The sequence below is a fragment of the Hemiscyllium ocellatum genome (genome assembly GCF_020745735.1).
Source record: "Hemiscyllium ocellatum isolate sHemOce1 chromosome 27 unlocalized genomic scaffold, sHemOce1.pat.X.cur. SUPER_27_unloc_2, whole genome shotgun sequence".
Classification (NCBI taxonomy): domain Eukaryota; kingdom Metazoa; phylum Chordata; class Chondrichthyes; order Orectolobiformes; family Hemiscylliidae; genus Hemiscyllium; species Hemiscyllium ocellatum.
In genome coordinates this window covers 2,629,640-2,701,728 of record NW_026867487.1, presented here as the reverse complement: position 1 = coordinate 2,701,728, position 72,089 = coordinate 2,629,640, and the positions used below count along the sequence as shown (strand labels likewise).

The 72,089-nt window shown below is 44.2% G+C and overlaps 1 protein-coding gene across 1 annotated transcript; it reads right to left on the bottom strand.

The window, feature by feature from the left end:
- Positions 1-16,107: 16,107 nt before the first annotated feature.
- Positions 16,108-48,228, bottom strand: LOC132807711 (uncharacterized). Its single transcript, XM_060821744.1, has 15 exons — positions 48,146-48,228; positions 47,723-48,023; positions 46,447-46,505; positions 38,158-38,472; positions 36,621-36,926; positions 33,159-33,461; positions 32,751-33,068; positions 26,913-27,215; positions 26,504-26,821; positions 24,152-24,454; positions 23,743-24,060; positions 18,901-19,203; positions 18,494-18,811; positions 17,575-17,895; positions 16,108-16,786 (listed from the first exon to the last, which is right to left on the bottom strand). Exons 1-15 carry the CDS (start codon positions 48,189-48,191, stop codon positions 16,404-16,406), a joined length of 4,215 nt encoding a protein of 1,404 aa, XP_060677727.1. The 5' UTR covers positions 48,192-48,228; the 3' UTR covers positions 16,108-16,403.
- Positions 48,229-72,089: the final 23,861 nt, after the last annotated feature.

The following is a 72,089-nucleotide window of genomic DNA, read 5'->3' as shown; positions in this document are numbered from 1 at the left end:
TCTGTCCCTTCCTGGAAAAGCAAATTTATTCTGATACTCAGGGTGTAAAGGGATAGACTCGAATCCATTGACTATGTATAAAACAGTAAAAATCTTGTGTTTGGGGGGCAAGCTGTTTAAAATGGTGGAGGGGTCTTCCTCAATAGGGTGCAATTTGGGGGTGACCTTATGTAGTCCACACTGTAAGTAATCTAAAGTAATCTAGTCCTATCTAATCAATGATGAGCCTGTCAGGCTCCCATCAGGCTTTATTACTGGCCACGTCGGGGAATTAGTTGTACTCGTGGTTACTTTCAGGATGTTTCACTAGTTCTTTTACTATCTCCACAATTGCTTTTTCTGCTTCAGGCTTTATTGGGTATTGCTGGTCGGGCCTATGCTCTGCTCCGGGAACCCTTATCACCCTGTCCCCTGCTCCGGGGATAGAGGTGCAGGTCGCTCCAAATCTGCCCTTTTTGAGGTTTGAGTCCCTACCGATGGCTGTAGCTACTTCACTAGTTTCAAGGTGACTTGTAAGTTTCCCAATCTCAGGCTTTCAACGGTCCTGTCTGGGCTAAACCAATTTCTCTTTTGCATAATCGATTAGAACATTATATTCCCTCATGAGCTCATTGCCCATTATGGTACCTTCATTATTTTGGCACACATAGAATTTCATGGAGGTGTATCTATTGTTTATTTCTACGAGGGTAGTGTCACTTAGGAAAGCTGTGTTTTATCCCCTCCGACCCTATTTTATTTGTGTGGGGTAAGGGTAAGTTTGTGATGGATGCATCCGCTCCTGTGTCTACGAGCATTTCATATTTCCTCCCTTCTATTACTGCAGGCACGTAAATTCTCCCCTCTCCCTCCATCCTCACAAATAGGGGCAGCTGGTTGTCAGCTCTGCTGACCTCGGAATCCCCATGGTTTTGCAGTGTTTGGGATGGTGTTTGGGGGTGTCCCATGCTTTTCCTAGCACATTGCTGCTGTGTATCCTTTTCTGTTGCAATACCAGTATTTTACATTATTCCCTGCTCTATTCCCTACTCGTGCGACCCTACATTCTCGAGCAAAGTGACCCTGTGACCACAGTTGTGGCAGGATAGTTTTCTTCTGCTCTTGCCTCCATTCCGGTCGGCTGCTTTGTCAGGTCTTGCCTTTATCAAAAACTTCTGCCTCCTGGACCCTGCTCACCCACTCAACTAGATCATCATAATCCTAGGACCATCAGTACTCCCATTTTCAGGGAGTGGGGTGGACGTCGAGACCCTATCTCTAAGAGCTTCGATGAATACCTGGGCCCCTCGATCTGTGTTTGCTTGCCCTGGGCATTCCTGATAGACCCCAAATAATCATTCCTCATATTCAGAGACTCCTTCCTCTTTAAATTACTTAGTGGTCGTGATCTTGCTCCAGTTTGTGGGAGCATTTCCTAGCACCCTCTGGATTTCTTTATTAAAATTGGCAAAGGGGCCTGCTGGGCATCTATCTCAGCTGTAATGGAAATGGCATGTGCCCACCATCCTCCCCTAAAGTCTCAGGCTGCTGTGGCATCAGGTCCACCAGCTACCTGTCTCCACTTGTCTGCTGGGCAAATTGCCCAGATCTGCTGGTGTATTTCTCTCAGGTGTAATTGGTGCCCTACCCATACACTATCCAGCTCATCTCAGAACCTGGTGTTTGCACTCCGAGGTTGTAAGTTGCCTCGGGAGGCCATAATTTGCTGCCTCTCCCCTGGAGTGAAGGGTTTGTAATTCGCTTTGGGCTGTGAGTCTGTTCCTCCTCTGGTAACGGGCGCTAAGTTATACTCTTGCATGGTTCATCCAATAGAGGGAGCAGTTGGCCTTTTCTCCACCTGCGAGTGAAGGCACCTACTTGTTCAATTAGGCCTGTAATTGGTATACTAACATTACCCCTATCTTTTTAGTTTTATTTCATTTTTGTTTATCCACCCATTGTCTCTGTTATACTAATGTTTGGGATGGATCCCTGACCCTTTTCTTCATTTGCTCTGTTAAACCCTTGTCTGTCTGCCTTGTAGTTCTCAATAAGGGACCCCCTTAAAACTTTGATCTGCCATTTAGCAGATTGTGTAGCCCGGATAACACCAACAGTAAAGTGTTCCTAACCAATGGGGACTTCTCTACCCCTGGCCAATAATACTGTCCCAGTATCATCCGTACAGCCGTAACAGCCTCCTAGCAAGGTGTGCTCCCTATTAGTGGGACTCTTTATCCTCCCGGCCACAGCCACTATTCAAGCTCTGTTGTTCTACCATGGACTGACAGAGTATCATAGTTACTCACAGTGTCCACGCTCCCCACCTTGATAACATGGGCTCCACTGAGATTTGGCTTTTGGTCAGAGTGATCAGCTCCTCTTCCTCACCACATTGGAAATTGCAAATATAAACAGCACCCAACTTTTAACTTAAACTCTAACTGGACTCTGTGTTGCTCGCCCCTACAGAGTCCAATGTTACCTGGATTTGCCACTTGTGCTTCACAACTCTGAGTACCTTTGAAGCTGCAATTCCCACTTCAAATCCCAATCTTTGCGTGGGGGGTAGGGGGGGCTAGCCCTCTTAACAACTGGTTTGGGACAGGGTTTTTGAGACAGGCACTAGCTTGTCCTCTGGCTGTTTCAGCACAAGCAGCAGGTTCTTATAACAGTTAATACAATTACCACTTATTCCCCACAGACAGGCACTTAATTTTGTTTTAACTCAGTACTGTAGCAAGTTAGACATTGCAATTAGTTCAAGAATGTTCAAGAATTTCTCCCCAATTAACTTTAACAGACCTCTAATCTCATGACCAGAAACCAACTCAAACCAATTCAAAACCAGTGGATTGATCTGCTCCCTCTGTGAGCAAATAGCAAGAAAATAATTCTTTATCCTAATCCTGTGTGAATCCATGACATTATGCCTTGATAATTCTTTTGGGAGTCTGATGATCCCTCTCCAGAGCTCACTGTGTTTACAGATAATGCACAAATGACTTCAATCGTTTTATTTCCAAGCTGTTCATGATTTGCTGGAAAGGTTTAGATAGAGAATCATAGAGTCGTAGAGATGTACAGCATGGAAACAGACCCTTCGATCCAACTCGTCCTTGCCAACCAGTTATCCGAACCTAACTTTGTCCCATTTGCCAACACTTGGCCCATATCTATCCAAACCTTTCCTATTCATATGCCCGTCCAGATGCCTTTCAAATGTTGCATTTGTACCAGCCTCCACCACTTCCTTTGGCAGCTCATTCCATACACGCACATTTATCTGCATGAAAAAGTTGCCCCTCTAGGTCCTTTTTATATCTTTTCCCTGTCACCCTGAACCTCTGCCCTCTAGTTCTGGACTCCCCCACTCCAGGGAAAAGACTTTGTCTATTTACCCTATCCATACCCCTCATGAATTTATAAACCTCTATATAGTCACCCCTCAGCCTTCAGGGAAAACAGCCCCAGCCTATTCAGCCTCTCCCAATAGGTCAAATCTTCCAACCCTGGCAACATCCTTATAAATCTTTTCTGAACCCTTTCAAGTTTCACAACATCCTTCGCATAGGAAGGAGATGAGAATTAACTCAGAACCTTGACTGGACTATGATAATAATGATCCTACACAATCTATTGACACTTTATTGAAGTTCATCAAAATTGGTACAGGTATCAAAGGCACTGATTGAATGACATGCTGAGATTTTCCTATCATCTGACATATGAGACATGGCCATGTAAAATACCTGATTATTGATACCTGTGCTTTCCATATTCCTCTATGCCATGCCATAAGAACTCCATGTGCTATTCACAATATCTCCTCATGATACTTGGGCAGTGCCATTATTTGATGAACGACCATCAATTCTTCATCTGCAGGTCTGGTCATCAAGCCTCTACTTTGAATACAATAATTCTCTTGAACTTCTTCAGCCTCAGCTACAGCAACAGCAGTGGGAAATCTGTCTACATTTCCATAGGCATCTCAATTTTCTTATATTTCTCTTTCTTTGTCCTTTTCTGCCATCTCTCGTTTCTTCATTCTCTTCTGATGCTCCAGCCACTGTAACTGAATATGTCCTGATACCAGTGTTTGATTGTGCGAAATACCCCACCTCCTGTGTATTTCCTTTCAATCTAAGAGCTTTTTAAGTACCTGAATTATTCTGCCATCCTTGCCCTGTCAAGCATTGCGACCTCCAACGTATCCATCAGGTCAATCAACCTGGGTTTTGGAAGTCCCACAGACACTGCTGGGGCAGGTCTGCCACCTGCTGGACATTCTTTGCCATTTCCAGTGCCCTGTCTGAAACACAGGCACAGAAACTGCTGTCTTCCTTCACCTTTCTATTTACCAATATCACACTCAAATCCTCATTGCCCAGTTTTAATTCCAGTCATGGCCAAGAGCCCTCAAACTTTATCACAACTCACTGTAGTGATGTACTGGAAACCAACCCCCCACCATTTTCAGAAATCGCTGCTGCAACAGTTGTTAAAGAGAAGATAAAGTAGGTTTCTTGATGTTTCAAGTGGTTTACTGCACAGAAATGAGAGCAGGAACTCCTGATTGCTGCAGACCTGGTAGTTTGCCTCCTGACCTGAACCAACTTCTCTCTGTCTTTTTCATAGTCCCAATATGTTCAGCTAACGGACAACCAATCACATCGAGTCACAGTGAGTCATAGAGATGTACAGCATAGAAACAGATACTTTAGTCCAACGTGTCTGTGCTGACCAGATATGCTAAATTAATCTCGTCTCATTTGCCAACACTTGGCCCATACTTCTCTAAAACTTCATATTCATATATCCATTCAGATGCATTTTAAATGTCGTCTTTCTCATTTGATTCACTAACCATGTGGTTTCTGACTTTCCCTCTCTCTTCCTCCTTTTTAAAATGCCGTTGTTTGAGCTTTTTTGCCCCAAAGTTCCAAAGTAACACAACAGCTTATAGAACTGTAATTACTGCTCCTGGAATTTGAGGAAATCAGCTCCAACACAGAAAATACCTGAAAAAATGAACAGCTTCTGCAGCCACAATTTTTTTTCCCATCCTCCATCTTGGATTACCCAGAATCTAAAATTGGCTGGCAGAGCGCCTTTGTTCCTCATCCATAATCCAGTCAGCTTCACTTGGGAACAAGTCCCTGGCTCCAGTTCATCTACACATTGCTGTAACCCACAGCTGCACAAACATGGTTCACAACTGGTAGCAAATCACTTGCTTTCAAAACATGCAGCTTCCTCGCGGATGCCCTTATTAGATCTCAGCTGAAGTATTGTGTGCATTTTTGAGCACAATATTAGCATTTACCATATGTTTTACAATGGAAACTCATTTTATGAAATGGGGTTTCATTGTCTTCAGGGTTGAAACCTGGAAGCCTGTAAAGACCATGTATGTTTTAATTTATGTTTCTTTAATAACCATGGAGTGAAATGATGAAGAATTGTTCCAAAGACTAGGAATCACAGAATCAGAGATACTGTGCAGAACGAGGTCATTCAGTCCATCATGCCTACACCAGCTCACGAAATGATTATCGTGCTCAAGTACCAATCTCTTGCTATTTTTCCCATTTCCGTTCACATTATCTCTTTCCAATGTTACTCATTTCCCCCTTAAATGCCTCAATTTCCCACACTTGCAGCCAGTGCATTCTATTCCCCAACTACTTCCTGAGTGAAAGAAACCTCTCCTCACTTCACTTTTGCCTCTTTTGCAGATCTTTTTAATCTATGCCCTTTCCCTTTTCTGATCCCTTTTGCAAACTGGAACTTGTTCTCCCTATCTACTCTGTTAAGCTCATTCACGATTTTGAAATGCTCGACCTGATTTCGTCTGAACTTTCTTCTCTCGAAGGAGAACAGTCTCCTGAATCTATCCCCAGAACTGAAGTTCCTCATCCCTGGAACCATTCTTGCAAACCTGCATTCTCTCCACATCTGTCCACACATGTGGCACACAGATCTGTATGGAGATCTCCAGTTGAGGTTTAAGAAGTGTCTTAAAAACATTGAATATCACCTCCTTCATCATGTACACTATATCCCTATTAATAAAGCGAAGGATGATACCTGCTTTCCTTTCTACTCTCTCCACCTGTCCTGCACTTTCAGTCCTCAGTGCATATATATACGCTGAGGTTATCCTGCTTCTACACCCCCACAGAATTGTATCCCCGATTTTGTGTTGTCTTTTAATGTTCTTGCTTTACCTTACACTTCTCTGCATTGAAAGTCATCTGCCACCCATCTGCCCACTCCACTGACCTTTCCACGTCCTTTTCAAGTTCTACACTGTCCCATCACAGTTTACAATTCTTTCAGGTTTTGTGTTCTCTACAACCTTTGAAATTGCCCCCTGCACACCAAGATCTAGATCATTAATATATGTCAGGGAAAGCAAGTGTTCAAAATCAGACCCCTGGAAGATTCTATTACAAACATCCTCCAGCCTGAAACACATCTATTGACCATGACTCGCAGTTCCCTTCACTCAGGCAAACATTGTCTCCGTGTTGTTCCTGACAATTTTATTGCATGACCTATAACTTTTCTCGTCGATCTGTTGTGTGTCACTGTATGAACTATCTTCCGAAAGAAAAAAATAGAAATTGTTGGAAAAGCTCAGAAGGTCTGGCAGCATTTGTGGAGAGAAATCAGAACTAATGTTTCAGGTTGAGTGCCCCTTCCACAGAAGTGATAGTCGTGAGGAAAATGTTGGTTTATTTGGTAAGGATAGAGTGGAGGGAGGGGGGAAGGAGTAAGCAATAAGTGGGGAGAGTGCCCAAAGAGAGAGAAGAACTGTAAGCCAGACAAAGGAGTTGATAACGATCTGGCTTGGAGGGTTTGTTGGTGGTTAACAATGGGTGATGTGTAATAACAGGCTGTGTGATAAGGACATGGGAGAATTAAAGCTGTAAAATTATTGAACACGATATTGAGTCCAGAAGGCCGCTGGGTCCCCATGCTAAAATGAGATGCTGTTCTTCTAACTTGCTGGAGCACTGCAGCAAGCCTGAGACAGAAATGTTGGCAATGCTACAGGGTGGGATGTTGAAGTGATTGGGTCTTTTTTGCAAGCAAAACGCCAGTATTCTTCAAAGCAGTCAGCTAGTCTATGCTTCACTCCCCCAAGACAGAGGAGACCACATTGTGATCAGTGAATGCAGTAGACTAAATTGTGTGAACTGCTGGTAAAGTGCTGCTTCAGCTGGAAGATGTGTTTGAACCTTTGGATACTGAGGAGGGAGGAAGTAAACCGACCGATATTATGCATTCTGTGGATGCAGCGGAAAATGTCATGAGGCTGTGGAGGTGTGGTGGGAGTAAAAGAAGAGTAAACCAGAGTATCCCAGAGGGAACAGTCCCTTCGGAAAGCTGACAAGGGAGGGGAGGTGAGTATGTGTCTAAAACTCTCTTCTGAAAGTCTACATATGTCACATCAACAGCATTACCCTTATCAAATCTTTCTGTTCCCTTTCCAAAACCTTTCCCTTCAGCAAGATAGTTAAACATGATTTTCCCTATGGGAATCCATGTTGACTGTTCTGGTCAACCCATGTTTTTCCATGATTATTTCATTTTCCCAAATATCTCTATTTTGGGAAATTAGCTCTTTCATTTAACCAGCTTGTCCATGTTGCCTAGTTTTCACAAGTCCCAGGTAACATCTGTGTAAATCTTATCTGCATGCAGTACTCCAAATGTGGCCTCACCAATGTTTGTACAGCTGCAACAAGATGTCCCAACCCCTACACTCAGTGCTCTGACCAAGGTGCACACCATCCTGAAAGCAAGTATACTCAGAGACTTCTTCACCACCCTATCTGCTTGTGACTCCACCGTCAAGGGGTTTTGTACCTCGGATCTCTTTGTTCTATAATATGGCCCATGATATCTATTTCTTGTTTACATTCCTCCTGTCACACATAGATGAGATTTTCCCAGATTTTCTTCTGTTCCATAATGACTACCAATACTTGGCCTTGAAGTTAGTGCTGTTTTTTTGCGGAGTGTTGTCCTGTTCTGTCCTATAGTGATAGCATGTTCTAACAGCTGTCATAACAGCACACAAGCCAACATCCACGCTCAGACAACAACTCACTAGAACAAAGGACCCAATACCCAGCATGAGCCAAACTAACGTAGTTTACAAAATACCATGCAAGGACTGCACAAAACACTATATAGGACAAACAGGAAGACAGCTAACAATCCGCATCCATGAACATCAGCTAGCCACAAAACGACACGACCAGCTATCTCTAGTAGCCATACACTCAGACAACCAGCAACATGAATTTGACTGGGAAAACACCACTATCATAGGACAAGCCAGACAGAGAACAGCCAGAGAATTCATAGAAGCATGGCATTCATCCCCAAACTCCATCAACAGACACATTGACCTGGACACCATATACAAACCACTACAGCTGAAACTGACACCCGGAAACGGCAAGAACATCCATCAACAGACACATCGACCTGGACCCCACATACAAATCACTGCAGCTGAAACTGACACCCGGAAGCGACAAGAACAAACCAATACAAATACCGGAAGAAACATCAAAGCAGCGCTTCACACGAGGCTCCAACAGCACTGATGATGTTCCCTAGCCAGGGAACGAAATGTTTGCAGCAAAAACTTCCAGCTCGGCGAGCAGAACCACAACATCATATTCATATATCCATTCAGGTGCATTTTAAATGTCGTCTTTCTCATTTGATTCACTAACCATGTGATCCCTGCTCCAGGAATTTGAGGAAATCAGCTCCAACACTGAAAATACCTGAAAAAATGAACAGCTTCTGCAGCCACAATTTTTTTTCCCATCCTCCATCTTGGATTACCCAGAATCTGAAATTGGCTGGCAGAGCGCCTTTGTTACTCATCCATAATCCAGTCAGCTTCACTTGGGAACAAGTCCCTGGCTCCAGTTCATCTACACATTGCTGTAACCCACAGCTGCACAAACAAGGTTCACAACTGGTAGCAAATCACTTGCTTTCAAAACATGCAGCTTCCTCGCGGATGCCCTTATTAGATCTCAGCTGAAATATTGTGTGCATTTTTGAGCACAATATTAGCATTTACCATATGTTTTACAATGGAAACTCATTTTATGAAATGGCGTTTCATTGTCTTCAGGGTTGAAACCTGGAAGCCTGTAAAGACCATGTATGTTTTAATTTATGTTTCTTTAATAACCATGGAGGGAAATGATGAAGAATTGTTCCAAAGACTAGGAATCACAAAATCAGAGATACTGTGCAAAACGAGGTCATTCAGTCCATCATGCCTACACCAGCTCACAAAATGATTATCGTGCTCAAGTACCAATCTCTTGCTATTTTTCCCATTTCCGTTCACATTATGTCTTTCCAATAAGTTACTCATTTCCCCCTTAAATGCCTCAATTTTCCCACACTTGCAGCCAGTGCATTCTATTCCCCAACTACTTCCTGAGTGAAAGAAACCTCTCCTCACTTCACTTTTGCCTCTTTTGCAGATCTTTTTAATCTATGCCCTTTCCCTTTTCTTATCCCTTTTGCAAACTGGAACTTGTTCTCCCTATCTACTCTGTTAAGCTCATTCACGATTTTGAAATGCTCGACCTGATTTCGTCTGAACTTTCTTCTCTCGAAGGAGAACAGTCTCCTGAATCTATCCCCAGAACTGAAGTTCCTCATCCCTGGAACCATTCTTGTAAACCTGCATTCTCTCCACATCTGTCCACACATGTGGCACACAGATCTGTATGGAGATCTCCAGTTGAGGTTTAAGAAGTGTCTTAAAAACATTGAATATCACCTCCTTCATCATGTACACTATATCCCTATTAATAAAGCGAAGGATGATACCTGCTTTCCTTTCTACTCTCTCCACCTGTCCTGCACTTTCAGTCCTCAGTGCATATATATACGCTGAGGTTATCCTGCTTCTACACCCCCACAGAATTGTATCCCCGATTTTGTGTTGTCTTTTAATGTTCTTGCTTTACCTTACACTTCTCTGCATTGAAAGTCATCTGCCACCCATCTGCCCACTCCACTGACCTTTCCACGTCCTTTTCAAGTTCTACACTGTCCCATCACAGTTTACAATTCTTTCAGGTTTTGTGTTCTCTACAACCTTTGAAATTGCCCCCTGCACACCAAGATCTAGATCATTAATATATGTCAGGGAAAGCAAGTGTTCAAAATCAGACCCCTGGAAGATTCTATTACAAACATCCTCCAGCCTGAAACACATCTATTGACCATGACTCGCAGTTCCCTTCACTCAGGCAAACATTGTCTCCGTGTTGTTCCTGACAATTTTATTGCATGACCTATAACTTTTCTCGTCGATCTGTTGTGTGTCACTGTATGAACCATCTTCCGAAAGAAAAAAATAGAAATTGTTGGAAAAGCTCAGAAGGTCTGGCAGCATTTGTGGAGAGAAATCAGAACTAATGTTTCAGGTTGAGTGCCCCTTCCACAGAAGTGATAGTCGTGAGGAAAATGTTGGTTTATTTGGTAAGGATAGAGTGGAGGGAGGGGGGAAGGAGTAAGCAATAAGTGGGGAGAGTGCCCAAAGAGAGAGAAGAACTGTAAGCCAGACAAAGGAGTTGATAACGATCTGGCTGAGAGGGTTTGTTGGTGGTTAACAATGGGTGATGTGTAATAACAGGCTGTGTGATAAGGACATGGGAGAATTAAAGCTGTAAAATTATTGAACACGATATTGAGTCCAGAAGGCCGCTGGGTCCCCATGCTAAAATGAGATGCTGTTCTTCTAACTTGCTGGAGCACTGCAGCAAGCCTGAGACAGAAATGTTGGCAATGCTACAGGGTGGGATGTTGAAGTGATTGGGTCTTTTTTGCAAGCAAAACGCCAGTATTCTACAAAGCAGTCAGCTAGTCTATGCTTCACTCCCCCAAGACAGAGGAGACCACATTGTGATCAGTGAATGCAGTAGACTAAATTGTGTGAACTGCTGGTAAAGTGCTGCTTCAGCTGGAAGATGTGTTTGAACCTTTGGATACTGAGGAGGGAGGAAGTAAACCGACAGATATTATGCCTTCTGTGGATGTAGCGGAAAATGTCATGAGGCTGTGGAGGTATGGTGGGAGTAAAACAAGAGTAAACAAGAGTATCCCAGAGGGAACAGTCCCTTCGGAAAGCTGACAAGTGAGGGGAGGTGAGTATGTGTCTAAAACTCTCTTCTGAAAGTCTACATACGTCACATCAACAGCATTACCCTTATCAAATCTTTCTGTTCCCTTTCCAAAACCTTTCCCTTCAGCAAGATAGTTAAACATGATTTTCCCTATGGGAATCCATGTTGACTGTTCTGGTCAACCCATGTTTTTCCATGATTATTTCATTTTCCCAAATATCTCTATTTTGGGAAATTAGCTCTTTCATTTAACCAGCTTGTCCATGTTGCCCAGTTTTCACATTTCAACAAGTCCCAGGTAACATCTGTGTAAATCTTATCTGCATGCAGTACTCCAAATGTGGCCTCACCAATGTTTGTACAGCTGCAACAAGATGTCCCAACCCCTACACTCAGTGCTCTGACCAATGAAAGCAAGTATACTGAGAGACTTCTTCACCACCCTAGGTGCCACACCATCCTGATTTGGAGTCAAAGCACCTTTCCTTCACCGTCACTGTGTCCAAAACCTGGAACCGACTTACAAACAGCCCTGATACTCAAAGAATTGCAGTGATTCAAGACAATAATTCACCTGCACCTTCTCCAGAGCAATTAGTTAGGCAAAAAACCTAGTCAGCATCACCCATACCCCATTAACAAATAAATAAAGAATTCTCCAAATATCTATTTCTGGGATATAACACTCCTGTGGTTATAAAGCTGTGGTATTCCCATAGCTTTTCTTAACAGGGGCTTCCCACCAATATCTTGCCCTTGTTGTGTGACCTTGTTTACTGCATTAGACACAAACCTTCAGTCTGTCGCCTACACTGTAGAATATTCACTCCTTCATCAGTTTGTGGATCTTCAATATCTGGTTCTGGGAACTATGTCCCTCAATAACTGGGGTATTTGCTCATACACTGGGTTTCAGTTCTCCTCCAACATCAAGTCTTTGGGTATATTTGCCCAGTGACTGTAGTCATTCAGTCCAGTACTAATTTCATTTCACCTTTCATTTTTATTGATTTAATTTCACATCAAAACTTTTACATCAATGAAAAGACTTTTTAAAAAGCTGCAGGCCGTAATCTGAATAACATTTATTTCTACAATATTTTTCACAAGACCCAAGGGATCAGCCCTCCACCATCCATCCCATTCTTCCACTCCATCCTGGTTCACCTTCCACTCTCCCCCATTCCTCATTCCATGCTCCCAATCCCCATTCCCTTCTCCTCATTGTCAACTCTCCTGTTTGCCTCCCAATTCCCCTTTTCAATTCTCCTGAGTCCATTGAAGTTTTATCTCCCTGAATGAGCTGTTGCAGTGCAGTAGCTGAGTATTTTCCATTGAAAGTTGGAAAGCACCATTCTCAAACATGACAATGACATTTCTGGACAATTCACATCTTGAATGTGTCTGATTGTGAGTCTTATCCATCTGTTGGTCACTGCTGAACCTGTAATACAGACAGCAGAGTAAGGTACAATTCTGTGCCACAGGCAGTCTGAGTCAAAAATACAGATAGACACAAAACACAGGTGGATTTTCCTTACTGTGGGACACAGACCCCAAAGGTGAGATAGTCAGATTTGTCCAAAGAGAGAGAGTTGTCCAAAGGACAATAAATTGCAAGTGGGGATAAAGGTTTCTTTTTCAGGTTGACAACTTGTGACCAGTGGGGTTCTGCAGGGGTCAGTGCTGGGACCACAACCGTTTACAATATATATCCATGTCTTGGAGGGAGAAAGCAAATGTAATGTAGCAAAATTTGCAGGTGACACAAAAATGGGGAGAAAGGCAGGTTGCAAGGGGGTTACAAATAGTTTAAAGAAAAGTATTGATCGGTTAAGTAAATGGGCAAATAGAGTATGATCTGACATATTGTGAAGTTATTGTTTTGGAAGGGACAACGAAAGATCAAGCAAATGGAGAAAGACTGCAGAAAGCTGCAACACGGAGTGACTTGGGGATATTTATGCATGAAACACAGAAAGCTAACACAGTCACTCCTGATGAAACGTCCCAACCCAAAACATCATCTCCCTTGCTCCTCCAATGCTGCCTGACCTGCTGTGCCTTTCCATCTCCACATTTCATTGACTCTGACTTCCAGCATCTGCAGTCCTTACTATCTCCAAGCCACCACGCAGGGTTCAGCAGGTAATCAAGATGGCGAATAAAATATTGGCCCTTATTTCAGGAGGGGGGATTAAAGTGTAAGGGTAAGGGCATCTTACTGCAACTGTACATGGTGCTGCTGAGGTCACATCGGGAGTAGTTTGAATGGTTTTACTCTCCTTATTGAAGGAAAGAGATTATTTCATTGGAGGCCGTTCAGAGAAGGTTCACTTTGATGATTCTCTTCTGGGTAAAGTTTAAACAGTTGGGACTCTACTCGCAGGAGTTTAGAAGATTCAGAGGTGATCTCATTGAATCATGTAGCATTCCTCTGGTGCTTGACAGGGTAAATGCTAAGAAGATATTTCCCCTCATGGGACAGTCTAGGAGCAGTGGACACAGTATCAGATTAAAGTGATGCTAATTCAAGACTGAGATGAAGAGGAACTTCTGTCAGAGGGTTGTGTATCTTTGGAGCTCCTTACTGCAGACAGCTATGGGCCAGAGTCCTTGTATATACTTAGGGCTGAGATAGATAGATTCTTGATCAGCTGGGGAATTGAGGATTATGAGCAAAGGGCAGGAAAGTCAACGTGAGGGTTGTTGGATCAGCTATGATCCTGTTGAATGGCAGAGCAGGTTTGTGGGACCAAATCCCTCGAGTTCACTCATGCTCTTTAGGAAAAGAAACGAGTATCCTGACCTGGTCTGGTATAAAAGTGAGTCCAAGCCCACAGCATTGTGGTTGATATTTAAGTGCCCTCTGGGCATTTAGGAATAGTCTAGCCAGTGATGATCAGATCCATGAATTTTTTTAAAAGATATCTGTCAATTCAAGAATTTGATGGATAAATTTGAGACCATCTGCCCTTATCCAAAGAGATGATGGTTTCAGAATAAGTTCTTGGTTCTGATCAGGGCCGTAATTATGCAGGACTCTGTTGTTCAGGTACATTAACTGCTGACTTATCTTTCAGATGATGGAATATGCTGTGTAACCCAACAGAACAAGCTGTCCTTATTCTCAGAAATGGGCTCTTTAGGTCAGGTCATCTGACCTTATTGTGGGAGATAGACTTAAGTGCTGTGATGTCTGAGCTTATTCTGGAACACAAGGCCTATGGGCCTGACCCCCTTCAATGGGGGATGAAGAACCACAGACCCAGTGATCAGAAAAACTTCAAAGTACGAAAGGATCAGCATTCAACTCTTAGTTTGTTTCTAATGTGTTAGCTAGAATCTCAGAGTCAGGTCAGAAGTTATGGCGGTAAACTGAACATAAACCTTACACATATAGGCAGTATATGTTATTGTTCATTTAGGTAGTGAAAGTTCCAATTACCTTAACAACAGTAACAAAGGTGCTGTAGAGAAAACTGAGAATAAAGAGAATGGCAAAGGCAGCAACTGTTAGTGCGTTGTCATCTCCATCCATATCTTCCACTTCTTCCTTCCCTTCTTCTCCTTTCACATCGGGAGGGATTGCTAAAACAGAGAGATATTGTGGCTGTTAAGGTTGACTGTGAACATTTCATGAAGGTCACCAGCATCTCAATAATCTGAGGATAATACAATTAAGGAGGAAACCATGGTAGAGCTGCACTGGGAGCAGGAAACTTTTAGAAAATCTTTCTCTCATTCTCAATCTGTCTGATTTTGTCTCGGCCATTGGCTCTATCTTCATCCCTCTTTCACTGCCTTCCATCTGGCCTTTGCTGATTCTCTCCCTTCTTTGTTTCATTGTCACTCTCATTGTTTCTCTCTCTCTCTCTTCATCACATTCATTGTTTCTCTCAAAGGAATGCAGAAACAAACAACATGAACATTAATTTGTTTCCAAAATGTTCATCTTTCCAACTCTGTCAGTTCTCGGTTGCTCTGGTGCATTATCTAACCTACAGGCTGGAACACTCAAGTTTCTGCCTCCTTGGCACTAGTAACACTCAATGAGCAGCAAACAAACCAGTCTCTTGTACAGCACTCTGAGATTATCCCCACAGTCAGGATGATATCCTTTATAACTTCAAATACGTCTTTCTTTTTGATTCTATATCATATTTTATTTGACCTAATATTATACGAGACACAAAACTACCTTGCAATATCAGTTGTAGAATAGAACATCTGCTCAATGACACAAAGACTTGTGGGTGGTGATGTGAGGGATGAAATGAGTCTGAAAGCCTACAATTCATGGATCACCATGATGTGGTTTAGTAGCAAGCACTTTTGTTTCTGGGTCACAGGATTGAGGGTTCAAGTTTCATCACTGATCCTTGTGGTCCCCAGCTAAGTTGACACTCCAATGTAAGATTGAGTAAGTGTTGCGAGTGTTGAAGAAGGTATCTCTTATGAGATGATAAACAATGGCCCTCAGGTTGACGTATATGATCTCATGGCTATTTCAAAAGAGCTGGGTGATTTTTTTCAGTGTCTCAGCCAGTCACCATTTATCTCTCAACCAACAGCAAAAAGCAGATGACCTGGTTATTATCAAGTTTTTATTGTAAAAACTTACTGTGTGCAATTTGAAATGGAGAAATCAAGAGACCAAAGGTAAGTACTGCTTATGGCGTGATGACAATCAAAATGTGGACTAATCACAGCAATTGATCACATCAATTCATCTAAAATAAACTAAGATGTAAGTCAAAGAAATCACAATGGGGTGGGAGAGCTTTGTCAAGTTAAGATTCAAAAATGTCTTTCACTCTGAACATGCTGCATGCACCACAGTTCATGTCCCAAGTTATTGATTTATTTTCTCCCAAACCCAGAAACAATGATCACTCTGAACTAACACTGAAACTTTTCATGTCAGGTTTATTGAAATTTGATCAGTACATTGGTATACAATTAACATTCTGCGGAGTTTCACACATATTTCATACATATTCAGGAGCAGCACACAAAAAACCTGAGGATCTCAGGTATTTGGAGAAAACAATGTTGGCTGATTTGAAGATTTATTTTTACTCTCAAGTTCTGAGCAATGTTGGAATTCGTTCATGTTTGAAGCACATTGCTACCAGAAGAGAGGTTTCAATGTGCTCACAACGGTTTTCTGGTTGTGTTAACCATCCATTTACAGGGATTATATAAATGGATGATTGTATAAATCAGCAGATGTTATGAACAGGAGTTATAGCTATCAGTTAGAACAAGTGAGACATTAACCAGGTTGGCTTTACTGTGAGATTTATTAATGCTTCTGAACACATTTGTTGTAACTGACTCGTGTCCCACCACACAGGAGTACGTGGTGCCGCTGTTCCACTCCTCTGCAGAGACCGTCAAGTGACTGCCTGAATTCCAGCCACCTCTGCCGTCCTCAGTCACTGGCTGGTGCATGAACCCTGTCTTCAGAAGGGTATCATTGGCCATCCAAACCAGGTCGATCTCTGCGGGAGAGAATCCAGTGACCAGGCAAACCAGGGTCGCAGTGTGAGCAGTCTCCATCTCATCCGGTGAAGGGAGCAGGAGAAAGACTTGAGGGTGAGTCTTAACATCAACTGTAAACAGAGAAAATGGAGGTAAGACTTCATATTACACATGGATTAAACATGGAGAAACTGTTTCCAGTGACAAGCGAGTCAGAACAGACTTTTCAGAGGAATGGCAAATGAACTGGTGGGTTATTAACTGAATTTGATTTGTTCTGTTCTTTATGCTAACTTGGAATGCACAGTGTGAAAGTGGGTGGAAGCAAATTAAAGAGGAACATTCAGCAGGGAATTGGACATAAAATTGAAAAGTAGACAATGGTAAGGTTGCTGAGATGGAGCTGATGATTCATGGGATCATTTGAAGAGTTATTTCAAAGAGCTGGCAGTGACAAGATAGACCAAATGGCATCTTTTCAAAGTGTACTGTTTCTGAGATAAACCATGGAGGACCACTTCCTGAGGTCAACAGGGAGGTTTCAGGAATTATTCTCATGTGGTGCTCTCTGCTCTTTCTCCTTTTCCTCAAGGTGGATTTGCTCAGATCCAGCCTCCACCTCAGGCTGACCAATCTCCCTTACACTCTAGTATTGGATTGATGGGATGGTAATGTTGAAAATCCTGCTAATCCCTCTCTGTCTCTCCTATTGCCATCAATCCATTCCCTAGGAGCTAGTGTGATTCACACCAAGGCTGCTGTGGTGATTTCAGGTTTCATCTGTTCAGTTTCTTGATGGGGCTTGCACATATCGCTGGGCTTGTAACATAGTCTGACAACCTGTGTTAGGCTGCTCAGCATTCTGGAATTAAATCACTTCATTTGCTAAGATTAGCTGCATAGTTCCATGCACACGTACCTTGGGCTTTCCTGATTGACCTCTTCTCTGGCGTTGGTAAACTTCTGTCCTCCACCAAACACATACACTCTACCCCACTCTCCCACTCTGTAGCAGGGACTGTAAGTCTACTGAAGATGATCTCTTTATGTCCATCCTTCTTGGGACCCTGGGTCTTCACTCCATCTTGTCTCATGATTCCATCAACTTTCCAGGTTACCCTGACTCCCTCTAAATCAGTGTGTAGTACTTCACAAAGAATGGTTGCTGTTCTGTTCCTCCAGATCTCTTCAAATGGAGGCTTGCTTATGGTGACCAAGATTCTGGAATCCAAACATTCATCTGGGAGGAGAATGACAATTATTAATTCCTAACTCCCCAGTGGGATGTGCGTGCCACTTGCAAAGATGCTCACCACTAGACATACAACTAATACCTTCCACAGCTCTTTCAGAGGGCAGTTATGACTCAGCGACATTGTTGTGTGAATGGAAACACCAGTCAGAGGGTCAAAGAGCCGTACAGCACCGAAATAGACCCGACGGAATGTTGCACTGCCAGACATGCCGTCTTTTACACAAAACATTAAACGTAAGGCCCCTCAACACACATACCAAAGAGATCTCCTGGCTGCAAGTTCAGACAAGAGAAAGGGAGGTCTCCTCTGTGGCCACTCTCCCTCCTCTCTGGTTATTATTATATTGCTGTCTGTGGGCCCTTATTGTGCAGAAATCAGTTCATATATTTCTTACATTGGCACTGCTAAAAACACATTTGATCAACAGTGAAGTATTTTGGAACATATTAACTTTGTGAAAGGCACGACAAACCCACTATGGCTATGACATGTACGTTGTTCATGTTGAACTTGAGTGGTCCTAATAGAGTTTAGCAGTGAGGATAAGTGGTTTCTATGTTGGATTTACGCCCAACATCCTACCTTCGATGTTCTTCAGTCTGGCACTGATGGTGGAATTGGAGGAGGGATGAAACACTGTACAGACAACAACTGAGCCTTTCCTCCACTCCTCTGCACTCACAGTCAGGTAATGCCTGACACGAAATGTCAGTGCCTGTTCTAGAGCAGTCAGTCCAGCGCTGGTGTTGGAGGAGATCAGAGTGCCGTCTTTCTCCCAGGAGACGTTTACGAGGTCCGGGTAGAACTCGGTGATCACACACACAAATGTGATTGTGTTTTTATCCTTGCTGTCTTGCGGTGGTACAAGCAGCAGTCTGACCTTGGGACTTTTTGGCTCAACTGGAACAGATGGGCAAATAAAAAAGCTATTTCATCATTTCTCACCAGATTACAAGTTCAGTCATTTAAGTTCTGATCTGATTGCCTACCTTTTACTCCACGTATTTTCTTTGACATCAGTGAGGATGAGGAAGCACTTTGGGCAGAGCACACAAAATCGACCCCACTCTCCCACTCCTCAACACTGGTTTGGAGTTGACTGATGACCGTGGGTAAGCTTCCTTCTTGTATTAGCCGCTGAGTCTTAATCACTTCATGTCTCTTCTTACCGCTCACTTCCCAGGAGATCTGAACCTGGCTTGGATCAGAACAGACCACTGTGCACTCCACAGTAGCAGTCTTATTGATCCAAATCTCCACAATAGAAGGATTTCGGATAAATATAGACATTTCTGCGAATAAGAAAGGAAAAACCTCAGAAGAACGGCTCTTGTTTGTTGTCAGTAACCCTCACAATTTTACTTAAGATAGTTTTGCATTGACTATGATCAATATGGAGGAAGGACAAGATGGAATTTAACTTTGAATCCTCTTTAACCTGTAAAATCTCCAGCTGATATTGAATGAATCTGTACAGAAGCTGAAATATAAGAAATAGAAACTTTGAGCAGAATCAGGCCATTTTGTTCATTCAGTCTGATCATGCTGATCCTCTATCTCCATGTCATTCCCCTTCTCTTCTCATACCCATTTACACCTTTAGCCCCCAGAAATGTATCTATTTCCTTGTTAACCATATTCAGTGACAATGACCTCTCTGATCTTTGGGGCAGAGAATTCCACCTGTCTACCTCCCTCTGAAGAAAGTTCTTCTGATCTCAGTCCAAAATGGCCTACCCTGTATCCTGAGACCATGGCCCTTTGGTCTCCTTCAGAACAGTTCATCCCACACTGGAAACATTAATTCTGTTTCTCTCTCTGCGGTTGCTGCCTGAACTACAGAGTTGCTCCAGAATTCTCTGTGTTAATTCCTCCAATCTGTCCAGCTTGTCTGAATTGTACATGTTGCAATGAGATCATTCTTAGTGGGAGTAAATCAACATTAAAAGTTCCCAGGACAGTTGAAACATTATCTTGTATTTCTTTGATTTTACATCTTGATCAAGAAAATATTGTGCAGGCAAAAAGAACATGGCAGAAATCATTGTAATCTGTTCCCTGTAAGTATGGTCAGTGTATTCACAGTGGGGACTACAACTGAGCTGTGTGTATGAGTGACTGTTTGATGTGACAATGTTAATAAAAGGCATCTGTGATTTATGAAGTGCAGTAAGAGAGACAGATATAAACTCATTAGGTAAAGGAACAATTGTATCAAGACTTGTTTGAAGAGCTTGTGCCCAAAACGTCGATGCTCCTCAGATGGTGCCTGACCTGCTGTGCTTTTCTAGCAGCACACTCTTGACTCTGATCTCCAGCATCTACAGTCCTCACTTTCTCCTTGTTTACTCACAGGTTTCTTGTGATTCTGTGCATCATGTTGTGACGTAGAACATACTGAATCAATGTCTCTTTTCCAGTGTATCTTTGTTCAAATGTTTCTGTTGTCTCACATCCTCCTACCTCGATAATCTTTAGCAGGCCTACAACTCTCTCTCCATCTATGTCAGTGATACAGATCGTGAATAGCTGCAGCCGCCTGGTTTTTCTCTTATCCCTGCTCTTTGCTTTCTGTCCATTAACCACACCTCCATCCGTGCTGGTATAGGAGAGTGCTTTTTCATCGTTTCATGGGATTGGAACATCATTTGCAACGTTTGCTTCCCATCCTTAACTGTCCTGGAAGAAGTGGTGGTAAGCCATGTTCATCAGAAGCTGCAGTACATCTGGGGTAGGTCGAGCTCCAGTCTAGCTGTTATGAAATGAGTTCCTGAATTGTGACTGTGCAACATTTATGAAGTTTCAATGTAGTTGCAGGTCAGATGGTGTGTGGCTGGGAGGGGAATTGACGGGGCACTGTTCTATCGCTCTGCTTTCTTTGGCCTTCCAGCTGGGAGACATTTCTGGGATGGAGGCTTGTTGAGATGTTGCAGTGTACTTTGGACACAGAACACATTGCTGTCACTGCATGGTGACCTAACATTTTTCTTCTGTATGTTTGAAGTGAAGCAGATTGATATACTTCACTTTATTCAAGGCACTATTTAAATAGTAACTCCTGCTGATTTTGGACACAGAAATCAATCATCTTGGCATTTTCAGTCCTGACAAACTGTGAAACAGAGGAAGCAAGAGAAGCTCATGCCTTGCTATGGTTGGGAAACATTTCTCCACAACACATACATCCCCCTCTGCTTCACACCAAACACTGGTAAAAGAGTGACTTTATTCAATTCTTCCAAAGTTTTATCCTTTACATTCGTTTCCCAAAGGATCATCATCAGATATCACAAAACTCACTGGATGTTCTGTGCCTGTTTCATGCACACATTCACGGTACAGGTCATAAATGTGCTGTCTGCTTTGTTCCACAATCCTGGTTTTCCCCTTGTCATGTCCGATTAATACTTGGGTCTGGGCCAAAACCATCAGTGAACACTGCAATCCACTGGATTTCTTCAGTTGATGTTCAGCACAGTGTCAGCCTGACAGGAATAAGTACTTTTTGAATTGACAAGGTTCTTGCTTCTCCCCCTGGCCTTTTATTAAAACAAATGGTGAACACTTATTGGTTCAGAAGATATTTACAAGAATGTTGCCAGGGTTGGAGGGTTTGAGCTACAGGGAGCAGCTGAATGGGCTGGGGCTGTTTTCTGTGGAGCATCAGAGGCTTATGGAGGTTGATAAAATCATGAGGGGCATGGATAGAGTCAATAGTCCAGTCTTTTCCCTGGGGTGGGGAGTACAGAACTGGAGGGAAAATATTCAAAAGGGATTGGAGTGGTAACTTTTTCACGGAGAGGGTGGTGTCTGTATGGAATGAGCTTCCAGAGGAAGTGGTGGAGACTGGTACAATTACAACATTTAAAAAGTAACTGGATGGTCATATGTACAAGAAGGCTGCTCACAATTCCCAAGGACAATGAGGGTTAAGCTACAAAGGCTGGCTTTGACAAGGAATGGTCACATCCTGTCATAGAATAAAAACTAATTTCCTTTCAACTTATTGATGGATTGAGATTGATTGTGTTGAGGCCTGTCATAGGATATCGTTGAAAGTTTTTAAAACATATTTTGATGTGCAGTCAATGATTTTAGACTGAGTTTTGTTTTGCACTGTGTTGAATTCAAACATTTGAATGTTTATGAGTTGCTCATCCCTGCCTTCCACTATGGCCATGTCTGAACATTTGACAGCCCCCCATTACAGGCTGCCTCCAATGATAAAGCCTCAATGAGTGAAATTGAGAAATGCTGATATTATTAGGTGATTGTAACTAATTAAATATATCATTCCTAAAAATTATTTAAAAAAAGGATTCCACCAGCATCTTTATTGTGGACACGGAGTGCCCTGGTCAAGTTTACAAAACAAAATGACTGTATAGGTAAGGATTGGATTGGTTGGGAGAATTTCAGATAGGTCTGTATCTCTTCCGTGTTTGCATACTTTAATTAAGACAGTCACCACAGACTGATTTGCAACCCAAACAATTGGCAATAAAATTCAACAGACCATTTGATTTTTGATCAATCACTTTATTTCACAGATTTGTTGGTGGCATTTATATTGGTGTTGTGCACCATCAGGGAGTGTCAGGTTTAAATTAGTCTGAAACAGGAACCTTGGCATACACCCAGAACAAGAGCAAGGAGGGCAAGAGCAAGCAGCATTTCCACCTGGAACAGGAAGAGTTGCAGATTTACGATTTGTACATTTTCACCTCCCAATCCCTGTGCTGGGAATGTGGGAGCTCCACCCAGCCCCTGAATTCTGCCACACCCTGTTTATTTAGGAAATTCAAGGCACACCACCATGTAAACCATGACAAGCTTTTGCACCTTGACCAGAATAGTCAGATTAGAGGAGATGCCCTGCACTTGATGTGGGTCAGGGGTCAATTCAGAACTAAAATGGGGAACGGATATTTCACTGAGAAATCAACCTGTGGAGCTGGTTCTCTCGGGAGGCTGTGAAAGCAGATCAGGGCCATTCAATGAAATGCAATATTCACAAATCAATATTTGGAAGGCATGAGAAAAGGAACAAGTAGGAGCTGAGTTGAACTTTAGACACTCCCCATATGACACTACAGATTTAGGCCATGCCCCATTTCCTTTCCTGCAGTCACAAAGGGTCTTGGTAGGCAAGAGTTCAAGTAAACTTCCCAGTCCCTTTCACTGACGTTAACTTTTTATTTCCAGATTATCAAAGTACTTTGGAGGGAGTTGCTCTCAGTTCTGTGGCTAATTAGCTCACATTTCAGCTTTACCTTCTTGGTGGGACTCTCTCATCTAGATCAGAAAGTTGTGTATGTCCAAAGCCCACTCTCTGTCATCGAGTGTATAATCAATGCAACACATCAGTGTCAACACTGAGGCTGTGCTGTTGGATGTGGCAATGCCCTGTCTGTCCTGTCAAGTGAAACAAGAAGATCCCACAGCCACTAACTTGAAGATGACAACTGGGAAATCCCATTCATGCCCTGGATAATACTACAGCAGTAAAACTCCCTTTTCTGTTCACCTGAACATTGTGTGTGCAATTAATTGGCAGTTGTATCATGCACCACAATCGTCATTAAACTTCAAAAAATTCCTTGTTGGCTGCATTGTAAAGTGCTTTGGAATCGGAAATTGTGAAAGGAGTTACACAAAGAGCAATTGTGTTTCTCTTTCTTCAGTTGTCCTGATCTTAAGATTAGTTTCCCATTCACATAACTACAATAATGTACATCATTACTGTTAGCATGAAACATGACTGGCCCAACTACAGGTTATAGTAATGAAGAGAAAAGTGTGCCAATGTTGGAGTCAGGTCCAGCACCTACCTTGGATATTCTTCACCTCCTTGCTGCTGTTAAAGTTGGAGGGTGGATGATTCACTGCACAGATGAAGACTGAGCCTTTCCTCCACTCCTCTGTGCTCACACTCAGGTAGTGCCTGGCAATGAATGTCCCTGTCTGCTCTAGAGCAGTGGGGCCAGCACGGGTGTTGGAGGAGATCAGGCTGCCATCCTTCTTCCAGGAGACCTGTATGCTGTCCGGGTAAAATCCAGTGATCACACACTCGAGTGTAACTCTGCTCTGATTCTTGATCTCTTGGGCTGAAGGAGGCAGCAGTCTGACTTTGGGAGTTTTTGGCTGAACTGGAACCAATGAACAAAACAAAGATGGTGTTAAACCTTTTCCTTTGAGATTGACAATGTCAGTGATATAATTTTTCGACCTCTTGCCTACCTTTTATGCTCCTTGTTCGTTTTGACACGGGAGAAGAGGAGGAACCACTCTCAGCAGAGCACACGACCTCCATCCCGTTCTCCCACTCCTCTGCTGTGGTTCGGAGATGGCTGATGACCATGTATTGGGCGCCTTCCTCTTTCTGTTGCTGCGTTGTAACCCCTTCACTTCTCTGCTTCCCATTCACATTCCAGGTGATCTGGACCTGGCCGGGATCAGAACAGACTGCCGTACACAACACGGTAGCAGTCCGGTTGATCCAAACCTCTTCCTTAGAAGGATTGCGAATAAAAACTGATATTTCTGGGAATGGGAAAGTAAAAGTTCAGAAGAATTGAAATTGTTTTGTGTTGGGAGTGACATGCCAGGACAGCAAATGTGGTAGGAGACGGACAGGACAGGAGGTGTCAGGAGGATTCAGAATGTTAATAGAGATTTTGCTGTTGGTGAGAAATGCTGATATTATTGGGTGATTGTAACTAATTAAATATATCATTCCTAAAAATTATTTAAAAAAAGGATTCCACCAGCATCTTTATTGTGGACATGGAGTGCCCTGTCATTGACTAATATTGTCCCAGGAGACGGAAAACGATATTATTTTCATTTCTACTAGACAGGAATCTCACCCGACACTTGCTGAATTTGAATTTCTGTGTTCTGCTTCTTTAACCTTTCTCAGCACCACATCACTGAAAGGGTTGAACCTATTGGTTCGATTGAAGATATCTGGCTGCTGTATCCCTGTCCATCCCTTTCACCCATTTCCAATTCTGGAGTCTTTCTGAGTCAGATGATGCATTGTAAGTCTTGGCTACTAGAATCAGACCAGAGAGGTAATGGTCAAGCTGTGAGGCTGAATCCAATCCAAACTGGCCTGGTCAAGTTTACAAAACAAAATGACTATATAGATAAGGATTGGATTGGTTGGGAGAATTTCAGATAGGTCTGTATCTCTTCCGTGTTTGCATACTTTAATTAAGACAGTCACCACAGACTGATTTGCAACCCAAACAATTTGCAATAAAATTCAACAGACCATTTGATTTTTGATCAATCACTTTATTTCACAGATTTGTTGGTGGCATTTATATTGGTGTTGTGCACCATCAGGGAGTGTCAGGTTTAAATTAGTCTGAAACAGGAACCTTGGCATACACCCAGAACAAGAGCAAGGAGGGCAAGAGCAAGCAGCATTTCCACCTGGAACAGGAAGAGTTGCAGATTTAAGATTTGTACATTTTCACCTCCCAATCCCTGTGCTGGGAATGTGGGAGCTCCACCCAGCCCCTGAATTCTGCCACACCCTGTTTATTTAGGAAATTCAAGGCACACCACCATGTAAACCATGACAAGCTTTTGCACCTTGACCAGAATAGTCAGATTAGAGGAGATGCCCTGCACTTGATGTGGGTCAGGGGTCAATTCAGAACTAAAATGGGGAACGGATATTTCACTGAGAAATCAACCTGTGGAGCTGGTTCTCTCGGGAGGCTGTGAAAGCAGATCAGGGCCATTCAATGAAATGCAATATTCACAAATCAATATTTGGAAGGCATGAGAAAAGGAACAAGTAGGAGCTGAGTTGAACTTTAGACACTCCCCATATGACACTACAGTTTTAGGCCATGCCCCATTTCCTTTCCTGCAGTCACAAAGGGTCTTGGTAGGCAAGAGTTCAAGTAAACTTCCCAGTCCCTTTCACTGATGTTAACTTCTTATGTCCAGATTATCAAAGTACTTTGGAGGGAGTTGATCTCAGTTCTGTGGCTAATTAGCTAACATTTCAGCTTTACCTTCTTGGTGGGACTCTCTCATCTAGATCAGAAAGTTGTGTGTGTCCAAAGCCCACTCTCTGTCATCGAGTGTATAATCAATGCAACACATCAGTGTCAACACTGAGGCAGTGCTGTTGGATGTGGCAATGCCCTGTCTGTCCTGTCAAGTGAAACAAGAAGATCCCACAGCCACTAACTTGAAGATGACAACTGGGAAATCCCATTCATGCCCTGGATAATACTACAGCAGTAAAACTCCCTTTCCTGTTCACCTGAACATTGTGTGTGCAATTAATTGGCAGGTATCATGCACCACAATAGTCATTAAATTTCAAAAAATTCCTTGTTGGCTGCATTGTAAAGTGCTTTGGAATCGGAAATTGTGAAAGGAGTTACACAAAGAGCAATTGTGTTTCTCTTTCTTCAGTTGTCCTGATCTTAAGATTAGTTTCCCATTCACATAACTACAATAATGTACATCATTACTGTTAGCATGAAACATGACTGGCCCAACTACAGGTTATAGTAATGAAGAGAAACGTGTGCCAATGTTGGAGTCAGGTCCAGCACCTACCTTGGATATTCTTCACCTCCTTGCTACTTTTAAAGTTGGAGGGTGGATGATTCACTGCACAGATGAAGACTGAGCCTTTCCTCCACTCCTCTGTGCTCACACTCAGGTAGTGCCTGGCAATGAATGTCCTTGTCTGCTCCAGAGCAGTGGGGCCAGCACGGGTGTTGGAGGAGATCAGGCTGCCATCCTTCTTCCAGGAGACCTGTATGCTGTCCGGGTAAAATCCAGTGATCACACACTCGAGTGTAACTCTGCTCTGATTCTTGATCTCTTGGGCTGAAGGAGGCAGCAGTCTGATCTCTGGCTGTTTTGGCAGAACTGGAACAGACAGATAAAACAACGGAAGTGTTAAACTCTTTCCTTCGAGCTCGGCAAAGTCAGATATATAATTTTTCGACCTCTTGCCTACCTTTTATGCTCCTTGTTCGTTTTGACACGGGAGAAGAGGAGGAACCACTCTGAGCAGAGCACACAACCTCCATCCCGTTCTCCCACTCCTCTGCTGTGGTTCGGAGATGGCTGATGACCATGTATTGGGCGCCTTCCTCTTTCTGTTGCTGCGTTGTAACCCCTTCACTTCTCTGCTTCCCATTCACATTCCAGGTGACCTGGACCTGGCCGGGATCAGAACAGACTGCCGTACACAACACGGTAGCAGTCCGGTTGATCCAAACCTCTTCCTTGGAAGGATTGCGAATAAAAACTGATATTTCTGGGAATGGGAAAGTAAAAGTTCAGAAGAATTGAAATTGTTTTGTGTTGGGAGTGACATGCCAGGACAGCAAATGTGGTAGGAGACGGACAGGACAGGAGGTGTCAGGAGGATTCAGAACGTTAATAGAGATTTTGCTGTTGATGAGAAATGATGATACATCAGCACAGAGGGGAATTCTGTCTTCAGTACTTTATAATGTGCAAACTCATCAGCTGATACTGGATGAAATCACACACCAGTTAGTCTCACATTGAATTGAACATTAGATAATCTTAAGATTGTTTAAATGTTGTCACATAGTCCTTGTCTTGCACTCCGACTGCGAAAACATAATCAGAGCATCAAGATCCTCTTTGAATGCATTTGCTATGACTATGACCAATAGATTCACAATGAGGACTGCGATGGAGTTGTGGGTTTGGACAACATGTAAATATCACACTGTTAATAAAATGGAAACTCTGTGAAATGCAGTGAGACAAATGCAGATACTTCGCAAAAATGGCTTATTCACTGAAAGCACCTCCAGCCCAGTCCCTGATTTGTGACATTGAGCAGATTGAAGCAATGAGGACCTCTCACCTCTTTTAAAAACAACCATGGAATGTCTCAATTTTAAAATACTTATCCTTGTGTTTATGCCTTTCCTTAGTCTCCCACCTCCTTATCTCTGTCACACTTATCAGCTGCACATGTGTCAGTGAACTCTACATTCCTGCAAATCGGACCCTTTCTACGTCTCCCATGCCTTTCACTCCAGCACTGGCAATTGTTCCTTCAGGCACCGAGGCCCTGACTTCTAGAAATCCATCCCTGAATCATGATTACGTGTCCAACTCTCAGTCCTGTAAGGTGCTCCTTAAAAACTATTCCTTCTCCCTGATATCTGCTCCATTGGCTGAGTGTCAGTTTCTGATTGATAACTCTCCAGTGCAACACCTTAGGACCTTTCCCTGAATGGCAGCTTATTGTAGGTAACACTCTGTGAAGGAAGATGATTAGTTTGCAACAAACAGAACAGCCCACAAACTCAGAGGGAGTGTCAAAAATCCCTCTTGTGCTACTGTTTGGGGGTCATTTAGGCAAAGTATGTACATCCTGCCCCACACTGGCATGTCTGAGTTGTGGGAGTAGGAAGTGGATGGTTTACCAAACACTTCACACATTTTCCCCATTGCTACTAAATTTCCAAATGCTCATTGTCACTTCAGATATCCCACACTCAGCACGTGTTCTGAACACGTTTTAGGCACATTGCACCCAGAAATCACACCTCCCTACATATATATTATGATGTTAACTGTTGAATGCAATATAAAACATAACATCAAGATGAAGTCTTCAATGAGCTTTGAGAATCAACTTCCCGGCTGCATTTTCGAATGACATTCAACACACGGTGTCCAACAAGAACATGATTTTTATTCCCTTGAGATAGCTTTGGTTTCTCTCCCCTCCTCAATTTTTATATATGAAAATGAACAGTTCCATGACAAAAATATTGACAGATTTGAGAGATTGATTACATTGAAGTTAATCACATTCTGTTGTCAGTGATTTGTAATCATTGGTTTAATATACACAATCCATAGGCAGTGATGTATAAACCTAACTTTAATAAAAACTGGATGTGGTCAGCAATTTGACAGCTTGGATTTAATATTCACATTGGAAATGAGAAATATTCTGATATTTATAAACTACTCAACCCTACCGTCATAAATGACCAAATGTCACCATCTAACCATCCCTAATGGTCAGTGGTCTCTCAGCATATAAGCTCTCTGAGTGGTGGAGAACACACCTGATTGTTTGTAAAATCCTGACACTGTTCAGCAAACATGTTCAATTTCATTTGCTCCTCAAAACCCAAAAACTCTCTGAGCAAGCTATTTTGTGAGGATTGAAGTGTAATGGACTGCGGTCAATATCTGGGTGATGGGTCCATCAGCAAAATGGCAGCAGAGTGGACAGGCCCGCACAGGGAGACCTGTATGAGACCAGGCCAGGATGGGAGGCGAGTCCGAGACCAGGCCTGCACAGGGGGGTGAGTCCGAGACCAGGCTAGCACAGGGAGGCGAGTCCGGGACCAGGCCCGCACAGGGAGGTGAGTCCGGGACCAGGCCTGCACAGGGAGGCGAGTCCGAGTCCGAGACCAGGCCAGCACAGGGAGGTGAGTCCGAGACCAGGCCAGCACAGGGAGGTGAGTCCGAGTCCGAGACCAGGCCCGCACAGGGAGGTGAGTCCGAGTCCGAGACCAGGCCCGCACAGGGAGGCGAGTCCGAGACCAGGCCCGCACAGGGAGGCGAGTCCGAGACCAGGCTGGCACGGGAGGCGAGTCCGATACCAGGCTGGCACGGGAGGCGAGTCCGAGTCCGAGACCAGGCCCGCACAGGGAGGCGAGTCCGAGTCCGAGACCAGGCCTGCACTGGGAGGCGAGTCCGTGTCCGAGACCAGGCCCGCACAGGGGGGCGAGTCCGAGACCAGGCCTGCACTGGGAGGCGAGTCCGAGACCAGGCTGGCACGGGAGGTGAGTCCAAGACCAGGCCAGCACAGGGGGGCGAGTCCGAGTCCGAGACCAGGCCTGCACAGGGGGGCGAGTCCGAGTCCGAGACCAGGCCTGCACCGGGAGGTGAGTCCGTGTCCGATACCAGGCTGGCACGGGAGGCGAGTCCGAGTCTGAGACCAGGCTGCACTGGGAGGCGAGTCCGTGTCCGAGACCAGGCCCGCACAGGGGGGCGAGTCCGAGACCAGGCTGGCACGGGAGGCGAGTCCGAGACCAGGCTGGCACGGGAGGTGAGTCCGAGACCAGGCTGCACAGGGAGGTGAGTCCGAGACCAGGCTGGCACAGGGGGGCGAGTCCGAGACCAGGCCCGCACAGGGAGGCGAGTCCAAGACCAGGCTGGCACAGGGAGGCGAGTCCAAGACCAGGCTGGCACAGGGGGGCGGGTCCGAGTCCGAGACCAGGCCTGCACAGGGGGACGAGTCCGAGTCCGAGACCAGGCCAGCACAGGGAGGCGAGTCCGAGTCCGAGACCAGGCCCGCACAGGGGGTCGAGTCCGAGACCAGGCTGGCACGGGAGGCGAGTCCGAGACCAGGCTGGCACGGGAGGCGAGTCTGAGACCAGGCTGCACAGGGAGGCGAGTCTGAGACCAGGCTGCACAGGGAGGCGAGTCCAAGACCAGGTCGGCATGGGAGGTGTGTCCGAGATTAGGCCAGCACAGGGAGGTGTGTCCGAGACCAGGTCCGCACAGGGAGGCGAGTCCGAGTCCGAGACCAGGCCTGCACAGGGAGGCGAGTCCGAGACCAGGCTGGCACGGGAGGCGAGTCCGAGACCAGGCTGGCACGGGGGGCGAGTCCGAGTCCGAGACCAGGCCGGAACGGGAGGCGAGTCCGATACCAGGCTGGCACAGGAGGCGAGTCCGAGTCCGAGACCAGGCCCGCACAGGGAGGTGAGTCCGAGTCCGAGTCCAGGCCTGCACTGGGAGGCGAGTCCGAGTCTGAGACCAGGCCCGCACAGGGGGTCGAGTCTGAGACCAGGCCTGCACTGGGAGGCGAGTCCGAGTCTGAGACCAGGCTGCACAGGGAGGCGAGTCCGTGTCCGAGACCAGGCCCGCACAGGGGGTCGAGTTCGAGACCAGGCTGGCACGGGAGGCGAGTCCGAGACCAGGCTGGCACGGGAGGCGAGTCCGAGACCAGGCTGCACAGGGAGGCGAGTCCAAGACCAGGCCAGCACAGGGAGGCGAGTCCAAGACCAGGCTGGCACAGTGGGGCGAGTCCGAGTCCGAGACCAGGCCTGCACAGGGGGGCGAGTCCGAGTCCAAGACCAGGCCAGCACAGGGGGGCGAGTCCAAGACCAGGCTGGCACAGAGGGGTGAGTCCGAGTCCGAGACCAGGCCTGCACAGGGGGGCGAGTCCGAGTCCGAGACCAGGCCCGCACAGGGGGTCGAGTCCGAGACCAGGCTGGCACGGGAGGCGAGTCCGATACCAGGCTGGCACGGGCGGCGAGTCTGAGACCAGGCTGCACAGGGAGGCGAGTCCAAGACCAGGTCGGCATGGGAGGTGTGTCCGAGATTAGGCCAGCACAGGGAGGTGTGTCCGAGACCAGGTCCACACAGGGAGGTGAGTCCGAGACCAGGCTGGAACTGGAGGTGAGTTTGAGACCAGGCCGGAACAGGAGACGATGCCGAGACCAGGCTGGAACGGGAGGTGAGTCTGAGACCAGGCCGGAACGGGAGGTGAGTTCGAGAACAAGCCGGAATGGGAGGTGAGTCCGAGACCAGGCTGGCATGGGAGGTGAGTCCGAGACCAGGCCGGAACGGGAGGTGAGTCCGAGACCAGGCCGGAACGGGAGGTGAGTCCGGGACCAGGCTAGAACAGGAGACGAGGCAGAGACCAGGCTGGAACAGGAGACGAGGCCGAGACCAGGCTTGCACAGGAGGTGACACCGAGACCAGGCGGGAACGGGCGGTGAGTCCGGGACCAGGCTAGAACAGGAGACGAGGCGGAGACCAGGCCAGAACAGGAGACGAGGCCGAGACCAGGCCGGAATGGGAGGCGACTCCGAGACCAGGCCTGCACGGGAGGTGAGTCCTTGTGGTGAGTCCTGGACTGAAGGCCGTCTTGGGGTGGTGAGTCCTGGAAGCAGGTCCCCGACCGGATGCCAGAGGGAGGAGGCAAGTCCCACGAGAAAGCCATGGACTGGAGGTTGTCACCGGGGAGGAGAGGCCCTTGCAGACTGGAAGTGAAGCCTCAAATTCTGAAGCCTGATCTGGTCTGGAGGCTCGATACTGGCAGTGACTTGGTGAAAAGGATTGGAATTTGATTACGTTTTAAAACCTTCTTATTCTTATGCTGGACATTGAGTAATTGGAGTACTTTTTTGAAACCTTTGTCTTCCTATGGTAGACTTTATTTATTATTCTTTCAATTCCGTGACAAAGTCTTAAGTATCTGTACCTTGGTATCCTGCATCTAAGATGGCAGCATAAGCAGCTACATCACACATTTTTCACTGAACTCATTTGAGTGCACATGGCAATAAAATCAACTCTAATTCTAATTTGAATAGAATAGTTTGCATTTCAACAGTCAAAGGTTCTCAAAGTTTACTGGGCCGTATGGGGCCCAGTAGGTTTCTCGTGTTCTCTCTCAGCAACTCCACTGACAACCAACATCTTTATAACAGAACAACCTTCTTTTACCAGATCAATGTGATTCATTCACAACCAACCCATCAATGGATTCCAGACATTTGTTGGTCACATTTATATTGCCTTCAGAGAGAATGATGTCAAAGTTCTCCACACACAGGAACCTCGCCATGCAGTGAGAACAAGAGCAACCACCACTCCCACCTGGAACAGGATCTGCTCCTGTCTCAAACTGGAAGAGTAATTCCACCTTCATTGCCCTGCAGTAGAGAATACGGAACTACATCCAGATGCAAAATTTTGTCTTTTTTGAACTGGCAGGAGGAGAGTTTCTATCAGGATGAATTATGTCAATCTTGGCATCAGGCTGAGAACTTACCTTGGACATTCTTCACCTCCTTGCTGCTGTTAAAGTTAGAGGGTGGATGATTCACTGCACAGATGAAGACTGAGCCTTTCCCCCACTCCTCTGTGCTCACACTCAGGTAGTGCCTGACACTGAATGTCCCTGTCTGCTCCAGAGCAGTGGGACCAGCACGGGTGTTGGAGGAGATCAGGCTGCCATCCTTCTTCCAGGAGACCTGTATGCTGTCTGGGTAAAATCCAGTGATCACACACTCGAGTGTAACTCTGCTCTGATTCTTGATCTCTTGGGCTGAAGGAGGCAGCAGTCTGATCTCTGGCTGTTTTGGCGGAACTGGAACAGACAGGTAAAACAAAGGAAGTGTTAAACTCTTTCCTTCGAGCTCGGCAAAGTCAGATATATAATTTTTGATCTCTTGCCCACCTCTTACACTCTGCGACCGTTTTGTAACTGGTGAGGATGAGGGACCATTTTGAGCAGAACACATAATCTCCATCCCGTTCTCCCACTCTTCTGCTGTGGTACGGAATTGGCTGATGACGATGTATTGGGTGCCTTCCTCTCTCTGTGACTGAGCTATAACCCCTTCACTTCTCTGCTTCCCATTTACATTCCAGGTGATCCGGACCTGGCTGGGATCAGAACAGACTACTGTACACACCAGGGTAGCAGTCTTGTTGATCCAAAGCTCTTCTTTGGAAGGATTTTGGAGAAAGACAGACATTTCTGGAAAGGGAAAGGAAAAATTTCAGAAGAATTAGCACTTTCTGGTATCAGCAGGTGTCAAATGTTTAGGGAAGCCTTTGTTATCATTAGAATCAATGAAACATGGGGACAGAAGTGGCCTGGAACTGGAATTGTTTTTAATCCAGAACTTCTACAGCAAATACCTGACCATTAGAAAATCGAAGGGCTATTTAAAGCATGTTTTACAAGTTTTCACCAAGAATGTACTATCAGTGCATTAAGAAAGAGTCAGATCCATTTTGAATCTGTTTACCATGTCTGTGATCAAAAATCCACTGCGAGGACTGTAATTGAGTTATGGGCTGAGCAGTTTTCAGAAACAACAGGATTAAGAAATGTAATCTCTGATTTGTGAAATGCAGTGAGACAGAGATACAAACTGCTCAGCAAAATGAACAACTGAACAAGTTCTTTATCAATTTTCTGTGACAGTGGATTGATTCCTGACGTTGAGTACACCAAATCAAAAAGAAGCCCATTTCTTTCAACCAAACACTGTTGCTGGCACCTCTGTGTTGGCATTGTTGGCTCATATCCCACTTGGGTACAAATCTCAAAGCTGGCAATTCAGGGCAGACCAAAGGGAGTGCTGCACTGTCAGAGGTGTTGTCTTTGGATGAGAAATGAAAATGAGGTCCCACCTGCTGTGTCAAGTGGAAGGTACAGATGGCAGAGCACTATTCTGCAGAAAAGCAGGAAGGTTGTTGCTGATGTTCTGGCCAATTTTATCATTCACTCACTGGGTCATTCTGTACAGGTTGGCTGTCATGTTTTCTTTCCACATTATAAGAGTGACTTCACATTAAAATACTTAACTGGCTATGAAGCACTTAATGATGTCATGTGGTTGTGAAAACGATATATTAATGCAAATCGTTCTTTACTTTTCCTCTCATTCAGGTCAACACTGGAAGTTTCTGTTTTATGATTCTCATCCTAATGTCCATTGCCTTGGCCTTTCCTCTATCTGTAATCTTCTTCAGCTCTATAACAATCTGGAAACTCTGTACAACTCAGGGTGTGAATCCTCTGTTCCCTTTGTCCAAACATTGGTGGCCAGATCCGAATCTGTGGAACTTACTGCCTAACCCTCAGTGACCTGTTCTCTCTCTATCTCTCTTCCACTTCAAGACACTGTTAAAAATCACCTCACTTTTAGTCATATCCTAATTCCACCATTTTTTGGCTCAGTACCAATTCCTCTCTGGCTTTTTACCAGCTTGGAATGTTTTATCACATTTGAGGAAATGTAAATGCAACATATCACTGATGATCATGCCTGAAGGAAGTTGGTTCATTTTTGTATTGGGGCAGTAAACCCGGTGTGTCATAGGAATTAATAAAAGTCCTCTCTTGTTGGAGGTTGGTATCATTTGTACATAATATGTTCCTCTTCTTCTCTAATTTCATTCAAGAGCTATTAGACTGGGAGGATAATGATTCGCTGAATTCGTCATATGTCCTTCTTCTTAGTTGCCTGTCATAGGATCACCGTCACTTCAGATATCCTGCAGAACCCTGTGTGTTCTGTACCCAATCAGTGTACAAACACATTCACTGTGCAAACCACAACTGGGGGATCTGCTTTGATCCACACTGATTGTTCTCTGTTGATATCATATTGAGTTAATACTTGCAGAGAGAATGATGACTCTGTCTGTGTCCTGGTCAAAACCATTCATGAACATTGTGTACCAACTCCTTTCACTGCAGTTTGAGATGATTTTCAGGACAGTGTCTGACAGGGTGACGCCTGTTATTAGCTTCAGATGTTCTGTCTCCCTCACTTGCCTTTCAGGCAAGATGTTGAGCAATTTCCTTCCAGATTAGCATTGATCATTCTATTAATGACCAAGTCTTAATGTTTGCTCTCCCACAATCAATCCTCACAGGGTCAGAAGCACTCCCCATGTCATTGTAAAATGGTGAAATCACAGGGTGATGGGCAGTTCACTCCATATACCCTCATAGAGACATTAAAAAGAACTTTGTCAATTTGAATTCCTTGTGAACATCATGTACCTTTCATTGACCATTGTCAGTATCCAGGATTGAAGGGAACTTCTCCAATTTTACTGTCCTGTGTTTCTACCCAAAACCTACCGGATTGTACAGGGCACCAGATAAGTCCTTATGGCCTGAATTACCAACTTGCCTCAGGACCAATATCATTGAAGAAAGAGACCAAATCCTACTGTATTAGATCAAGGTGGTGGCCCCCATGGGTGACAAATAATCGTCACATTCTTGTCAACTTGAGTCAAAGCCAAGTGGTGAGGGTCAAACTGTGAGATCAGGGCATTTCAACCTAAACCAGTACAGGTCACCAAACAGTGACCATTTCAATAAGGAGTGGGAAACATTAACCAGGGCTGTCACTTCTCAAAGTCTTCACACTATCATTCTGACAGACTCCATGGGCTGGGGATTTGAACCTGCCAGATAACTTGTAATAAAGTTCAACAGCCAATTCCATTCACAATGAGCTCACAACTTTATTTGACACTTTTGTTGGGCACAGTTATATTGGTGCTTGTCACCGTTTCTGAGTGTCACATTAAGGTTAGTGTGGTAGAGCAGCACTGGCACAAACTCAGAACAAGAGCAAGGAGGACAACTGTGACGTGGAGGCTTTTCACCTGGAATTGGAAGAAATACAAATTTAAATGTTATACATGTTTACCTCTCCTCCCCTGTGTCATGGACAAGCTCCCTCAGGAGATCACTGACACAAATCATGGTAATTCATTCAAATTCAGCATTGGAAAGATTTCGGTGATGAAACAGCACTTGGGTAGCAGTGGGAGGAAACAGAAGGTGGTTTGGACTGTGGATGGTTTCAGAGACCAGTTGATATCTCGTCTGATTTTCTTTCTACTGCAGTCACGTTGAGTACATGGAATGAGGGTTTTAATAGGCAGGCAACCCCACCCAGGTGGTCTTCCTGTTTCATACATTACATTACAATACTCCACTCAGATGTGACTTTAATATCAAAACAGAAAATACTAAACATCTCACCTCTCCCTGCAATGAAGGACAGTAATTCAAAAATTGCGAATAAGTGTTCAGGCATTCCGACAATAGGAGATTGAGTTTCTAACAGGGTATTCTTTCTCCCCGTCAGACTCTACTTACCCTCTTGGTACGACATTTTGATCCTGATATTGAAGTTTGTAGCCTCATGGGTCACTTCACAAATGTAGTTATCCCCTTTCTTCCAATCTGCCACCTGGACAGTCAGATAAGAGACTGTTTCAAACATATTGCCTTTTCCCTTTTTGGAAGGGAGTTTGGTACCTGACTGGGGCACTCCAGCTTTAAACCAGGAAACCTGTACACTGTCAGGATAGAATCCAGATAGCATGCACCCCAGGGCAGCAGTAGTTTGATTGTAGACAACCTCCGGAGATGGAACAACAGAGAAGACGTGGGGAGCTTGAGCTGTGGAAAGATACAATATTTCAGACGATGTGATTGTTTTGGAAATAGACATCCCCCAACATCAAAAGAAATCATCACAATGCCAGTGCCTTCAATATTGATTTTGATTCACTTGGGAATAAACAGCCTGATGAGAATGACCATGAATGTGAAGTGAGCTGGGTTAGAGAGTGCTAGCAGCATACCTACGGTCTCCCAAGTGGAGCATCACATTTTACTGGGATCTGGAGCAAAGGCAGGTAACTGGAAGTTGAGGTGGAGGTCACCCATGATCTAATGAAATGGTGGAGCAGTCTCCAGGAGCTGACTGGCCTCCCCCTGTTCATGTGCCATGCCTCGGCAGCTCCTTCAATGCCATACTCATATTATCTAGGTATCCCTTGATATCAAAAGTATCTCAAAATCTATGAATCTCTGTTTTGATCTGAATGACTGAGCTTCCACACTGCAAGATTTTGGGAGTGTGTGTGAAATCAGGTAAACAACCAATAAAGGATGGAGAGGAATTGTTTCCATTCCCAGGGAGATCACTCATAATAAGTGATACAATAAACCCAGGTTGGCATGAGGATGTTTTCCTTTGGAAACGTAACAATTTGTTTGAATTTTCCCTGAAAGGGGCTGGTGAAGCAGATTCAACTGTATTTTCCGAAAGAGAAATGGATTATTATTGAGAATACAAAACATTGGGAGGCCTGTGGATAAAGAGCAGAGCAGGGAAACAATTTTGCATCTTTGATAATGCAGGCACAGATTTATTGGGCTAAATGACCTCCTTTCCTGTCGGATTTTCTAAATCAGGATCTTGTTGGTGATATGTTAAAGGGTGGGTGTGAGGCTCTAATGTTGGAGCTGGATCAGAAAGTGGACAAAGTTATGGGATTTGTTTCCTGTGTGGTACAACCCCACCACTCCACCCCTCCCCCCCTTGCCCCAGTCCCGATATTCAGTTTCACTGACTTGAGCCGGACTAAATGTTGGGATTGTGGCATCACAGGCAATGACATTGTTGCCCTGCCTTGGGCAGTTTGGGTGATTTCTCATGGGTCTTTATTTAGCTGCCAGCAGCACTGCTGTTAAGCCAGGAAGCCAGGATAGAGTATGTGGCTACAAGAATTCATTTGTGGGCTTTAGGGCAGAAACCTCCTTCACTGGTTGCTGAAGGTTCCTTTCCAACTTCATCCCCTGATCCTAGTACAGTTTAGAATGGTACGTAAGCTCTTGTACTAACGTGTAGGCTTTTTGAACTCGGCTGTCACCATTTCATTTGACTTGTAACCCGCTTTGCAATGGTAGACCTTGTTGGCATTCCAATCTCTTGCAGAGACTTTGATCACACTGCTCATTGTGTACGTCATATTTTGCCCCAAGACTGCTGGATAGTTCATGACTCCAGTTGTGATCACTCCATTGTCACTGGACCATGTCTGATCGATGCTCTTGGGCTGAAAATCCTTGACTAGACAGAGGAGGCTGATCTCATCTTGGTTGGAGCTTGTCTCACAGTAAGTACTGGAAGTATAAACTGAAGGTTTGACCTGGACATCTGAAACAGAAATAGATAGACCCAGTAAATAAATTCATGGCAATTAAATGAAACTGGAGAGATTGTGTTAAAGCTACAACCGGCTATTTCTGAAAACAATTACGCTGTTACACAGAGAGTTTACACATTTATAGATCAGCTGCGGCTCAGTTGGTCTCATGGTCACATCAAAACCAGAAGGTCATGCGTTCAAGCTCATTTCAGAGTTGAGTTGATACTGTTGGAGTGTTCCACTGTTTGAACCACCATCCTCTAGATGAGAAATTGAACTGGAAACACAGTTGATTGAGAGATTAGAATACCATAGATTCTAAACAAGTGATACTTCTAACCTGAAGGCAATAGCAATATGGGCAAGAAAGGATTCAGGACTCAAAGAAATATATTGTCTAACAGGCCATGAGTTCAAAACCTGCCCTGGTAAATGGAGATGGTTAAAGCTGTTGATTTGTATGGACTGGCACCAGATCACACAATCTGGAGAAGCTGACAGATTGTGATACAAACCCTTAAGGTTCTTCATGGAACAGAATCTGTCACACTAGGACAGGCCAAGGATAAGAAGGGCAATATTTCAACTGTCCAGAGAAATATGGACAACCACAGACTGTTAATCTTGTGATTCAGTCTTTCAGATTTTCCATCTCCTTCCATGCCATATTGATATTATCCCCATATCCCTCGATGTCAAGAGTAACTAGCTATCTGTGAATCGCTGTCTTGAGCTAATGACTGAGCTTGCATGCTGCAAGATTTTGGGATGTGCACGAAACAAGATAAACAACCAGTAAAAGCCAATGTGTAGTTGGTGATTGTCAGTGAAAGGGGGAGCTGGTGCTGGGTAAGAGATTACATTATTGTTGAGGTTACCTTGGGAAAACATTGGACAATTGGGAATTGGAGGACAAAGCAGAGACGGTCCACATTATCAGGCAGGAATCTTGCATTATTCAGGGGAACAGCAGATTGACATCAACCCCACAGGCTTGAATAGGTTGGAATATTGTTTGGGTGTAAAGTCAATGTTGTATCTGATTCACTCAGTTTGAAAATGGTTAATTATCTTGTGACCTTATTGCTGTTTTTCTAAATATTGGCTGCTGTCTTCCCTACATTCCACTGATCACTGCACTTCAAATGTTGTTCATTGGCTGTGAAAGTTTTACCAAAGACACAACATAAAGCACTTTGTGAAAACGATGAAATTAAATCGATCGGCTGCGGGTCTCAGAAATCTGAGTATTAATTCTATTTCTGTCTCCACAGATGCTGAGGGAGCTGCTGAGCTTTTCCAGTATGGGTGACAGGATCATTTCCAGGTGACAGTGTTTCACATCCCGCAACCAGTGGGCAGTAAGTGGAGTTCATGATGGATCAGTGGGTCAAACAATGTTGGGAAGTGGTGGTCAGGAGATGGATCTGGGGATAACTTTGATAAATTCCTGAGACTGTCAGCATTGTGCTGAAGTACAGCAGTAATGAGGAGAATGATGAGCGTAACTGTTTCGGCTGCAGACAGCTGGAATTTATCAAATGGTATTTGGGGTGAACCTGGCCTTGAGTGATTCTGGTGAGCGTGAATCTCACCCCAGGTTACAATCTGCCCTGGTCTCTATCTGACTGTTCTCAATGGGATTGAAAATCTGAGCAGCTGTAAAACACACAGATGATTCACTGTAACCTGATGTGTTCTACAGCCAAGACCAAATTCACCCTCAATGTATCCTCAGTGATACCTCATGTCAGGCCTGTGTGGAATTCTGACTCAGCCAGAGGCAAAGGACTCTCTGGTCCATGAGAGCTCAAGATGCAACAGATCCAGGACGGTTCAGAGTTTTAGGAAATGAAATGGGGGGGCGGGGGTGTGTGTGGGGAGATGAAGCAGCCTGGTGTTATTTTCTTTGGAAGAGTTGAGTTGGTTAATGTTCCCTTTTGGCATTCAGCAGTGGCTCAGTGGTTGCAGTCTCACTTTAAACCTGAAGGTTGAGGGTTTAAGCGGATTCTTGGAACATAAAATCGAGGTCGATATTACTGAGGGAGTGCTACACTGTTGGAGGGGCTGGTCTTTTAGTTCAGACACTAAACTGACTTCTCAAAGTGCCGTCCAGTATTTATCCCCCCTCCAATATCATTAAAAACTGGTCAGTATCTGATTGGTCTTGGGGTCCTGGTTTAATGACGTATTCACTGCTGCCCAAAACTGACAGCACTTCAAATCTACTTAAAAGCTCTGCACTGCTCAGGTACGTCCTGAACTCATGGAATGTGCAATATAAATACAAGTTATTTCCTTCACAACTACTTCGAGCACATGACAACGAGTATTGGCTAATATAATAAAGGAGCTTTGATAGCTAGACAGAATATGCAGCTCAGAATGTGTCCATTCAGCCCAACCGGTCCATGCTGGTATTTCTGGTCCATTCAAACCTCCTTTTATTGTATTCATTCCTAGAGTGAGGGTCACTGTCTGAGGCAGCATTAATTACCTATCCCTGATTGCCCCAGAAAACATGATGGTGAGATGTTTCTTGAACCCCTGCTGACCATTTAAGCATGGACACCCACGCATGTTTGAAAAGGTGTTGCAGCATTTGAGGCCAGTGACAGTAAAGATCCAATAATATAGCTCCAGGTTGAGATGCTGTGTGAATTGGAAGGGAATATGTAGGTGGAGATGCTCCTAAGTATTTGCTGCGGTTGCCCTTCTGGATGGTGGTGGTTGTGGGTTTCGAAGGTGCTTTTGAAGGAACCTTAGTGAGTTGTTGCAGTAGATAATACACACTGCTGTCACTAAGCATTGAGGGTGGAGGGAGCAGATGGTGAGTGGGTTGGATGGGATTCTAATCAGTTCTGTCATATTTCCTCATCTAAGCCATCATAACCATCCATTCCCTTTCTCCTCACAGCCTTGTCTAGCTTCTCTTTAAATCCATCTCCACTCTTCACTTCAACCACTCCATCCTTTTAACAATTTTACATTCTCACCACTCTTCGGCTAAAGAGGTTCCAATTGGATTCCTTGGGAACAGTCTTATACTGATGGCCTCTAGTGATGTTGTTTAAGACAGAGTTGAGGAGAAATTTCATCTCATAGATTAGATTCCCTACAGTGTAGAAACAGGCCATTTGACCCAACAAGTGCACACCGTCCGTCCGAAGAGTAACCCACCCAGACTCATTTCCCTCTGACTATGCACCTAGCACTCTGGGCAATTGGCCAATCCACCTGACCTGCACATCTTTGGATTGTGGAAGGAAACCGGAGCACCCGGAGGAAACCCAAGCAGACATGGGGAGAATGTGCAAACTCCACACAGACAGTTGCCAAAGAATGAAATCGAACCCGGGTCTCTGGCGCTGTGAGACTGCAGTGCTAACCACTGAGCCACAATGCTGCCAAGAAGGTAGTGAATCTGTGAAATGTTTTCCTGCAAAGGACTGTCAAGGCTCTGTCATTAAGTACAGTCAATATTGGCATCGACAGATTTTTAGTCAGGAGGACGATCAAGGATTATGGGAAATGGCAGGAAAATGGAGTGGAGGATGATTAGATCAGTCATGATCTCATTGAATAGTGGAGCAGGATCAATGGGCTGAATGGTCTACTCTGTCTTAGATCGTCCCCACAAGGTGAAACATTCTCCTTCTACTCCATTTAATCAAAACCTTTCAGAACATTAACAATCTTGATTTCGTCACCCCTCAGCCTTCTCCATCCAAGAGAGAAGACACCCGGTGGCCTGTCAATCCTTTCATTGTGTGTCAGTCACACCCAGGAACTTAGGAACAGGAGTGGGCCACTCAGCCTCTCAAGCCTGACCTGCCATTCTAGATCATGGCTGACCATCCCCTCAATTCCATTCTCCTGCTTTATCTCCATCTCCCGTAATGTCATCAGTCTCCAGATCCATACTGGTTTCTGTCTTGAACCGGATCAATGATTGTACTTCCACAGCCCTCTGGGAAGAGAATTCCAGAAGATTCACCATCCTCTGAAAGAGCTAGTTCCTCCTCATCTCAATTGGAAATGGCCTGCCTCTCATCCTAAGATGTTTGGTTCCCCCAGCTCTAATCGCCAGCCAAGGGAAACATCCTGTTCACATCAGCTCCTGTAAGAATTTTGTATATTCAGTCAGATCACCTCTCATTCTTCAAAACTCCAAAGAATACAGACACGGTTTACAGTTTCCTCAATCCCTCTTCAGTAAACAACCCTGCCAGGGGTTAGTCTGGGAAACAACCATTGCACTGCCTGTACAGCAAGTATATCTGTTCTTGGATAAGGAGACCAAAACTGTACACAATGTTCTGGGTGTGGTCTCACCAAGACCCTATACAACTGCAGTAAGGCACCTTTCCTTGTGTACTCATATCCCCATGTAATTAATGCCAACGTCCTGTTTGTTTTCTTCAGTAATTGTGGCACCCACCTGCAAGGTTTTAGTGACTCATGAAGAAGGACCCAGATCCCTTTGGACACTTGCACTTCCAAATCAGACTTTCTGTTTTTTCCTGTCAAAGTGAATAACTTCAGACTTCTGTATAATATATTCGATAAGCCCAATTCTAGCCCATTCACAGAGCCAGTCCAAATCTTCCTGAAACCTGTTTGCATCCTCCTCACAAATAATGTTCCCAGCCAGTGTGATGTTATCAGCAAATTTATAAACATCCCCATTGGTCCCCACATCCATGTCATTTATACGGATTGTGAGCATTTGTGGAGCGAGCATTGACCCTTGTACTATCCCACCAGTTACAGCCTGCTGTCCTGAGAATGATCCATTCATTCCAACTCCCTGTTTCTGTCTAGTCACTGATTCTCCATCCAGACTTATATATTCCCCCAACTCTAATTTATTATCCCCAGTGTGGGAATTTAAAGGCATAGAGTCACAGAGATGTACCGCACAGAAACAGACCAACTCGTTCATGCTGACCAGATATCCTAAACTAATCTGGTCTCTGACACTCCGGGGAAACCAGCCCCAGCCTATTCAGCCTCTCCCTATAGATCAAATCCTTCAACCTTGGCAATATCCTTGTAAATTCTTTCTGAACTTTATTAAATTTCACAACATTCTTCTGATAGGAGAGAGACCAGAATTGCACACAGTATTCCACAACTGGCCTAACCAATGTCCTGTACAGCCGCAACATGACCTCTCAACTCCAAAACTGGATGCTTTCGCCAATTGCCTTCTTCACTATCTTACCTACTTTCAACTCCACTTTAAAGGAGCTCTTAACCTGCACCCCAAAGTCTCTTTGTTCAGCAACTCTCCCCAGGGCCTTACCATTAAGTGGATAAGTCCTGCCCTGATTGGCCTTTCCAAAATGCTCTCAAATGTTTTCTGAAAATCCAGATGCCACATCCACTGGTACCCCTCTGTCTATGCTGCGTGTATCAGTGTATGGTGGCTCCACTCCATCCCACCCCCTTGTTACTGTCCCAGAGGGCTGTCAAATGTTTTCCTTTCAATATTAATCTGAGGTTGATCTTTACAATAGAATCTGATTCTTCTGTCCTTTCAGCCAGAACATAACAGATCACAGGAATGCCTGAGTAAATGAGGTTGCCTTAAATTTTATCCTGAATTACTAACTCTAAACATTTCCTCAGCTCCACCATCAGACTGACTGGACTGTGTCAGTGAGAGGTTTGCTTTTAATTTATTCCCTTTTACCTTTATATCCTCCATCCACTTTCTCACTGTCATTGAGAATTTTAAACACCTTTTCCCACCACTGAGCCAATCAGATTAAAAGCTCCAAGATCCTCAATAATGAATGCTGAGAGATTTGAAATGTCTGTTCAATGCTGACGGGATCTCACACCATACAGTGTACTGGGCCTCATCCAGTATATTACAGTCCAGCATCAACATCCTACTGCAGACCTCACCCCCCTCACACTGAACTGATCCTTTCAACACCTTTCCAGAATGTTCCAGCTTTAACCCCATTGATGGGGCGGGGCACTGTTCTATTGGCATTGTAGGTCACAGAGGGGGAGAGAGAGAGAGAGAGAGAGAGAGAGGTAAAGGTCACGGGGTGAAAGCGAGAGAAGAAGAGAAATAGAGACCAAAGAAAAGGGAAGGAACTGACAACAAAGGAAGAAAGGGTAGTGGAATACAAAAAGAAAGATGAGAAAGGAGGTAGAGTGCACCCAGTGAGTAAATTCAGACAAGAGGTTGAACAACGACAACTGCAGAAACATGCCTAAAATTACCCAAGTACAAGAAATATTTTTGCTGCGTTTTGTATTTTCCTGGGGAGGAAGAATGGGAATTACACAGACCACAGTGTTTCACTCCAGTTAAACTGACCCCTAACTCAGTGTTTGTGATCAGGGATGTTCCCACATACAATCTACACTGCAGCCAAGAAATTCCTTCTGGGAAGGTGAGGGAAAACTGGGGTATTCAGATCGCCTGCCTGTTTCACACAGTGCCTGGCATTCAATTCCAGGTCAGTCCCTGAAATTCAGGATCAGGCACTGGGCAGGAGGAATGGCAAGTCGGAAACTGCCTGTTTTGTCTCACTCCCCGGGAGGAATTTCTCTCCCAGTGAATCCAGAGAGATAGAGGAGGTGAAATGAAACTTTACTGTGTGCTTTTTGTAAAATTCAACTTTCTAGTTAAATGTTCTCAGGGGGACATGTTGAAATCATCATTGTCCTTCCTGTTACTTTAGTTAAGGATGTTATTAAAATAAATTCATTTTAAAAGAATGAAGAAAACTCATCATAAAAAGCACACAGGAGAATATCATAGTGCTCAGGAATAATGATCGAATCAGTTTCCTTCACAAAAATCTCATTCCCACCCAGGAAAGTTGTGAAATATCAATTCAAGCTCCTTGAGCTCGAGTGGATATAAACCTGTTCCTGAAAAAGGATCATCCCCTTTCTTTCCCATAAGCCTGACTTCCATTTGAGGGACCGTCTCCACTAAAAGGAGCAGTGGTCAGAACTGGCTGAATATCAATAACCTTGTTCCAGTGACACTGTAATAAGAAATCATATTCCTGCCCTTTGGACTTAGACTCACGGTGAGATTTAATCACTGTCCAGTTCATATATTAGGGTGAAATTTCCTTGTCAAAAGTTTTAATCCAATGATTGTAAACTTTGAAACAGTGAAGAGAAAAATATGATATCCATGAATTTAAAAATAATCAATTCCATGCTCTTATTGTCCAAGAACGATTTCAACCAGAAACTCTTCTGTTCTCAACCTTTCAGCATGGGTCCAGTTAGAGATTTAAAATCTCACAGATAATTAAACCATTCATGTCAAAGCACACCCTAAATCCTGTCTCAATCAGACACAACTTCATTCCACACCCACAGCCTGTTTGCTGTCTGTCTGGACAGCTCATTGGAATATGCTGCAAATTTGTTGGGATGAGGTATTTTTAATAAACCCTCATCCCTGTATCTCACTCTGTCCAAATTATTTCTCTCTGTTCGCAAAATTATCAAGTGAAATCTGGAACTTACTTTTAAAACTGTTCAACAAGGTATGAACTATAAAAAAAACAAAAATGTAAAAGACTGTAACACCAATTTTACATCACAACAGAATTGGATCCTGTCTTTTAACTCCGATTATAACAAAATCCTAACCTGCCTCCAAATATCCAACAGTCGAAAATCATTAAACCTAGCCCAATACAGCAAGTATCCTGAATAATGTAATCTGGATCAAGCTGAGCATGTTAAACAGATCCCAGAACCTTTATTAGGTTTTCTGAGGTTTAATGTTAACTATTGAGAATAAATCTAGTCTCAGGTTTCAGCTCCAGTTACTGGGTATATTCTTGACTCTGCAGGAATTCACCTCTCTGGGATGGAATCATGTAATTGTCCAAAATATCTAACTGGTGTTACTGAATTATCAAATTCACTAAACACAAATTAAATACAATAAATTGTTAAAAATAGTAGAATTGAGAAGTTTGTCTTACCTGAAGTCACTTCCAGGAAGGTCCCGCTCCCCCAGTAGTCAAGATAATACCACGGTGCTCTGTCTCTTCATTCACCCAATACAATAACTGACCCGGAGCTCGATATATAATAATCCCCAGGGAATTAAACATAAACTGTGTTTTAACCTGGAGCAGCAATTTCCTGTATTTTCATCTGAAATTCCATCCTAATTCTGTCTCAAATGTATCTATAAATGAGGTGTGTTTACAGTTTTCCTGTCTGTGGTACACCAGCTCCTGCAGTTATCCAGAAACAGAATCGCCTCCTTTTTCTCTTGTATTCTCCCAGGAATCGACATTTTCCCTGACAATCCCAGTCAGTGTTTCACTCTGGGAAACAGGAATGTGAAATCCATGGATACACACAGTCATTAGGAGCGGGGCAGTTTGTGTCAGGCTTTGTGCTGCTGTGGTAGTATATCCATCACAGTGTTTCAGTCGGGCTCAGAAACCACAGCTACAGGATCCAGCCCAAAATCAAATGTCCCAAACAAGTGGGCGGTAGCTTCATGAACTCCCCAGTCTGTATCCGAGTGTCTCCCACACTCCAGGAGTCAATGCCGGGGGTTTCAGGGCTGGATGGGAACTTGGGGGAATCCACCAGGAGTTTTCATTCTCCATCATCCTCTCTCTGTTCCTCACTGCTCCTTCCATCTTTCAAATGATATCTTCACAGAAAGTTGTTCCCACACCCAGATTATTGAATTGGATCTGATTTATATCCACAGCTCAGGAAGTAAAGCCAGTGATAGCACCCGGAGAGAGCAGTTTAAATAGATTTCCAGTGGCAGGTTTTTGAATGGGGAGAGCCCCCATCTCTCTCACTGTGCCACCCAGTTATATATAGACACTGTGATAGGGAGCCATACATGAACCTCCTCCCCTTTCCCTGACATTGAGTCCAGTCACTTCACATTTTACCCGATCACACTGACACTGCTCCAAGTGAGTAATGCTGCTCTGATTCTCCCTGCCCAGGGACTGCCCTCTACTGTTTCAGTCCAGAGAGATCTTTGTTCGTGTCCCGAGCTCCTTTTCCCATCGTATCGCCAGTGCCAGGAATCAGCAGTGAATAATCCCATTTCCCCATTCCCAGGACCAGCAGATCCCAACACAGTCAGGGTGGGAATGAAGCAGGGCTGGTAACTGAGGGGTGTGTGTGTGTGATAATTCCCCCGTTTTACTGAATCCCCTGACTGTAGATTCTCTCAGTGAGTTTTTGTACCAGTCCAGCCCCATTTCGTCTCACTGTGACCGTCTGGCACAGTAATACAAGGCGGTGTCGTCCACTGTCAACTGGCTGATGTCGAGGTAGGCGACTGTAGTGGAGCCTCTTGAAGGGACGAATCTACCTCGAATTCCAGGCGCGTAATCACTGTTTTGACCTTGCTTGTAATCAAGTAACCATTGCAGCCCTTTCCCAGGGGCCTGTCTCACCCAGTGCATCCATTTGTCATCCAGACTGAACCCACTCACTGTACAGGTCAGTCTGACAGACTCCCCCGGCTTTTTCACAACTGACTCAGGCTGTGTCAGCACGATCTGAGAGCGGATACCTGTGAATAAAAGAGAAACAGGAGAGAGCTCACTTTAATAAACCGGTCGGATAAACGGAGAGTCCCAGAATCTGGGAAGAAGCAGCCTCACTGTGTGGGGAGAAAGCCCCAGGAACTCTCACCTGTCAGACAGAGCAGGAGGACACAGAGATAAGGAGTAATCCCCATCGCCGTGTGGAAGCAGAGACAGAGTCAGACACTCCAGAAATCCGGCTGCTTCAGGAGCACCTTTGTCTGGAGCTGGAGTCAGTGCTGTTTAAATAGGGGAGTGAAGTGAGTGAGGGTTCACCAACTTCCCCAGCAGCTCCACCCACTGAAACCAGAAACAGAGCTTCCTGTCCCCGCCTCCAGCAGAGATTTCACTTCTCTCCAACAGGCAACAGATCCGCAGCAATAATCAGGTTAAAGATCCTGTCACACTCTGTCCTGGTTCATTATTTCAAAATTAAAGAGTTTGTGAACAACAAACAAACTGAGATACATCAGTCAGTGTACAGATATCTCCCTGAGAGAGAGGGGACTGAGAGACACCAGTCAGTGTACAGATATCTCCCTGAGAGAGAGGGGACTGAGAGACACCAATCAGTGTACAGATATCTCCCTGAGAGAGAGGGGGGGGAACTGAGAGACACCAGTCAGTGTACAGATATCTCCATGAGACAGAGGGGGGACTGAGAGACACCAATCAGTGTACAGATATCTCCCTGAGAGCGAGGGGTCTGAATGACACTAGTCAGTGTACACATATCTCCCTGAGAGAGAGAGGACTGAGAGGCACAGTCAGTGCACAGATATCTCCCTGAGAGAGGGGACTGAGAGACACCAGTCAGTGTACAGATATCTTCCTCAGATAGAGGGGGACTGAGAGACATCAGTCAGTGTACAGATATCTCCCTGAGAGAGAGAGGAGACTGAGAGACACCAATTTTGGACTGGGAGACAGCAGTCAGTGTACAGATATCTCCCTGAGAGAGAGAGGGGACTGCGAGACACCCGTCAATGTACAGGTATTTCCCTGAGAGCGAGGGGCCTGAGTGACACTAGTCAGTGTACAGATATCTCCCTGAGAGAGGGGACTGAGAGACACCAGTCAGTGTACAGATATCTCCCTGAGAGAGAGAGAGGGGATTGAGAGACACCTGTTCGTGTACAGATATCTCCCTGAGAGAGAGAGGACTGACAGACACCAGTTTGTGTATAGATATCCCCCTGAGAGAGAGGGGACTGAGAGACACCAGTCAGTGTACAGATATCTCCCTGAGAGAGAGGGGACTGAGAGACACCAGTCAGTGTACAGATATCTCCCTGAGAGCGAGGGGTCTGAGTGATACCAGTCAGTGTCCAGGTATCCCCCTGATAGAGAGGGGACTGAGAGACACCAGTCAGTGTACAGATATCTTCCTGAGAGAGAGAGGGGGGAACTGAGAGACACCAGTCAGTGTACAGAGATCTCCATGAGAGAGAGGGGGGACTGAGAGACACCAATCAGTGTACAGGTATCTCCCTGAGAGCGAGGGGTCTGAGTGACACTAGTCAGTGTACAGATATCTCCCTGAGAGAGAGGGGACTGAGACACCAATTCGTGTACAGAAATCCCCCTGAGAGAAAGGGAACTGAGAGGCACCAGTCAGTGTACAGATATCTGCCTGAGAGAGGGGACTGAGAGACACCAGTCAGTGTACAGATATCTCCCTGAGAGAGGGGACTGAGAGACACCAGTCAGTGTACAGATATCTCCCTGAGAGAGCGAGAGGAGACTGAGAGACACCAGTCAGTGTACAGATATCTTCCTGAGAGAGAGAGGGGGGAACTGAGAGACACCAGTCAGTGTACAGATATCTCCCTGAGAGCGAGGGGTCTGAGTGATACCAGTCAGTGTACAGGTATGCCCCTGATAGAGAGGGGACTGAGAGACACCAGTCAGTGTACAGATATCTCCCTGAGAGAGCGGGAGGAGACTGAGAGACACCAGTCAGTGTACAGATATCTTCCTGAGAGAGAGAGGGGGGAACTGAGAGACACCAGTCAGTGTACAGATATCTCCCTGAGAGAGAGAGGGGACTGAGAGACAGCAGTCAGTGTGCAGTGTCCAGATATCTCCCTGAGCGAGGGGGGACTGAGAGACACCAGTCAGTGTACAGATATCTCCCTGAGAGGGAGGGGGCTGAGAGACACCAGTCAGTGTACAGATATCTCCCTGAGAGAGAGGGAACTGAGAGACACCAGTCAGTGTACAGGTATCTCCCTGAGAGAGGGGGGACTGAGAGACACAAGTCAGTGTACAGATATCTCCCTGAGAGAGGGGGGACTGAGAGACAACAGTCAGTGTACAGATGTCTCCCTGAGGGAGAGAGAGGACTGAGAGACACCAGTCAGTGTACAGATATCTCCCTGAGAGGGAGGGGACTGAGAGACACCAGTCAGTGTACAGATATCTTCCTGAGAGAGAGAGGACTGAGAGACACCAGTCAGTGTACAGATGTCTCCCTGAGGGAGAGAGAGGACTGAGAGGCACCAGTCAGTGTACAGATATCTCCCTGAGAGAGAGAGGGGACTGAGAGACACCAGTCAGTTTACAGATATCTCCCTGAGAGGGAGGGAACTGAGAGACACCAGTCAGTGTACAGATATCTCCCTGAGAGAGAGAGGGGACTGAGAGACACCAGTCAGTGTACAGATATCTCCCTGAGAGAGAGGACTGAGAGACATCAGTCAGTGTACAGATATCTCCCTGAGAGAGAGAGGGGACTGAGAGACAAGAGTCAGTGTACAGATATCTCCCTGAGACACAGGGGACTGAGAGACACCAGTCAGTGTACAAATATCTCTCTGTGAGATAGGAGACTGAGAGGCACCAGTCAGTGTACAGATATCTTCTTGAGACAGAGGGGACCCGAGAGACACCAGTCAGTGCACAGATATCACCCTGAGAGAGAGAGAGGAGACTGAGAGACACCAGTCAGTGTACAGATATCTCCCTGAGAGAGAGAGAGGGGACTGAGAGACACCAGTCAGTGTACAGATATCTCCCTGAGAGAGACGGGACTGAGAGACACCAGTCAGTGTACAGATATCTCCCAGAGAGAGGGGACTGAGAGACACCAGTCAGTGTACAGATATCTCCCTGAGAGAGAGGAGACTGAGAGACACCAGTCAGTGTACAGATATCTCCCTGATGAAGTTTAGCACTATCCAGGACAAAGCAGCTGGGTTGTTCAGCACCGATCCACCACCATTAATATTCAACACCTCCACAACGGCAGCAGTGTGTCCCATCCACAAGATCAACTGCATCAATTCACCAAGGCTCATTCAACAGCCCCTTCTAAACCCATGACCCCTACCACATGGATGGACAAGGACAGCTTCTGTATGGGATCACCATCACCTGCAAGTTCCCCCACAACTCACACACCATCCTGAGTTGGAAGGACATCACTGTCCCTGCATCATCACTGAGTTAAAATGCTGGAATTCTCTCCCTAACAGTTTCAACTGCACCCTCAGGACTGCAGCAGGTCAAAAAGACAGATCACCCCACTTTCTCAAGGGCATTTTTGCATATGAACAATAGTCCAGCTGATGATGCCCACATTCCATGACCAAGTAATAAAATATAGAACAATAATCACAAATTGTCTTTCCTGGGATCGAGACAATAAAGTGTTACATTTCTGGGCAGTGGGAAAGACCCCTCAGCCCATGCCATTAAAGTAATCCCTTTGTGATTTCTGACAGTTTGTGAGAGGCAGATCGGATGATGTTGAGCTTTCAGGGACAGAACACAGACACTAATAGGGGCAATCGGGAGTTTGGAACCTGACAGCTGCTCAGTCAGACAGGCAGGTCAATGATGTAGGAAATACAGCTCGAGGCACTGCACCCTGGGGAAATGGTGACTATCACAGGCAGGGATCAGGGGAGGGTGACCAGAAATGAGGGCCTTCAGTTATGATGAAGTAGGAAATGTTTGGATTTGATACTTTGGAATCTCCTTCCTCCACTCCACCCCTCCCTCCTCTCCACCCCTGCCTCCTCCTTTAAGATTCTCTTTAAAACACAACTGTTTGACCAACCCTTTGGTCATCTATCTGATATCTCCCAACTGATGCCTGGGGTTAGTTTACATTTTATATCCTCCCATGCAGTGCCTTAGAACCTTTGTCAATCTCGAAGGTGCTATTTAAATACAAGCTGCTGGAATAGAGTAAGTTAAAATCTAACCGAATAGCTGGTGAGAGGTATCAGGAGGATCGGATAAGTATTATCTCTGGTGAGTGAGCCAGTGATGTGAGGACATAGGAATTTATTATAATAGCAGAGAGAAGAGTAAACCTAAAGATTGGGTGGCTATTAGAATTCAGGTGAAGGTCACCGAATCTTTGATAAAGAAAAAGAAAACTGACGGAATAAATCAGGAACAGACAGAATGAGATTGTGGAAGCTTGTGAAGGATGTAAGAAGGAAGAAATTAATGAGAGTAAACATGGGTCCCTGAGAGACTGAAACAGAGGAAATCCCAACGGGGAATGAGGAATGGACAGAGGCATGAAAGAAGACCCCAAAAAAACCATTCCAGATGGAGGAAAGGATCAAAGATCTGGGTGAAAATGGGGAACTTGGGGATATTATAATGTGCAGTGAAGTTGTGTTGGAGAGATTAATGCAGCTTAGTGTCAGACTCTATGATGAGGGATGTAGCAGCAGCAGCAGCGTGAACTGGGAGAATTGCTGACACTGAGTCTAAAAGGAAATCTATTGGCAGATTTGGATTGTAATGAAGAATATGTGATAATGATCAAATAACAATGATCAAATAACAATGATCAAATAAGCAAGGTGAACATCAATAGTCTGTTCCCATTGGCGGGAGCGCATGTACCATTGTAATACCCCGAAGTGTTTCAGTGAATGTCCTGCTTCAATAACACGAACAGATATCTCAATAATTCACTGACACCAATTAGATTAGATTACTTACAGTGTGGAAACAGGCCCTTCAGCCCAACAAGTCCACACCGACCCGCCGAAGCGCACCCACCCAGACCCATTCCCCTACATTTACCTCTGCACCTAACACTATGGGCAATTTAGCATGGCCAATTCACCTAACCTGCACAGTTTTGGACTGTGGGAGGAAACCGGAGCACCCAGAGGAAACACACAGACACGGGGAGAATGTGCAAACTCCACCAGTAACACAGTCTAGAATATTTGTACTGTACCTGTATCAGGAACAGCACTGACTGACTCTGTATCCTCACCACATTGTTACCCTCACTAATAACACTGTCTGAAGTATAAACACTGTACTGGCATCACTAACAGTACTGAGTGTCTGTATCACCCTCACCAGTAACACTGTCTGAACTATTAGGACTGACCTTGTAGCAGGAAACAGTATGAGTGAATCACTCTGTCTGTCAATATCCCTGTGTTGTCCTTTCTATGTATTTACTAATGTATATTTACATCCAAGAATGAATTCACAACATGTGGACTTGTTTATTTCTATCTCGATCAATATATACAAAAGATGTGTCTTTACTTCGGCTTAATCATGAAGGGGAACATTCACAATTACAGCTTCACAGCTGAATGGCCAGTCATTGTTTCTGATTTGGAGAGCTGAGCAGTGGATGAGGCCAGAGCGATCATCTACTTTTTACTGACCACCCCCTCCACCGTAGCCCAAAACCCCATCCCCAGCCCCAACACCCACCCAGCACAGGTCAGTGGGTTGCTCACAGAACCGGCCCACTGCTACACTCAAGATCTACAACGGAAATGGCTTTTTAGACCATGTCCTTATCAACAACAAGCAGTGTTACACACCCAAAAGTAATCTCACTTCATCAGCAATGATTGATGGAAACCGCACTTGAAATGTTTCGCTGACTGTGTCAGCTCCACATGCAGCAAATTGTTTCTGAGCTGAGAACATTGTCCAGCCTTGAATGTCCCCCCCACTGTGTTTTCCCTCCTGTTTTCTCCTTCACTGTTTACCCTCAGACCTCACTCAGTAAGACCCTGTTGCGAAACCTGGCCCTGGGCTCACCAAGGCCACACTGACCTTGACTGACTCAGGGATTGAAGGAGTGTGGGGGGGATGTTCAGTCACTGATGGGATTGAACGAGTGTGGGGGAGTTGTTCACTCACTGATGGGATTGAAGGAGTGTGGGGGAGTTGCTCAGTCACTGATGGAATTGAAGGAGTGTGGTGGAATTGTTCAGTGACCACTCTTTCCCAAGTACGCTTCCCAAGAGTTCATCCCTGTTGGACAGTCTCCCTGACAGTGAGACACTGTGATGGAGGGGTTCTGTTACTGCACTCACAATCCTGAATCCTGGATTCACAAATCCCACCAGCTGGAGAACTTGAAATCCATTTCATAACATCAGCATTTAACAGTAAGCAACCGAGTCAGGAATGAATCCCGTTGTCCTTTCCTGGTTTGCACATTGGTTCGGAGCAGGTTCTGATCGAGAGAATCAATACTACAGGGGATAGAATGGTAGGGTGGGGGGTCCAGGCACAGTCTTGTTGATGGAGATGTGAGCATTGATGAATGTTCAGGAGATTTCTTCACTTGTGTTTCATATCCAGAGAGTATTCCCCAATAGATTTTCCTCAGGAGATTCAATGGAGTGTGTCCATAAAATGTGGAAGGAGATTAAATGGGTGGTAATCCCAGGACAGTGTGGGTTGTAAATGGGCTGTGAATGACCCAGAGTTATTGGTTGTCTGATGATTCAATTTTTCTCCATCACAAGGTTAATTCACTTTGTTGTTCACCAGTTAATCACCATCCTCAATCTGAGACAAACTCTGGTTTATTGGAACATAGAATATAGAACAGTACAGCACAGATCAGGCCCTTCAGCCCTTGCTGTTGGACTGACCTGTGTACTAATCTAAGTCCATCCCCCTCCACTATCCCATCATCATCCATGTGCTTACCCAAGGATTGTTAAATCTCCCTAATGTGGCTGAGTTAACTACATTGGCGAGCAGTGCATAGCATGCCCTTACCACTCTCTGCATAAAGAGACTCATTTGGTATCTTTGTTTAAAATCTTGATCGAGTTCCTCAAGTTTAGGGTGAAGATTATGAACTTTAGAGACAGTTTTGTCTGATATCGAAGGTGCTAGTTATGAAGAGAGGTCGAGTAGGTTAGGAGTATTTTCATGAGTAAAAAGGAGATTGAGGGGGGACTTGATTGAGGTCTTCAAAATATGAAGGGTATAGACAGGGTAGATAGAGATGAGCTTTTTTCCAGGGTGAGGGATTCGATCACGAGAGGTCATGTGTTCTAGGTGAGAGGTGAAAAGTTTAAGGGAGATACATGCAGAAAGTACTTTACACAGAGGGTGGTAGGTGCCTGGAACACGTTGCCAGCTGAGGTAGTGAGGCAGACACAGTAGATTTATTTCAGGTGCATCTGGACATATGCATGAGTATGTGGGGAGCAGAGGGATACAGCTGCTTAGGAATTGGGCGATAGGTTTAGACAATGAATTTGGATCGGCTCAGGCTTGGAGGGCTGAAGGGCCTGTTCCTGGGCTGTAAATTTCCAAGTGGCAGATTGTTCTCCACTCATACAGGGAGATTCATTTTTGACCCTCTTTACCCTTCACATTTTCAGACCTCTTTTCAGTAAATATAAGAATGAATAATTGGTATCAGTCACTAAATTAGAACCTTATTTCCATATGTAAAACACTGTGCTTATTCTTTTTAGTAACTTTATTCCCTCTGGGAGGCCCCCTGTTCAGTTTCAGTGGTGCTGCCTACTCCTACAGGAAACGTGAGGAGAAGGAAATAGCCCTGAGGTTGTTGCCAAGTTTCACACATCTGACAGCTCTGAATTAAAATATCAAACCTGTTTCTCATAACTCAATAGCTGCACACTGTGAGATTCTGTTCAAATACAGAGGAAAATCAGACCTGGAGGAGACCGTTCAGCCCCTCGATGCTGTTCCATTATTCACAGGTAGATCATAGCTGAGGTGTACCGGCCTGTCTCAGTTCTAAATCCTTCAATGTTTCTTTCAGAAAATTGCTGTCAGTCTCAACGATGAATTTTTCACTGGATTCTCCAGCCTCACCAGCTTCTCAGGGGAGAGAGTTTGAGATTCTCCCCACCCTGTGTGTGAAGAAGTATTTAATAGCACTCCTGAATGACCTGGTTTGAATTTTAAAGATCTGCACCCCTACCACTACTGGAGAAATCATTTCTCTGTATTTATCCTATTGAATCTTTAATCAGCTTAAACCTCTCAATTTGATCACTCTTTAATCTCCTAAATTCCACATTTGAGGGAATATAAGCCAAATCAATGTAAATACCACCTTGTTGTAACCCTTTTAGCCGGTATCATTCTGGTAAATCTCCACAGCACCCACTCCAAGGTCAATACACCCGTCCTGAGCTTCATTCCTGGTACCAAGCGACATTCTCCTCAAGTGATGGAACCAGAACCCTATTCAATTCCAGCATCAATTCCCCGTCTTTGTATTCCAATATTTATCATCAACTGCTGAACATCGAGAGATTCTTTTAAAATGTGTTTGACAGATGAATTAAAACTCAAATGTAGCAGTTGTCTGTCACACATGAGGTAAACCTTCTGTCTTTACGTTCATATCCTGCAGGATTGGTCATTCCACTTGTGGAATATTTATTTCAATGATCTGTACGATTGATGTAAATGATGATCTCTGTGACTCTGATCAGAGTGCACTCTCCCTTCTCATCCTCCTCAACATACCTGCAGGCTTTCACACACTTGACCACCCAGTGTCCAGTGTCCTCCTCCAGTGTCCAGCAGAATGGGACTGTCCTCACTGGTTCCCCACTTATCTGTCCAGTCATAGCCAGTGAATCTTTAATATTCTTTCAAGGGATGTGAGTGTCATAGGCAAGGGCAGCATTTATTGCCCATCCCTAATTCCTGGCAATTGAGGGGCTTGCTGGACCAGTTCAGAGGGCAGTTATGTATCAATTATATTACTGTGGGTTTGGAGTCACAAGGCAAAAACTTTCATAACATTCAAGAAGTATTTCAATATGTACTTGTGATGCCAAACTTTACAGACTATGGGCCAAGTGCTGCAAAACGGGGTTAGAACATAGAATAGAGAACATTATCGCACAGTACATCGCAGGCCATGGATGTTGCACCGATCTGTGAAACCAATCTGTAGCCTATCTATCCTACATTATTCCATTCTGGTCCATATGCCTCTCCAATGACCATTTAAATGCCCTTAAAGCTGGTGAGTCTACTACTGTTGCAGGCAGTGTGTTCCACGCCCCTATTACTCTATGACGGAAGAAACTACCTCTGATATCTATCCTATATCTATCAGCCCTAGTGCTAGCCATCACCATCTGAGGAAAAAGGCTCTCACTCTCCACCCTACCTAACCCTCTGATTATCTTATATGTCTCAATTAAATCACCTCTCAACCAGCCTCAAGTCCCTCAGCTTTTCCCCATCAGACCTTCCCTCCATACCAGGCAACATTCTGGTAAATCTCCTCTGAACCCTTTCCAAAGTTTCCACATCCTTCCTATAATGCAGTGACCAGAACTGTACACAATACTCCAAGTGCAGCCGGACCAGAGCTTTGTCCAGCTGCAACGTGACCTCATTGTTCCAAAACTCAATCACCAATAAAAGCTAACACACCATATGCCTCCTTCACAACCCTATCAATGTGGGTGGCAAGTTTCAAGGATTTATGAAGCTGGACACAGAGATCCCTCAGCACATCTGCACTTCCAAGAATCTTATCATTAGCCCAGTAACCTACATTCCTGTTACTTCTTCCATCGTGAATCACCTCACACTTTTCCACATTAAACTTCATTTACAACCTTTCAGCCCAGCTCTGCAGCTTATCAATGTCTCTCTGTAACCTATAACATCCTTCGTCACGATCCACAACTCTACTGACCTTAGTGTCAGCTACAAATTTACTAACCCAACCTTTTCTGCCCTCATCCAGGTCATTTATAAAAATGACAAACAGCAGTGGACCCAAAACAGATCCTTGCGGTAGACCATTAGTAACTGAACTCCGGGATGAATATTTCCCATCAACCACCACCTTCTGTCTTCATTCAGTGAGCCAATTTCTGATCCAAACTGCTAAATCACCCTCAATTCCATGCCTCTGTATTTTGTGCAATAGCCTACCGTGGGGAACCTTATCAAATGCCTTACTGAAATCCATATACACCACATCGACTGTTTTAACCTTATCCACCTGTTTGGTCACCTTCTCAAAGAACTCAATTAGGTTTGTGAGGCACAACCTACCCTTCATAAAACCATGTTGACTATCCCTAATCAACTTATTCCTCTCCAGATGATTATAAATTCTATGTCTTATAACCCTTTCCAACACTTTACCCGCAACCTAAGTAAGGCTCACTACTCTATGATTATCAGGATTGTCTCTACTTCCCTTCTTGAACAAGGGAACAACATCTGCTATCTTCCATCTTCTGGCACTATTCCTGTAGACAATGACAACATAAAGATCAAAGCCAAAGGCTAGGCAATCTCCTCCCTGGCTTCCTAGAGAATCCGAGGATAAATCCCATCCAGCCCAGGGGACTTATCTATTTTTACACTTTCCAGAATTGCTAACCCTCCTCCTTGTGAACATCAATCCCATCGAGTCTAGTAGCCTGTATCTCTTTATTCTCCTCAACAACATTGTCTTTTTTGAGTGTGAATACTGACGAAGAGTATTCATGTAGCACTTCCCCATCTCATCTGACTCCACGCACAACTTCTCATTGCTATTCTCTTTAGACCTTTCCTGGCTAACTTGTAACTCTCAAACACCCTAACTGAGCCATCACTTCTCATCCCAACAGAAGCCTTCTTCCTCCACTTGACAAGAGAGTTCAAGTAGTCAGGTGGTTGTGTTGCCCAAATGTCATCACTGAAGGGCTGAAGGGCCTTTCCCTGTGTTGTCCATCTCTCTGACTCTATCACATTGTGGGCCAGACCAGGTAAAGATTACAGATTTCTTTCAGCTGGGTTTTTACAGCAATCACTGACAGTTTCATGGTCATCATTGCTAAGACTGGCTTCAATAACAGGTTTCTCAGTTGTGTTCAGATTCCCATCAGTTGCCACGATGGCACTGTGTGACATATCTCCTGGCCATCCTTTTACACAGTATCCTCTGTCCTGAGCACATTCACCATCACATTCTGTGCTTCTCTGATTTTGTTCAGTCACTGAGAATTACAGATGGATTTTTGATTGTTTTTCTTGTCTTCCTAGCAATTGGTAGTTTGGATAAATCAGGTCCTAGAATGAAACCTGACCTGACAGATCATAATTGCATTTTGTTTAGTTTCGATAATGTGGTGGTTAGTCACAGAAACATTTTCTCATGAGGCTGCAAATTTTCTTCAATAACAGAGCGGAAGTTTATTGCACAGAAGATGGAATGAAGCAAAATCAAGCGAACGAAACACACAAGCACAGTAAAACAAAGTTTCAGCCTATTACCAATATCTTTGATACTGAGACTCAAGTCCATTTGCTATTACAATTCTTTACTGTTCTCCTTTACTGACTCTGGATAGTTTCTTTGTATTGGGTTATGGAGACAATTCGATCAGTCCCTTCCAATTCTGCTGATATGGACCTTTCACAAATCTGAGAGTTTAACCTTTCTCAGTTCGAACCACTTACATGATGTGGAGGTGTCGGTGTTGGACTGGGGTGGACAAGGTCAGAAGTCAGACGACACTAGGTTGTAGTCCAACAGGTTTATTTGAAATCACAAGCTTTCAGAGCACTGCCCTCTCATCAGGTAAAGTTCACCAACAGATTGCAGACCAAACTCTCCTGGTCTCAACATTTTGTGAATTAAACCCTTGTGCTACAGTAAATTGATCCATGAACCACCCGAATACTTCCTGAGAGAGAAGCTAAACTTGCTTCTGCATTCAATTCTAGTGCTTTCTGAAAGGATTTTTAAAAAAATGAAATGCTCCTCCGAGTTTTCTTAGATCTATGAACAAAACTCATGGCCTTTCGTGTTTACCCTTCCTGCTGTAAACACGAGAGTATAAATATCTTGTATTAACATTACAGGGATCTGCTTTATCTGCTTTCTGACAAAATGCTGGTTCTAATCACTGGGCTGAAAGGTGTCTCTGACCTTTCTTTTCAAAGGAGTAACACAAGTAACCAACATCCGTTTGTCTCGAAATTGAACTCTAATTTCTAAAAATAATAATCATATAGAAATTCGAGCCTTTTGTCACATTGTGAGAGTAAAGGTTTCTGCCTTTTTAACAAGGATTATTTAATTTTGATCAGGCCTTGCCCCCGATATCAGGGACAAAACATTTGCCACAATCTGTTGCTTTCTGAGTGTATTCTGTGTCTTTGCATGAAACCTCATCATCCCCAGTCAGAATTGTTGTATTCATGAAGGAATTCTTGCTAACTTAAAATTTAAGAGACTCACGTATGGTTTGTGGCCTGTCTCTGTCTTGGAGTGGAGAAACATACTCTGTGAATGTCCATGTACCAGCTTGTCCTTCTTTCTCTGTCTCTTTATTTGTCTACTCAGTCTTTTACAGTGATCTTGATGCAGACTAAAACGGTCTCTGTATTCCTTCCCTCAGTATCTAAAAGAACACACATCCCAGGCCTGTAGAAGAAGAACCTGCTTCAGTGATAGTGGGTAGTTCTGGGTTTGGACACTGAGACTATCCTTGAACACCAGCTTGTTGGTTCTGTCACGAGTGAAATCCTTTGCTTAATTTATCTTTATCCAAGAGTGGATGAGATTTTATTCTGACTTTGTTTCTGGATGTCAAATAATGTGAAATATCCAGTGACTAGAACTGGAAGTTCAGTTCTGGAGTTTATAGTCTGATGTGAACAGACAGATGAACATCCGAATTAGCAGCAAGAGGAGGCTAAATAACCCCTGAAGCATGTTCCACCATTGAGTAAGTTCATGGTTGAATTAATCGTGACCTCAAATTCACATTCCTGCCTCACTCTGATAAGCTTTGACTCTCTCATTTGTCAAGATCTATCAACCTCCACGTTAAAACTGTTCAATGATCTTCTTGGGTTTCCTCTTCCTCTACTCTGCAAATCAGATGCAAGTCAGTACAGCCTCCACTGTTTATAAGTGACCAACCCTGGTTTTGAGTCACATGTAAGGGTATATCTGAGATGTTTCTCTCATGATCTTGGAGAGTTGCATTCAGTTCTTCCATGGTCTTCTGTTTTATACACCCTGACCTGACCTGTATAGGTTTTTTGAATGATGCCTGGAGAGATCATTCCCTATCCACAGCTGAGAATCAGAAATAACTAAAACTACTTCACCTGTATCGAACTTCAAACATAGAATTCAGCAAAGGAGGACCGAGAAATTGTGAAAGAGAAAATAGAATATGAATATAAAACAGCAGGAAAGATAAAAACAGAATGTAAATATCTCTTTCCATTAGCAAAGGTCCATTATAGGCAGAGACAAGAGAATGTATAATTGCAGATACATCGTAGTAACTGGTCTTCTCCAGACCACAAGATTCTACAGAGAGCCGTGAATATAGCCCAGACCATCACACAATCCAGCCTTCAGTCCATTGGCACCATCTATACTTCCCTTTGCCTCGGGAAAACAACCAACATCATTAAAGAGCCCTCCCACCCTGATTATACTCTCTTCCACTGTCTCCTGTCGGGCAGAACACTTAACAGTTGGAAGATTCATACAAACAGATTCAAGAACAGCTTCTTCCCCGCAGTTATCAGAATTCTGAACAGACTTCTCAAATGTTAATGTCGATCCCTCTCTCTGCACCTTCTCAGCGGCTGTAACACTGCATTCTATTCTGTTACCTGATGCACTTTGTATGATATGATCCATCTGCAGAGCACACAAAACAATACTTTTCACTGTATCTCAGTACATGTGACAAAATACATCAAATTAATGTGCAGAAAAGGCAGACAAGCTAAATAAGGATTTACAGACAAATACGCAAGGAGTGTCACTGAAATAACTAAGCCCTAGGATCCAGAGACAGTATGGGACTGCAAGATTAGTAAGATCATGAAGGGAAACAGCATGGAAACAGATACTTCGGTCCAACTCGTCCATGCCAACCAGACATCCCAAATTAATCTAGTCCCATTTGCAGCATTTGGTCTATATCCCTCTGAACTCTTCCTTTTTTTTATACATCTGTGGGACTTGGGCGTTGCTGGCTGGCCAGCACTGATAGTCCATCCCTATTTGCCCTTGGGAAGGCGGTGGTGAGCTGCCTTCTTGAATCGCTGCAGTCCACTTGCTGTGGGTTGACTCACAAAGCCGATAGGGAGGGAATTCCAGGATTTCAACCCAACAACTGTGAAGGAATGGCAGTATACTTCCAAGTCAGGGTGGTGAGTGGCTTGGAGGGGAACTTGCAAGTGGTACTGTTCCCAAGTACCTCCTGCTCTTATCCTTCTGGAAGAAAGTGAGGAATGCAGATGCTGGAGATCAGAGTCGAGAATGTGGTGCTGGAAAAACACAGCAGGTCAGGCAGCATCCGAGGTGCAGGAGAATCGATGTTTTGATCATTCCTGATGAAGGGCTTATGCCCGAAACGTTGATTCGCCTGCCCCTTGGATGCTGCCTCACCTGCTGTGCTTTTCCAGCATGACACTTGGCCCTTGTCATTCGAGATGGAAGTGGTCGTGGGTTAGAAAGATGCTGTCGAAAGATCCTTGGTGAATTTCTGCAGTGCATCTGGTAGATAGTACACACTGCTGCTACTGAGTGCTGGTGGTGGAGGGATTGAATGTTTGTAGATGTGGTGCCAATCAAGCGGCTTGCTTTGTCCTGGATGGTGTCAAGCTTCTTGAGTGTTGTTGGAGCTGCCCCCATCCAGGCAGGTGGGGAGTATTCCATCACACTCCTGACTTGTACCTTGCAGATGGTGTAAAGACATTGGGGTATCAGGAGGTGAGTTACTCGCTACAGTATCCCTAGTCTCTGACCTGCTCTTGGAATAACTGTGTTTATGTAGTGAATCCAGATGAGTTTCTGGTCAAAGGTAACCCCAAGGGTGTTGACAGTGGGGGATTCAGTGATGGTAATACCGTTAAATGTTAAGAGACGGTGGTTAGAGTTTCTCCTGTTGGTGATGGCCATTGTCTGGCATTTGTGTGGCATGAATGTTACTTGCCACTTGTTGGCCCAAGCCTGGATATTGTCCTGATTTTGTTAAGTTTGAGCACGGACTCTGAGGAATCGTGAATTGTGCTGAACATTGTGTAATCAACACAATCCTATTCATATACCCATCCAAATGCCTTTTCAATGTTACAATTGTACCAGCCTCCACCACTTCCTCTGGCAGCTCTTTCCACACACGTATCACCCTCTGTGTGAAAAAGTTGCCCCTCAGAGCCCTTTTAAGTCTTTCCCTCTCATCTTAAACCTATGCCCTATAGTTTTGGACTGTGCAACCTTGGGAAAAAAGACCTTGTTAATTCATCCTATTCATGCCCCTCATGATTGTATGATTCCTGTAGCAGGGAGATCAGAATTGAATGCAGTTTTCTGAATGTGGCCTCAAGAAAGTCCTGTCCAGCTGCAACATGACGTCCCTAACTCCTGTATTCAATGCACTGACCAATAACCCCATAAGACAGTGGGGCAGAAACAGGCCATTCAGCCCATTGAGTCTGTTCTGTTATTCATGAGCTCATCCTCAACTCCACTTTCCTGCCTTTTCCCCATAACACACAATTTTCATACTGATTAAAAATCTGTCTATCGCAGCCTTCAGGGTTTAATGGCCCAACCTGAACAGTCCTGTGTGTGGCAAAGAAACACCGAGAGTCACTGTCATCTGAAAGAAGAGATTCCTCCCCATCTCTATCTGAAATGTGTGACCCTTTATTTGAGTTTAGGATGAATAGAACAGCCGTGACCTGATTGAATGGCAGAGTAGACTTGATGGGCTGAATGGTCTCCTTCTGCTGCTACATCTTCTGGAGATGATGCCCTCTGGTCCCTGACTCTCCCACAAGGAGAAACAATGCTCCATATCTGTACTCTCAAGTCCCCTAAGAATCCTGTTTGTTTCAATAAGATCCAATGTGTATACAAGCCCAACTTCCTCAACCTCTCCTTATAAGGCAGTCCCTCCATACCCAGAGTAAGTGCAGTGAACCATCTCTGGCCTCCACCAGAACCAGGAGACACACCTCAGAATACAATACAAACCTTTTAGGACTGAGTTTAGGAGGAGCTCCTTCACTCAGAGGGGAATGAATCTTTGGAATTCTCTGCCCCAGAGGCTGTGAAAGCTCAGTCATTAATTCAGTTCCAGAGAGAGATTGATGGATTTCTAGTTCCTGAAGTCATCAAGGGATAAGGAGATCCCGGGGAATGTGGCATTGAGGTAGATGACCGGCCATGAACTAGAAGGACAGAACTGGCTCCTGCTCTTATTTCCGTACTAACATTACACGCTGTTCCTCTTTTCATGACCTGATTTTCAGCATTTATATAAATGATTTGGATGTGAGCATAAGAGGTATAGTTAATAAGTTTGCAAATGACCCCAAAATTGGAGGTGCAGTGGACAGTGAAGAATGTTACCTCAGATTACAACAGGATCTGGACCAGATGGGCCAATGGGCTGAGAAGTGGCAGATGGAGTTTAATTTAAATAAATGCGAGGTGCTGCACTTTGGGAAAGCAAATCAGATCAGGACTTATACACTTAATAGGAAGGTCCTAGGGAGTGTTGCTGAACAAAGAGACCCTGGAGTGCAGGTTCATAGCTCCTTGAAAGTGGAGTCACAGGTAGGTAGGACAGTGGAGAAGGCATTTGGTATGCTTTCCTTTATTGGTCAGAGTATTGAGTACAGGAGTTGGGAGGTCATGTTGCGGTTGTACAGGACACTAGTTGGGCCAGTCTTGGAATATTGTGTGCAATTCTGGTCTCCTTCCTATCGGAAGGATGTTGTGAAGCTTGAAAGGGTTCACAAAAGATTTACAAGGATGTTGCCAGGGTTGGAGTGTTTGAGATCTTGGAAGAGGTTGAATAAGCTGGGTCTGGAGCGTCGGAGGCTCCGGGGTGACCTTATAAACATTTATAAAATCATGAGGGGCATGGATAGGATAATTAGACAAAGTATTTTCCCTGGGGTGGGAAAGTACATACTAGAGGGCATAGGTTTAGGGTGAGAAGGCGAAGATATAGAAGAGACCTAAAGGGCAATGTTTTCATTCAGAGGGTGGTTCGTGTATGGAATGAGCTGCCAGAGGATGTGATGGAGGCTGGTACAATTACAGCATTTAAAAGGCATCTGGATGGGTACATGAACAGGAAGGGTTGGGAGGGATATGGGTTGGGTGCTGCCAGGTGGGACTAGATTAGGTTAGGAGATCTGGTCGGCATGGACGGGTTGGACCGAAGGGTCTGTTTCCGTGCTGTACATCTCTCTGACTCTATGCTTCTCTCTGATGGAAACTGCACACTCTCTTCCTGAAGTTCTGGATGGTTCTGTCTTTCTGCAGCCTGAGTCACAGGACTCCTTGTTTGTCAGAAACAGCAGATTTTTATTCACTTTTCTCTCTGTTTCTAATGGACTACACTGTTCACCTCAGGTGTTTTAAAGACCTTGTTTAGGAGCATATAAATTAAACACCAGACCATGCAGTGCAACCATGGGGCTCAGAAATGAAACTGAAACTATATCCTTTTCCTCTTAACACCAATACAGATCAAACACAGAGCTGTGCATGTTCTCTCTACTCCAGAACCCAGGGTTCCAAACAATATGAATAATATTGGTTTTGTTTATGCTTAGGATTTGGGAAGAACTGACAAGGCCAGCATTTATTGCCCGTCCCGACTTGTCCGGAAAGTAGTTAAGAGTGAACCAGAACGCTGTGGATCTGGAATCAGGTGCAGACCCGACCAGGTAAGGATGGCAGATGTACCCCCCTTAAGGAAACCAGATGGGTCTTTATGGGAATCATTGCATGGTCACCATTAAACCAGCTTTTTATTCCAGATTTTTGTTGAATTTCACCATCTGCCAGAGTAGGACTCATGCCCATCTCCTCAGAACATGAGCTTGAAGTTCTGGATTTCACTTTAGTGACATTACCATGACAACGCTCTTCTTTATCTATCATGGCCTTCATCACAATATCAAGTGAAGCACTGAGTCCCCCTCTCTATCACTGTATTAACAGTAATTGTTCCCAAGGGCATGGTCTCTGGGAACAGTAGAACCAGAGATATCCACGGGAGTAAGGATATACTGGTATCCTGCTTTTGTTTTCAATGAACATCTCACACAATCCACTAACACCCTGCTATAGGATTCCTGAAAAACAGAATGACAATTAAATGTTTACAGTTTGATTGAAGTTTGTGGCTTTCCAATGATCTCGTATATATTGTTTTACAAAACTGTGCTTATAACACATCAGGGATAAATTCTCGGATCCCTTTCCTGTTCCAGCTCCACCTCCTTGACCTCACTGAGCTTTTGGTGGCAATTAGAGAAGCTGCTACTTTCACTCCAGTCAAATCATCTCTCAAATTCTCTCTAAGTTTGTCCAGACTGCTTCTGGGTATTCCAGAAATAGCTGTCTGTCAGCCTCTGAGACAAACTCCTGTGTTGTGAAAATAGTCCTTTTTGTCACCTCAATATCTACAGAAGCCTCTTCAGAAAGCAAGGGTTTTGTACAAGCAATGCCCACATTTTTTTTGGCCACACCATCTGCTTGACTGTCCTTTCAAAAGAAATTTTAAATGCCTCTATGTCCCTTTCATCAAACTTCAGAAAGGCTTTCACCAATTTAAAAATCTTCCCACTGGCTCTTGGGTTGAATCTAGATGTTTCCGCACTGGAAACCTCCTCAGAGTCTCAGCCATCCTCTTTCTCCATTCCAGCTTTCTAACCCAGTATTCCTTTTCACATTCCCTTTCCTTTCTCCTGCCTCTCTCCTGTTTCACTTTTCAATGCTCATTCACTCTCTTTCTCCTGCACCTAAAACTCCAGCCTCTGTCTATTTATGCTTCTCATAGTTTTGTAGAACTCGATCAGGACACCCCTCAGCTTCCATTGTTCCAGTGAAACAAACCTGAGTTTATCCAACGTCTCCTCATAACCAAACCTCTCCAGGCCAGGCAATGTCACAGTAAACCTTCTCTGCACCTCCTTCCGAAGCATCCACGTACTTCTGGTCGTGTGGAGAGCAGACCCCCATGCAATATTTCAAATGTAGCATAACTAAAGCTTCGTTCAGCTGTAACATAACTTGCCAACTTTTATATTCGGTGCTCCAGCCAATGAAGGAAAATGTGGTGTATGCCTTCTTGACCACCTCATCCACCTGAATGCCCAGATCCCTCTGTACGTCAATGCTCCAGTTTCATTTCTTATAATTCTCTCTCTCTCTCTCTCTCTCTTCTCTCTGAAGAACTCATGTGTTGTCTGTTTGTTTTCCTTTTTCCTCATTTGAAACTTGAGTTTCCCCATTTCATTTTCTTGTTCAAGCTGCTCCATCAACAACTGAAGTCTCGATAACTCAGTTCACTCGCCTGTTGTACCAGTTTGCTTCTTTTCCAGTTTCAAATGCTCTGCTATTACCCCAATTATGTCTGCTTTACTTGTTCCTGCTCTTAATCCTAACTTCCTCTTCCTCACCAATTCTAACAGCCTGGCTTTGGTTATGTTTTGTTGATCACTCAGAGATAAAATGTCCCTCTCTAGGAAAGTTTCTGTAACTGCCAAAGCCATTTACCTTTTACCAGTTATTATTCCCTTACTTCCACTGACATGTTTTTAGCATCGGGTATCCCACGGGGAGCCTCCTGTTTTATGTTATGACTGAGATGAGAAAAGTGCACTGTCTTTCTGATCCCACTTCTCCATGGGTCACAACACACAGTTAATTAATGCATCCAGCTCCCAATCTGACCAGTGGTATGCTTTCTATACACTAAACATAGAATACAAATATCCATCCATTCACCAAGTGTTCATCAATAAACACATAATGTGAGTGCTGCAGAAAGAGACACATTTTGTTAACGCTTGTCATCCAGAACTCATCAGGACAATTCACAAGAGATACTAAAGTAAAGGGAAAACAACATTGGATACTATATGACAGGAGAATGCTGAGTGGTTGGCAAATAAACTCTGACTGATAGAGGTGTTGCCTTGGAGAGTGCAACATTTAATAAGGACAGGCAGGTACCTGCCAAGCTTTGGCTAGTATAAAACAAACAGGTTAACTCTGGCCCCATCTGATATTCCAGTTATTGATGTGCTGGTACTGAATATTTGCAGGCTGCTGAGTTAAGAGAAACATTAACCTGAAGGCACAATCTTCAAAGTTGGAAAAGAGCATTTATAAAATGTTAAATTGGTTCAATTTGGTTGAGCTCACCGAATTAAATGTCTCAAATAAATTCTTCAACAATGTTATTCAAATGCTTCAGGTTTGATATCCAGGGAGATATACCATCAGTGAAGACAAGGATATTGAGTTATTGAATCATATTCAATTTTATACAGTCCTGAAGGTACAATGACCTATCCCTTGTTCATACTCCATTCACAGTCTCACACTCACAGCCATGAACACTAACATTCACTCACAAACATACATATCTCACACATGTGTTACACCATGGAGTTGAACCCCCTCTGTTAATAAAACTCAACACCCAGAAAAATTCACCTCACCTCGTTAAAATATGAGTGACAGAGAACTGCCAAATTACACTATTTAGAGAAAATAACCTCAATTTATTTTTTAACTCTAAAAGTGAGCATTAAACAACAACTATTCACAATTATTCACAACTTTCTCTTAACAGCTTACTATCTGCCTCCAACTCTATAACAATATACTGTTCCAGTCAGACATTTATTAAAATTACATCGACTTAATTTCAAAACCACAGTCGCTGTCTTCTTCTGTGTCTTCACTCTTCCAGCTGCTGATTTCCCTGGGTCGTCTTCTTTCTTTTTACTGCGCATATATCTCACATGAAAAGGCCCCTTTGATACAAAGTGTTTTCTAATTTATTTGAGAGCAAGGTGTTAGATGGGCAATTAGCTCTCCATGAGTTTCTTCACTCTACAGCAGTTGCTCTCTCCCTCTCTCTCTCTTAAAGGTACAGTACGCACCTGCAATTTCATAACACATCTCTCCTTAATAAAAAATGAACCATTATAATGAAAAGGTCTAATTCTGAATCCCATTACTGTGAAACATATATGTCATTAATCTAAGTTATACTTTCCAGATAAATTTCTGCACACATATGGAATCAGACAAATCTTACCGAAATGTTTTCCTTTAAACCCGCAATAATACGTCTGCTATCACAGTTTTACGACCTGCAACATGTACAATTTGTAATTTAAAAGTCTGTAACATAAGACTTCAACAAAATAGTCTCATAACATTGTCTTTAAATCTTTCCAAGAATGTAAGAGGATTGTGGTCCATGTTCCCAACCGTCTCCAACACATTGTTCATCACATAAACATTAAAATGTTGTGAGGCCAGCACCAACCTCAATAATTCTTTTTCAATGGTATGGCATTTTCTCTGGTGGGTGCTGAGTTTCTTTGAAAAGTAGCCAACTGGCCATTCAATCCATCATCTTCCTGTAGCAGTACAGCTTCAACTCCTATACTGCTAGCATCAATTGCAACTTTGATGGGTTTCAAAAACTTTGGTGTAACTGCAACTGCAACTGGTGTGGTGATTAAAACTGCCTTTCAATTCTCAAATGCCTCCTGACATTGTTCTGTCCAATGGAATTTTGTGTTCTTCCTTCGTAAATCCCTTAGTGGGACCACCACTGAAGGCACTCCACACTGCTGAAGTTTGGAACAAACTTCTCACAAAATTCTACTTAGTCTCAAAAATGGAAGCACCTCTTTCTTCGAGGACGGCTGCGGAATTCCTCGATAGCCTATGTCTTTGCTTTCCTTGAGATGTACCTTCCATGACCAATGTTATGTCCCAAGAACATCACCTCTGCCTTCGCAAATTCTGTTTTCTTAATTTTATTACTAATCTTGCTTTTCGCAATCGTTCAAAGAGCTCTTTCCATGACTCGCTAAAGATCACTACATCATCCAGATAAACTGCACAGTTTGTTAATCCGGCCACAACTTTGCTCATCAGTCTTTGGAATGTGGCTGGTGCATTCATCATTCCAAAGGGCATCACTTTGAATTGATACAGTCCGTTTGGGATTACAAACGCAGAAATTTCTTTGGCTTTCTCTGATAAAGGTACCTGCTCATAACCACACAGTAAGTCCAACTTCATAATGTAAGTGGCTTGGCCAACTTTCTCCAAACAGTTCTCCAGTCTTGGTTTTGTTATGGCATTGACCTTCTGATAGTCCACGCAAAATTGTTGTGTCCCATCAGGTTTGGGAACTAACATGATCGGTGAACTTCACTCACTCTGGCTCGGTTCGATGAGATTTTCGGTGAGCATCTCATCCACTTCCTTCTGGACCTGTGTGGCTTTGAGAGGATTAAGTCTGTAGGGGTGTTGTTTTATCAGCACAGCATTCTCGACTTATACCACATGCACAATAGTATTGGTCCTCCCCATCTTATTCCTGCATATGTCCTCATACTGCTGCAACCAACTTTTAACTTAGTTCTTTGCTCCTGAGACAGGTAACTCACTAACCTATTCCATTCCTTGAGGACGACCTCATTATTTAACGTATTTTGAGACACATCAAACTCCACGATATCTGGATTTGATTCCTCACTGTGGGGGGGTGGTAACTAACACCTGTTTCTCCAGTTCCCTGTCTCCATTATAGTAAGTTTCAACATGTTCACATGACATAGCCGATACAGTGGTTTTTTTTTACCAGATAGTTTACCTCACACAACTTTTTCTCAATTTGATAGGGACCACTCAAACTGGCTTTGAAGGGATCTCCTACCACTGGTAACACTAATATTAATACATTATTCCCATGGGAAAACATCCAAACTTTAGAGTCTTTATCTGCCACCTGCTTCATTCTATGCTGTGCCCCCTTCAGCTGTTAGCTGTTTAGCTAACTCACCTACCCAACTGAATCTGTCCCTCACCTCAGATACATAATCTCAGTGTGTGATCTCTGACTTCAGTCCTATCAATTTTTTAAAAATTAATTTCAAATGCCCTCTCACTTCAAGTCTGAATATTAATTCAAAGGGAATAAACTGAGTAGATTCATTTGGGGCAAACAATACAAATGGGAAACCTTTATTCTAATTACTTGAGTTTTCATGACAGTATGCTCTTCAGGGTCTCCAGGGTCTGGTGCCACCTTTCCAAAGCTCCCTGGGATTCAAGATGGCATGCACTTGATTTAAAGTGCTCTCCACCTAAGCTACCCATGACTTCCGTAAACAGCCCAGCAGTAACATTAGACCCTTGGTGTGACTGAATCTCTTGGAGTAGCCCATATTGGGTAAAGAAAACTACCAACTCCTCCACCAACCTTTTGGCCTTAATACTCTGGCATGGAATTGTCCCAAGAAATCTGGTAGACATATTCATTATGGTTAGCAAGTAGTGGTTCCCACTTATAGTTTTTGGGAGTGGACCTACACAATCAATCATAACCTGTGTGAGCAGCTCTTTGAATGTGGGAATTGGCTACAAAGGTGCTGTTTTTATTACTGCCTGTGGCTTACCTACCATTTGGCACATATGGCATGTCGAGTGAGATTTAACCACATCCTTGTGCAGTCCAAGCCAACAGATGACCTCCTACGGGTAACTTATGTGCTACCCATAACACTTCCTGTCTGTATGCTACTGGCAACACAATCTCATGCACTTCACCCATTTCTCCTCTGCACTAACCTGCCATGGTCTCCATTTTCATCAGAGGATTGTATCTTTAAGATAATAAACTTTGGGAATACATTCTGATTCCCTTTCTGAGTAGGCATCAATAAAAAAATACCTTTTATTGTCTCATCTTTCT

Coding starts and splice junctions, on each gene's coding strand:
- LOC132807711 (XM_060821744.1), bottom strand. CDS start 48,191: ATGGGGATTACTCCTTATCTCTGTGTCCTCCTGCTCTGTCTGACAG. Junction 27,216..32,750: donor GGAGGTGAAGAATGTCCAAG/GTAAGTTCTCAG, acceptor TCCCATTCCCAG/AAATATCAGTTTTTATTCGC. Junction 17,896..18,493: donor CAGACTGAAGAACATCGAAG/GTAGGATGTTGG, acceptor TTCTCCTCCCAG/ATGAATGTTTGGATTCCAGA.